The following is a 72,089-nucleotide window of genomic DNA, read 5'->3' on the forward strand; positions in this document are numbered from 1 at the left end:
ACCTTACACATACTTGTAATAATCTTTGTACAATGTATATCTTGCAAAGTATCATTTGAAAACTCATAATTTGCTGCTCTCTATTGTCTTGATAAAATATGTGTGACAACACTGCATGTGAGGTTATAAGATTCTCTGTATAGTGTTATTAACACAGGTTCCAAATGGAGGTTGGCAAACAGGTCAGTCTCAAACAAAAGAATCTGCACTCTGCTTAATTTGCATTTGAGCAGTAAACAGAGTCATCAAGCAGGAGGGAGACAAAGGGAGTTCAGACAGGTAGAAAAACCCACAGAGAATAGCCTTACATAGAGACAGTCTGTCTCCTGAATCTCAGCTAGCGATGTGTTCCAAGAGGGGGGCTGACACTATGAAAAGGAGGAATAAACTTCCCAAGGCACCCCCTCCTTTCTCTCTCTCTCTCTCTCTCTCTCTCTGTGTCCATTTATTCACTGACTGAGAAGGGACAAAGAAAGCAGCCGTTCAGTTTGGCCAGTACGACTGCTGAGAACATGTGGTGAGAAAACATTGCTTTGAATTGAACATAGTTTGTTAAGTTAGGCACCAGTTGTGTTTTATCTTTATTTTCCATGTAGCCATTTCTGACTTTTGTGTCTCGTTACTTGTATGCTCTTAAAATCTCTCTTCGTCGTTAATGAACTTGTTTTATTGTTTTATCTAATCCAGTCTGTTTAAATTGAAGTGTCTGAAAAACTATTTGAAATAATAAACTGGCATATTATCATCTTACAGAAATAACTGACTTACATACTTGTGTTTTCCAGGGGAGGGCCGGGCGGTACAGGACGTACATTTCTGGGAGAAATGCTAAGACTGGAAATGTGCTAGGGTCACCCTGCACAATACCCACGGCTGGGGAGAGCTGGGTGTGGCTGTCTGCCTGCAGCACACACACAGACATACCTGGGAGGGATGTACATGCTGGAGGCTGTTTGGGAGCAGTCCTAGACTGGAAGCTACAGCAGCAAGGCATTGCAAAGAGCACCTCTGGCTGGAAGGGAGGGATGACACAGCTCCTCATTGGTCTAGATTGTATCCTGGGTATGTCACACTCACTCTCTGCCCCTGTGGAGCTGGGACTTGTTTCCCTTCTCCTCCAACAGCTCTCTGCTCAAACTCCCCTGACTCTGGCTCTGTTTGCTGGCTCCTGTGCTGCTCCTGTGACACTCTGGGTGTGGCTACACAGCCTGGGTTCCAGGACTGCAAGAGTGGGAGGAGGTCAAGCTCCGCCCACAACAGCCCAACTCTCCCCTGCCCCCCTTTCTTCCCTTACTCTTCCTTCTGACCAGCCCAAAGTCCTTGGGTGATGAGTCATTTCTGCTTCCCCAACCCGGCCGGTCACCCGCACCCAGGGGAGCCTCTGCTGTAGTTTTGGTAGCTGACAAGTGAGGCCCAGCTGCTGGCATGTGGATCAATACAGAGCAGGCCATGGGTGCTGGCCAATCCTGCCAGGTCACAGCGCGCTCCCTCCCCTAGCCGAGGTGGGCAGGGGGCGGAGAGGAGACAATGGCCCTATGGGCATCGAAATCTGTTGCAGAGGTGGGGATGGGGGGCAGGGTCAAAGTGGCAGAGGAATTAATGCTTAACTATCCCACAGAGAGCACATATGTTTAGTTTGTTAAAACGTGGGTGGCCCCCAGCCCCCTGGCCTCCCCTGATTCTGGAGCTAGTGCTACATAGCAAAGAAAAACTCATGGCTGGCCCATGCCAGCTGACTTGGGCTTGCAGGGTTTGGTCTGCAGGGCTGTTTCATTGCTCTGTTGACTTCTGGGCTTGGGCTGGAGCCCAGACTCTATTACCCTGAGGGGTGGGAAGTCAACACAGCAATGAAACAGCCTGAGCCCCATGTGACGAGTTGGCTGGCTTGGGCCAACTGTGGGTTTTTCTCTGCTGTTTAGTCATATTCTCAGAGTACCTTTCCCAGACTAGAAGCATTCTGTGTAAGCTTGAAAGCTTGTCTCTCTCACCACCAGAAGTTGGTCCAATAACAGATATTACCTCTCCCACCTTGTCTCTCTAATATCCTGGGACCAACACGGCTACAACAGCAGCAAACAACCTTATAGACTAACAGACGTATTGGAGCATGAGCTTTCGTGGGTGCATCCGACGAAGTGGGTATTCATCCACGAAAGCTCATGCTCCAACATGTCTGTTAGTCTATAAGATGCCACAGGACTCTTGCTGCTTTTACAGATCCAGACTAACACGGCTACCCCTCTGATACACAGCTACAACAATACTGCAAATAACATAATCAGTTAGAGCCCAAGACACAGCATTCCAGCTGTCTAAGGGCTCGAGCATTGCAAGGAGCTGAGTTCCCTTGGCTCCCACTGAAGTCTCTGCAAACAGAGGTGCTGAATGTCTCAGAGGCTTTGATCCCACTGGCAAACCTGTGGTTCTGCACAGTTGCTATTGCTGCTTTTCTTAAGGCTTTGCCATGGTGTGCTGCACGTGGCACTTCGGAGTGATTTCATTTAGGAAGTAGAACTGCTGAGAAGTCTTTTTTCCCTTTATGTGCTAGTGCTGCAGCTGCATCCGATTTTGCTTGTGATTAGATCCGATTCTGGCCTTTTTATAGCATCCAAATGAAGATGTTTAGCTTTTGTTCTCTAAATGTGTCATAATAACGGGAGGGATTTCATTTGTCATTCTGTCCATTTGTGCAAATTACAAATGCACCATGTAATGCCGCTGCAGGGTGATACGTGCATGCTTGTTCCTCTTGAGATTCTGAGCTGTCTTCTGTAACCAAGTAACTTAAAAGGACAATATCAGCCATAGGCGCTGACTTCCTGATTTCCTGGGGGTGCTCAACCCCTGCTCTGTCCCACTCCACCTTCTCCAAGGTCTCATCCCTACCCCACCTGTTCCCACCCCCCGTTCCGCCCCCTCTCCGCCTCTTCCCACCCCGTTCTGCCCCCTCCCCTGAGGAAGCTCTATAGACGACTGGTTTGTCCCCATACTGGGTGAGGGGGCACAATCTAAAGGGGAGGTCACGTGTCCTCCCTGGCCAACTCCACCCCTGTGCCCTGCCGGGGCCACCATGCTCTCACCGCCCCACGTTACCTGCTGGGGAGATGCTCTGTCCTCCCACTCCGCCTGTCCCCCGGCACATTCCGCTGCTCTCCCTGGCAGGAAGGAGCCGCTTCTCATGCCAGCCCCTTCTGGTCACTGCTCTGCAGCCTGGCAGCTGGGGAGTGTGGCTGAGCGAGCCAGAAATGGGTCAAGGGAGAGGGCTTTGGCTCGCTCATCCCTGGTCTCTAGCACCTGAGCCCAGGCAGGGAGCAGAAGCTGCCTCCCCAGCCAGGCTCTACCAGGCAGCTGCCAGTCCGCCCCTTCCACTCTTGGCCCCTCCGCCCCTTCCACTCCCCAGTATCTAGGGAAGGCCCCGGAGATGTCACCCAGCCCCACTCAGCCCCTCTTCTTCCTTCCCCGACTCCTCCCCCCTCCCCTCAACACCTCCTGCATGCTGCTGAACAGCTGATCAAGGCGGGTGAGAGGCATTGGGAGGAGGGGGAGAAGTGTAGAGCTGAAGAATGAAATTGTTTCTTTTCTTTAATTACTATTATTATTAAGACTTTATTAATATGACTTTATTTTGTATCAAATGAACAAACAGAACTTCACTGTTTTAACATTGTAACTCCTGTTTACCATTTGCCTCCCAACACTGTAAATTGTTCATTACACTTGTTTTGATAAGACTCCGTATTGTAACAAACTCCATTTTGAAATGCTCACTCCATTTTGCAAAACCCTGCTGTCACCTTATTAACTTATTTAGATGTGTGAATGAGGGATGCATGGATAACGGAATCAACCTCCAGCCTCAGCCTCTTCTGATTAAGTGAAGTGCAAACACCACTGGCTGAAGATGCAGATAACAGCCCTGACAAAGTAAGAAGAGTCCACCCCAAAGGAAAAGAACAAAGGTGCAATTGAAACAAGACCAAAATCAGGTCCCAGGCTGAAAGTCACATCTGCAGTTGACAAGTGATCAGCCACACAGTACCCAGGGGCAACGTGACACAGCAAGACCCAGACACTTGTTCAAACTAAAGCCTACAAAAAGGATGGATGAGATAGAAGACTTTGGGTAACGTTCTGCTGCCAACATCAAAGGGTATCAGTGCGTGCCCGACAGAGACCCTGCTCTTCCTCGTGCCTGGCTTTCCTGGCCAGTTAGCTGCCACGAGCTGTGAACTCACGCTGCGAAATCAAGCTACGTTCAGGACTGGCAACTATACAGCAGCTGCAGAACATTTGACTGTGCAGCCCGTGGGCAAGCGGCGGGGTGGGGCTGCTGGGTTCGCTCCCTGCCTGGGGGGTTGGGGGGCCTGCCTCACAGCCCTGTGCGCGCGCACCGCACTCCAACCGCCCTAACGGCCAGAACCGCACATGACTCTGTCTCCCGCTCCCCCTGCTCGGGGTACAGCAGCGTCACTTCTGGGGCCTGCTGAGGTGGAAGCGCTGGGCACGAGGCAGAGCCGATAAGTGCCAAGCAAGGGGCGGGGCACCTGGCCTGGGCTCATGTCACAGAGTGTGGGGGAGTCCGGCCCTGCACCCCTCTTCCTGGGACTCACAGTGACTCTCAGCCAGCCAGTAAAACAGAAGGTTTATTGGACAACAGGAATGCAGGTTACAGCAGAGCTTGGAGGCACAACCAGGACCCTTCAATCCAGTCCTTCTGGGGGTTCAGGGTGGTTGGATCCCAGCTTGGGATTCCCTGAATTCCCCCACCCAGCCCCAAACAAAACTGACCAAACTCTCCCTAGCAGGCTCTCGCCCTGGGCCAAGGTGTTTTCTCCCCCCTCCCGCCCAGCCTGGCTCAGGTTACAGGCCCAGGCCCAGGTCCTGTCCCTCACCTAAAGTCACCCCCCGCTCTCTCATCCCCCACACCAACATTTCCTACTCCATCACAGCTTGAGCCTCAGCTCGGGGGGGGGGGGTACTGGGCTGAGACACCTCCTAAGCCCTCTCTTTGGTTGGGGGTGGGGCGGCTACTGCGCTGGTTGGTCCCAGGGTGGCCTCCTTAGTGATCGTGGGGCGGGGGGGTGTTGAACTGTCTGTGGGCAGCCAGGAAATCCCTAGGGGAGATGTGTGTGTATGTGTCTTGCACCTGCCCTGCCCTGCCTACTGCCCCCTTCCCTGGTCCAGGGACCTTCTCCCTCCCCGGCCCCATCACACTGCCCCCCCTTTCCTCCCCGGGCTCCCTGCGGCCCCTGCGTTTGTGTGTTGGACAGTCAAATCCAATCCCTTCACACTGCCCCCCTTTCCCCTCCCCTTAGGTCATAGCCCCAGAAAATCCCTTCAAACTGTCCCTTTCTCCTCTCCCCTTATTTCGTGGGGGGATGACGAGCCGAGCGGGCAGTGGCAGTGAGGCTTTATACTTGGCGGGAGTGGTTGTTTCCGCAGGGCTGGGCGGCGCTGGGAGGGGTGCTGGGGGGAGGTGTTTCTCGGGGCTGGGTAGTGCTGGGGGTGTGTGTTTTGGCGGGGCTGGGGTGTTTCGGCCCTCAGCTATTTTCTGTGGAGTAATATGGCCCTTGCCGCTTTACAAGGTGTGCAGGCTTGTATTAGATATTAGCTATTGGTTATAAATCAAATTGTGTTATCATAATAAACATGGCATATTGCCTTGTCCCCTGAAAAGATCCTGTGTGGTTTTACCTGCAGAACAGGAGCTGATCAGCACGGCCTGCCGCTGACGGGAGGTGCTGAGGGGAGAGAGAGGAACTGTCTGCCAGTGGGTGCTACACATCCAGCCCTGGAGCACCCATGGAGTTGGCACCTATGATAGCAGCCTTAAAATGCTGGTCCCTTATTCTACTCTTATTCACACTGGTGTAGATCAGAAGTATGCCAGTGCACCTGGCACAAGAGAACAGAATCAGGCCCATAATGTATTAACTTTTAACAGAGGTTTGTAGTGTAACATATGTCAACACTTTGAAATGTATTTTTTCAAACATTTTTCTTTCTACAGGTTGGAAACATTCCCCCCTCATCCCCAAATTACTCTAATAAACATCACCCTCCAGGGCTGTTGAACTGGACAGACCTTGATTGAAGAGCAGTCACCTGGAACTTCCTAGGTCTCTCGTGACATGCATAGGCGGCAGGTTATATATATTTGGGGTGCCCGAGCACCAGGAATATTCAGGGCTGGGGGCCTTGCTCCAGCAATATTTGGAGCTGGGTCTCTCCCCCGGCCCTGCCTGGATCGGGCCCCGGCCACGGCGGGTCTCCCCCCCGCGCTGCCGCGTCTCTGCCTGGAGCGGGTCCCGGCCTCCGCCTGCCGCCCCTCCCCCTGCGTGTCCAACCGCCGCGTCCCTGCCTGCTCCTGCTGCCAGAGTGGAAAGGCTCCCGGCAGAACTGCTGTCTGCTGCCCCTGGCTCCTAGTGCCTGCCATCTGCTAATGGCAGGGCAGGCTGCCCTTACCCTACCCTTCCGCCCTAGCCCTGAGCCCTTCCAACGCTCCAAACCCTTCATCCCCAGCCACAGCCCTCATCCCTCCGCACCCTGATCCTCTGCCCCAGCCCTGAGCCCCCCTGCAGCATGAACCCCTCATCCTCAGCCCCAACCCTTATCCCTCCGCACTCTGATCCTCTGCCCCAGCCCTGAGCCCCTCCCCTGCAGCATGAACCCCTCATCCTCAGCCATAGCCCTCACCCCTGCACACTAATCCTCTGCCCCAGCCCTGAGCCCCCCTCCCCGCAGCATGAACCCCGCATCCTCAGCCCCAACCCTCATTCCCCTGCACCCTGATCCTCTGCCCCAGCTCTGAGCCCCCCTCCGCAGCATGAACCCCTCATCCTCAGCCCCACAGCCCTCACCCCAGAGCCCAACGCTCTTCCCTAGCCCTGAGCCCCCCTCATCATGAAACCCTCATCCTCAGCCCCACAACCTTCACCCCTGCACTCCCTCCTATCCCCAAACTCCCTCCCAGAGCGTGCACCACCTCCCCCTTCCTACACCCCCACCCCCAGCCCAGAGCCTGCACCCAAACTCCGTCCCAAAGCCTGCACCCCTCACACCCTCCTGCACACCCACCCCCTGCCCCAGCCCGGAGCCTGCACCCATCACCCAAACTCCATCCCAAAGCCTACACCCCTCCTGCACCCTGATCCCCAGCCCAGGACCTGCACCCTAGACCTCCCAGAAAGCCCGCCCAGAGCCTTAGGTAAGTGGGGGCGGAGTTGGGGGGAGGGTTCTGGGCACCACCAAAATTTCTACAAACTTGCCACCCATGGTGACATGATTACATGGTAACTTGAATGTTTGATTTCAAATGAAAATTCCTGTGAGCTGACCTTTTAGGTGTTATATTTCCATTAATGAAACATGCTAATCCCCTTGTAGCTCTGAGAATGTTAAAGTTGCTAATAGGGCAAGCCTTTCATGCTAGCAATAGTCATGTCATCTCACGAGCAGCACACAGGTGTTAGCTGATCTTGGAATGGGTTCATGTGTCACTTTTGTCCTGTAGAAGCCAAGGTGCCTGAAACAAAATAATCCAGGGGCACACCCACATTTTGTGCAGCTGGAAAATTGTAACTGAGGCCCTGAGATAAGCAAGGTTTGGGTATCCCTGTAGTTAGTCTGACCTCACCCCTTGTTACTGTTGGACACATCTACACTGCAATTAAACACCATGGCTGGCCTGTGCCAGCTGACTCGGGCTCACAGGGCTCGGGCTAAGGGGCTGTTTAATTGTGGTGTGGACGTTTGGGCTGGGGCTGCAGCCTGAGTTCTAGGACCCTCCCTCCTTGCAGGGTCCCCGAGCCTGAATGTCGACACCGCAGTTAAACAGCTCCTTAGCTCAAGCCAGCTGACAAAGGCCAACTGTGGGTGTGTATTGCATTCTAGACCTCTCCATAATGTCCTAACAATATAGCAAAACAATTGTTTCTACCTCACATACTATAGTGATGTTCTAAAACTAAATTTCTCAAGCTTTTTGTATCTGGGACACAAAAAAGCACCTGCATTTTTTTTCTGCTAGCTGACAATTCCACGTTGTGTTTGTCTTCTTTGTTAAGTAGTGTTACAGCTGTTAGTGCAATGGGGCCCTGAACCTCAACCAGAGTCTCTTGGAACTACAACAGTATAAATAATAGTGTGTCTAAGTCTATCTATCAGTCCTGAAACAAAACCAAAGCCCCTTCATCTAAAAATATCAGTTCAAATGTCTAATTAATAATGACATACGATTCCATTATTTACAAACCCAAACATTTACCAGCAAGGCAATGAATAGCTAAGAACATCATAATTCTTACACCACAAAATAACAAGCAAATGTGTTATTCTTCTAAAGAATAAAGAAGTATATACTTTATCACAGCCACCTTAGTGCTGACCCTTGGGTTGCTGGGTTTTAAGCATATTATTTTTTCATGTTCAGTTCAAGGGATAAGGTTAAGTGAGAATTATATCAGTTATTGGGACACAGCCTGGCCTCCATGCAGGCTGCTTTGTCATGTTCTAGTGACACAGAGCAGCCTCAAACCTACTGTAACAGAGCAGCTGGGGAATCTATGTTTCATGTCATGATGAAAAATGTTTGACAACTACAATGTGTTTATTATGTGAGCAGTCTAAGACTGACGATGCCCTGAACTATTAATTTCTTTGCTTTTAAGTACTTAGATTCTGCATATGATGTGTTAAATAATTATACTATTGTCACAGAGCAACCCTAATGGAATTTTGAAACAAGGATTATTGCTTGTGAATCTTCAAAGGTTTGCTTGTTTTTAAACATCGGTTTTAAATAAATCTGAGGACCATGACTAGATTATTACATTAAAGCAGTGAGTGGCACTAACCAAGCAATTCATTTCTCAGTACACTCCTGACAAGATGCACACTGGCAGTTTGTAATGTTAGTCAGACATGCACAACCCAGCCCAGCCAGCCTTCCATTTCACACTTAGCAATAAGCACGAACGGAGTCAGACCCGAGGCTAGAGCCAGGTTTTCTAAACTCCAGCATGTCGCTGCTTGTGCAGGGTTCTGTAACCCAGATACTGTACGTGGTGCAGGCCTGAGCGACAGAGGAGAGTGGTAACAGGGTCATTCCGAAAGAGAAGCTGAGGAGAAAGCCAAGTGAACTCAGTAGAATAGAATCTGTGAGTCAGCCACAGCTTTCCAAACCCAATGGTGCAGTGGATGTGTCCAAGGAGTTTCCTAATTCATTTCACCCTTGGGAATCCATTCACAACCACAACCTGGAATCAGAGTCATAACAACATCAGCTCCCTGTGCCCTCCAAAGGAGCTGTGAGAACCAGCAGCCCGTAGGCACTTGAACTATTGAGATTAAACTGATCTCTGATGCAAAAGCCGAACCTGTTCCAATCATCTGGCCTGGGTGGTAGTGACGAGAATGCAGAGTCATAGTGGCTGTTATTCCCAGGAGCACTCTTCCCACTGCCCCAGTTAAGCAGATGGTTCATTAGATTGGGTAGCTATGGCTTCCCTTCCTCCAACAGCACCTAAACTAATGTAACATATAATTGGAAGAGACAGGCAGGCACCTGTGTGATGAATGCTGCAACCACCATGAAAACCTTTCAAGTAAACATTGGCTTTTTCTTCACAGCCCATAAGAGTAAGAGCTATGACACTGTGCCTCATGTTTAACTGAGGCTAGTGCCTTTCGTCTGGTAGCAGAGTGATCATTTAAATGCTGGGGCATCCTATAGATTCCAAGGCCAGAAGGGACCATTGTGATCATCTAGTCTGGTGTCCTGTATCACTTCCCTGAATTAATTCCTCTTTGAACGAGAGTGTATCTGTTAGAAGAACACCCAGGAATGGAGACTCCATCAGAGTAATTGGGCCAATGGCTAATTGCCCTAGTATCAAAAATTTGTGCCTTATTTCCAGTCTGCACTTGTCTAGCTTCAGCTGCTAGCTATTGGGCCTTTCTGTACCTTTCTCTGCTAGAGTAAAGAGACCTCTGTTATAATAACTTTGTTCCCCATTTAGGAACTTATAAACGGTGATCAAGTCACCCCTTAACCTTCTCTTTGTTAAGCCAAACAAACTGACCTCCCTGAGTCTATCACTGCAAGGCAGGTTTTCCAATCCTTTAATCATTCTCACGGCTCTTCACTGAATCCTCTCCAATTTATCAAAAGCCTTGAACTGTGGGCATCAGAATCGGACACAATATTCCAGCCACAGTCACACCAGCATCAAATACAAAGATAAAATAACCTCTCAATTTCAGGGCATTTGGACAGTTCTAACATCAGTAACAAATGGGGCAAGGGGTTAGATTCATTTTTATTTTCAATGGGTCCTATGCTCAAGTGGTGTAAATTGCTATCTCTCCATTGAAGTTCACTGTCTTACAATTCACACCGGCTGAGCATCTGTCCCAGAGTGTTTCTAGCAATTCTTCTGTGTCTGGAATTGTTGCAGAGATAATATAACCTCTCTACTCCTGTTAGATATTCCCGTTTATACATCTAAAGATCACATATAGCCCTGTTGGCCTGTGCAGGGCCGGTTTTATGACCCACAGGGCCCAATTGGAATACTCGGCAGTGGTCCGGGGCTTCGGCGGCACATTGGTGGTGGGGGGTCTGCTCCGGGTCTTCTGCGGCACCAAAGGACCCCCCGCTGCTGAAATGCCACTGAAGACACCCGGAGCAGACCCCCCCACTTCGCTGAAATGCCGCCGGACCCCCCACCGCCAAAATGCCACCGAAGACCCTTGGAGCAGGGCCCCCTTAGGCGCTGGCGTGTGGCCTTCTTCAGCACAGGGCCTGATTCCGGGGAATCGGAAGAATCAGCATAAAGCTGGCCCTGGGCCTATGTCACACTGAGAACTTGTGTTTAGCTGATTATTTACCATGAGTCTGAGTCCCTGTTTCCCTGGATAGAGTCCCCTATCCTGCAATCATGGCCTGCGTTCTTTGTTCCCAGCTATAGACATTTACATTTAGTTGTATTAAAGCACATATTGGTTGCTTGCACTCAATTTATCAGATGATCCAGATCACTCTGTATCAGTGACCTGTCCTCTTCATTATTTACGACTCCACCGGTCTTTGTGTCATCTGCCAGCTTTATCAATGATGATTTTATATTATCTTCCACGTCATTGATTAAAATGTTAAATAGAGCAGGGCTAAGAATCGCTCCCCGCTGGAGTCTACTAGAAATGCACCTGCTCGACAATGATTCTCCATTCATAATTACATTATGAGACTTATCAATTAGCCAGTTTTTAGTCCACAACATTTGCCTGTTAATTTTGTATTGTTCTATTTTTTAAATCTAAATGCCATGTAGTACCAAGTAAAATTCCTTAGAGAAGCCTAAGTATATTCCATCAAACTGTTACTTTTTATCAGCCAAACTTGAAAACTCATCAAAAAAAATATCAGCTTATTTTGACAGGATCTCTTTTTGCTAAGGTACCTAACATCATAGTATCTAAAAGCTGCTATCTCAGGTGCTGTCCTGAGAGATAGCAGCATTAAAATGTGGTTGGTAAACCCCGAATTGCTGTGAATGCCTCTTTTTGTGCTTTCCCCTTGGTGTCCCCTTGTCTGACCATTCCTAAAGGCTGGTGATTAATAGACCAAGCCAAAGTGCACAAGTCAGTCAGCAGCAAATGTCAGATTGAATAGAAGGCATAAATGTCTCCTTTTAAATGCAGTCCATGTATAATCAATACCCTCTTATTATTCCCCAATGCTCATGATTTGTCTCCACAAGGACTTTTGATTGGGAAGCCTGGAATTATTGCGAGAACATAAACAACAAGCTTGAGACAATTGATTTGAACACAGCAAGTCAAAGACAAGGGTGATACTGAACAAACTAGACCATATCAGAACAGAGACCCTCCCACAGAATGGAAATTCTGAGATTTGACTAGCTCTAGCGAGGTCCCAAGACACTGGCTCGGGAAAATAGCTGCTGGTGTCATGCAGTCATCAGCAGCTGAATGCCAAGAGCAATGTAGCACAGAATCATAGAGGCAAGAGGTGGCAAAGGCCTTTCTGTTTCCTCTCATCCATCTCTTTGCCAGTGCAGGGTTGTTCCCTACAGACGTCTCTGTAATGCTTTGTCCAATCTAATTTTAAATCTCAAAGGCAATGATGTTTCTCACAAACCCTAATACATCTCGGTTTAGGTAACTACTGTTGTGAACACCCTGGAGCAGAACTGCAGGTAGCAGAGGAGGGAAAGCCTAGGAGAAAAGCTAGCCACCATATTTCATGGCAAACCATGGAGTGGACTTAAAGGAAGTGGTGGAACTGCACAAATGTATTCTGTTGCTGACTCTGCATGTTACAGAAGTATTCTGCATGGTACAGTAGTATTGGGCTACTTTTGCACTGATTGAGTCACCACCGGAACAGATTGACCACGAGAAGAAGTATGCCTGGGGTCTTCAGTGGCAGGGGGCCCCTGCTGCCAAATTGCCACCGAAGATCCAGCACTTTGGCGGCGGGTCCCAGGGCAGAAGGACCCCCCGCCACGGAGTCTTCGGGGCACTTCAGTGGTAGGTCCTGGAGCAGAAGGAGCCCCCGTCGCCGAATTGCTGCTGAAGACCAGGAGTGGAGGAAGCTCCAGGGGCCCAGGCCCCACGAGAGCGTTCCAGGGCCCCCAGAGCGAGTTAAAGACTCTGCTCCAGGGGCCCCAAAAAGCTCTCGTGGGGGCCCCTGCGGAGCCCGGTGCCTGGGGCTGTCATAAACAGATAGCTAAGGGTTAATGTTCTTTTACCTGTAAAGGGGTAACACCAGTAACCTGAAACACCTGACCAGAGGACCAATCAGAAAACAAGACTTTTTCAAATCTGGGTGGAGGGAAGTTTTGGGTGTGAGTTCTTTGTTCTTTGTCTTGTGTCTGACCCTCTCGGCTCTAAGAGTGATTTTTCTGTCTCTTGCCTTTCTAATCTTCTGTTTTCAAGTTGTAAGTACAAAGATAGTTAGACAATATGTTTATATTGGCTTTTTTTGAATTTACATGTGTGTAGTTGCTGGAGTGTTTTGAATTGTATTCTTTTTGAATAAGGCTGTTTATTCACTTTTTTCTCTTACGCAATTGACCCTGTATTTGTCACCTTAATACAGAGAGACCATTTTTATGTCCTTTTCTTTCTTTTTATAAAGCTTTCTTTTTAAGACCTGTTGGAGTTTTTCTTTAGTGGGGACTCCAGGGAATTGAGTCTGCAGCTCACCAGGGAATTGGTGGGAGGAAAAAGTCAGGGGGAAAATCTCTTTGTGTTAGATTTACTAAGCCTGACTTTGCATACCCTCTGGGGGAGGGGAGAAGTACTTGTGTTTCCAGGACTGGAAACAGGGAGGGTGGAGTCCCTCTGTTTAGATGCACGGAGCTTGCTTCTGTATATCTCTCCAGGAACTCAGGGAGGGAACACCCAGAGGGGGGAAAGGAAATGGTTTATTCCCCTTTGTTGTGAGACTCAAGGAATCTGAGTCTGGGGGTCCCCCAGGGAAGGTTTTGGGGAGACCACAGTGCACCAGGCACTGTATAGATTCCTGGCTGGTGGCAGCTTTACCAGGTCCAAGCTGGTAACTAAGCTTGGAGGTTTTCATGCTAACACCCATATTTTGGACGCTAAGGTCCAGATCTGGGAAAAATGTTATGACAGGGGCAAATTGCCCCACTTGCGCCTCCCTCTGGGCAGCGCTGCCTGGCCTGCTGTGGAAAGAACCAGCACCAGATTACTTCCAGCATTCACGGAGCAGCTGAACACAGTGCACTATTGTTCTGGGGCTCATTGAACAAGCATTGAGTGGTGGGATCGCATCTTTATGCAGGTCTGGGAATATGAGCAGTGGCTGCAGATCTTTAAGATGCCAAAAGCCCCCTTCCTGGAACTGTGTGTGGAGCTCGCCCCAGCGCTGCATCACAAGGACATCAAAATGAAAGCGTTCAGAGTGGTAGCTGTGTTAGTCTGTATCAGCAAAAAGAATGAGCAAAAAGGGGCCACAAGTACTCCTCGTTCGTTTTTTCAAAATGAGAGCTGCTCCCTTGGTCAGGGGGATGCAGATCTATGGGTATGGCTGGATGCTGTGAAGCTGGCCCGCCAGAAGGCAGAGGCACACTCCCGGGAGATGGACCAAGGCTGGGAAGCATCAGAGAGGGGCAGCCCTAGAGGAGTAGCTCTGGGGAGCCCAGGTCAAGAGTCTCTCCTACCCCCAGGTAGGGTGACCAGATGTCCTGATTTTATAGGGACAGTCCCGATATGGGGTCTTTTTCTTATATAGGCTCCTATTACCCCCCCCCATCCCAATTTTTCACACTTGCTGCCTGGTCACCCTACCCCTAGGGGTGGGGATTTTGGGGGGGGGGTTGTAGCGGGGTGATCACCCGCTCTGGCCCTGAAGGGGTTAAAACAGCTCTGGGAAAGGGCTGCCCCAGGGAGCCAGAAGATGAGGCTGATTGGAGAAGAAGCCACAGCTGGCCTATAAAAGGGCTGTTGGGCCAGAAGCTCAGGGAGTCTCTCTCTCGCTGGGCTGCCTGGGAGCTGAACAGGGTATCTGAGGCTGAGCAGGGCTGGGGAAGGGCAAAGTAGTGGGGGAGCTCCAGCCTGGCAACTCCCCAGGCTGCAGGGCTTGCTAAAGGCCGGGAAGGTACTGAAGTTGCAGAGGTGCAGCCCAGGGTAAGCAAAGGCAGCAGGTCCAAACCCTCCTTGCCAGTGATGAGTGGTACAGACTGCAGTCTGCCCCAGCGAACAGGGGGCTAGATGATGACTGGCAGTAGCCACTGAGGTAAGGTGGGGATAGAGGGTTGGAGGTTCCCCGGGGAGGGGAGACCCGGAGACTGCAGGGGTACTGCCGAGGGAAGAACCCTGAGGTAAGGGGCACCAGGGTCTGGGAGGGACATGAAGGCCAGCGGCAAGTGGAACATTGGCCAGCAGAGGGTGCTCCGGAGCTGGAGAGCTAATTCCCAAGACATCCAACAGGAGGCGCCGTGCCGGTGAGTCATCACTTTGCTAGAGTTGCGAATCATTTTCAGTTTGGGAAGTCCAGCGTTGAGGCTGCATTAATGCAGTGTGCAGGGCCCTTAATTGCATCCTGCTATGAAGGATCATCAGTTTTGCCAATGTGTGTTAAATAGTGGATGGCTTTGCAGAAATGGGATTCCCTAACTGCGATGGGGCAATAGATGGCACGCATATTCTAATTTTGGCCCCGGACCATCTTGTGATGAAATGCATCAATACAAAGGGATACTTCTCTATGGTATTGCAAGTGCTTGTGAATCACCGGAGACATTTCACTGACATCGAAGCAGGGTGGTCCAGGAAGGTGCATTATGCACTCACCTTCAGGAAAACTGGCCTATACAAAAAGCTCCAAGCAGGGACTCTCTTTCCAGATGAGAAGATTCCAATGGAGGATATTGAAATGCCCAAAGTCATCCTGGGATACCCAGCATACCCCTTACTTCCATGCTCATGAAGCCTTGCACAGGAAACCTGGACAGTAACAAGGAGTGCTTCAACAATAGGCTGAGCAGAAGCAGAATGACCACAGAATGTGCCTTTGGCAGATTAAAAACACGGGGCGCTGTCTTTATGTCAGGTCAGATCTAAATGAGGAAAATATTTCCATGGTCATAGCAGCCAGCTGTGCACTCCATAATATTTGTGAGGCTAAGAGTGAAAAGTTTTCCCCTGGGTGGAGCGCAGAAGCAGATCGCCTGGGGACTGATTTTGAGCAGCCAGTTACCAGGGCTATTAGAGGGGCACAATGGGGGGGCTAGGGTAATCAGGGAGGCTTTGAGACGACATTTTGACAATAAGCACCAGTAATACATCTTTTTATATGGCACTCCGCCATGCTTTGTTAACTTGCCACCTTGCATGACAATTTTGATGATTCCTGACCATGATTTGTTGTCAACAAATGATGAAATTACCACTGTGTATTAATTCCAGCAGCAACCACCGAGTTTTGGAGACAGATAAAGATTGGTTATCTTTCACAGAGTTTGTTTTTATTAAATATCAATTAACAACACACACAAAAGTCTTGGTGGGAAGGGAAATAACAATGAAGCCCAGTGTAGGCTCCCATAGCTGTGTGTAAGTCCAGCTATCATTCTGGAAGCTGTCTGAAGAGGTGGAGTGAAAGGGGTATCAAGACGGGCAGGGCAGTTGCAAGGAATGTGTGGGAGGAGTTCGAGGAGAGCATGGAAAGCAGTTCTGTATTGGCTTGTGGGGGGAGGGACGAGTGCATGCATGTATTCTACCTGCAGCGTGATTAGGGGTTTCAACCTCTGTTTGCTCCTCCATCATTTTTATCATCGACTCCTGGCCCATTACAATTCGCTCATGGCTCTCCTTTCTGTCTTGCCAGTCTATTTTAAATTTTTCCTTTAAATCTCTCTCCACTCCCTGCGTTCTTGTTTACCAACCTCTGAGCATCTCTCTGAACATTTCTTCTTGCCTCTCCTTGGTCACTTCCTTATCTGGCAGAGGCGCTCTGCCAGTGTGTAGGGGGTTCCCCACAAGACCAGCTCTTCAGAAGCACAAGAAACAATAAACAGAAGCATGATTGTTAGTTTGTGCACAGCATCGAATCATTATAGTAAAATACACTCTCTTTAAATATAAATCAATTTCTCACTGTTCCTTGGCAAGCACACAGGTCGGCGACCACTGTAAACATGGTGAGTTCAGCCTGGTGATGGTGTGCGCTCAAGATGAGGCACACGGTTTAGGGTTTTTTAAGGGAATCACTGGAGGCAACTAGAGACAACATTGTAAATTCTGACACCATTTTCCACAGGCAGGGGATCACTAAAACTGATATCTCACTCCTGAGTGTAAGCAAGGATGCAGGGGTGCATCTCCTGTATGTGTGCAGCTTCAGGCCCGAACCCTATGCTGTTTGCCTGTGTGTCACTTTGGTCCCTGCCCAGGTGACTGCTGATTGGCTTGGGAAAGTTTCCTACAATGGGGGAAGGAACAAAGCAGCTCTGCCAAGGAACCTTCAGCAGAGGATTGGCAAGTACTTCCACGAAAGTTTCCTAGGAGAGGATTCCTGGGAAATCTCGGTGTGCGTTAACACACTGTTCCACTGCACTGCTTAGTGAAACACACTCAAACACAGCAAGTCTTCTACATTTCTATACTTTCACTCACCTCTAGAATATACAAAGCAAAGACAGCTGGACCTCAGCATCCACTCAAAGAGATCACTTACTAGAGATCTCTTCTCCTGCATCATGCACATCAGAGACAGACTGCTGGGACTGGCTAGATCCCTCCGGAGTGGAAAAGAGGTCCTGAGTCACTGCACAACCCTGCCGTGTGCTCTACGTTGTCCTCCAACATGACCTCCTCATCCATGACTTTGTCCTCAGAGTTGAGTCCACTGTCTGCTGCCTCCAGTCTTACTGAAGTATCCACAGAGCAATGGTTTGACTCCCTTGCCTTCTAGTATGCCTGCCACAGCTCCTTTATCTTCGCACAGCGCTAAGGTGTGTCCTGTTCAGAGCCCTTCTCCAACATGCCATGAGAAATCTGATCATAGGTATTGAAGTTCCTACGGCTGGAGTGGAGGTGGGATTGCACAGCCTCCCCTCCCCACAGACCCAGCAGATCCAACAGCTCAAGTGTGGCACCACCATGGTCAGCTGGGAAGATGCGATGTGAACTCTCCATGCTGAGCAAACAGGAAGTGGAATTTCAAAAATTTCCAGGCCTTTAAAGTGGTTGGGGTGGATGCCTGTGTACCTGGGGGCAGGGCAGCAGTGTTTGAACTGCTGACCAGAGTGGTCAGGATGGGCATTGAGGGATATCTCCTGGAGGCCATTTACAGCAATAAAATTAAGCATGGTGTCTACATTGACACTTTGCTGCTAAAACTTTGTGGCAAAAAGTCTGTCTCTCGTTGAGGTGGTTTTATTTTGTCACCAAAAGTGGCATTCCAGTATGCAGTACACATCTACTGTTTTGCTGCCAAGAGCTGCATTTTGATGACAAAACTTGGTAGTTTAGACAAGGCTTCAGAAGACCCAGATGTTGAAACACATTAGATTCAAGTTAAGTTAATTCCAGGCTGCATTACTGTCCTCCTGCTTCTCTGCATTACATGAGATCATGCAAGCTAAGCAGCTTTGGGCCTGGTCAATACTACAGCTCCAAGGAAATTCCAGGGTGCTGCATGGAATGGTGCTGGGGTGCTGTTCCTCTTGCACCATCACAGCCAGGGCCGGTGCAACCATTTAGGCGACCGAGGCAGTCGCCCAGGGCGCTAGGATTTGGGGGGCACCATTTTTTTGGCAGCGACTGGGGAGGCTGGATCTTCAGCCGCCCCGGTCACCACCGGCACTTAGGCAGAGGGAGCTGGGGCAGAGCCGCCTGCAGCAAGTAAGGGGGAGGAGGGGCGGCACGCAGGGGAACTCCCCACCCCAGTTCACCCCTGCCCCGCCTTGTCCCCAAGCACGCTGTGGCTGCTTCACTTTTCCCGCCTCCCAGGCTTGCGGGGGTCAATCTACTTAGGCGCCGCAAGCCTGGGAGGTGGGAGAAGTGAAGCAGCCACAGCGTGCTTGGGGTGCTTGTGCATGGAGCAGGGGTGAGCTGGGCGGGGCAGTGAGAAGCTGCCGCAAGGGGGCGCCTCAGGGCGGAGGGGGGGAGCTACCACGGGGGGGGGTACCTCAGGGCAGGAGGGGAGCTGCCGAGGGGGTGGGAGGAGCCTCAGAGCGGGGCCGCGGGGGGGGGGGGGAAGGGCACAAGGTGGAAGTTTCGCCTAGGGCGTGAAACATCCTTGCACCGGCCCTGATCACAGCATGCAGAGCATTTTCCAGACGTGCTATGAGGCTGAGCTTTTAAATACTATTTTCATTCAAGATCCCATGGCATTTTATTTTTGTTAAACATATGGGATGCTAATACTAGTGTCTTGGCAAAATTCCAACAATTGACTGCATAAAACCATTGAGGTTTCAGCTGGATGAGGTTTTATTTTCTTTCCTATTGTTGTATGCTGTGTCTGTGTGTAAACAGCTGCCGTATTCTGCTCCATCAGTGGCTGCATTTAGATGGTGACTGAAGTTATTCCTACATATCCTGATATTGGGTCACTATAAGACCCAGATTCAATACAGCACTTAAGCGAAGGTCTAACTTTGTGCACATGGTGAATTCTATTGACTTTGGTTTCTAAACTGGGATTTAAATCCAAAGAAATTCCACTGGACTCAGTGACATCAGAATCTGGCCCATAGTTTGCAAAGCACTGTGGGATCCTAGGTGCTGTAGAAATGGAAGGTTCTTTTATTAGTCTCTAGCTGTCGCTTTACCACTGCAGCTGCTTCTGCTGTGCTCATTCCAGACACTGGCATGATATGAATTCTCTGCCTATTGAGGATGGTTTAATTTCAGTTGTCAAGGACAATGCATTAAAAGACTGCAACAAAGACTGAAATTAACATTTGTAAAGGAAAAAAGGGACAAAAGAAATGGTTGTGAGACTTGTGACAAGGAAGAAAGTGAAATGAAAACTAAATCATCCTCAGCATTATCGGGCTGCACTAGGGGAAGGATGCTGGCTGTCACCCTATTCAGGAGAGGAGGAATCGGCACACTGGCCTGTCACCTGTGATCTGCCCTAGATGGGAAGACCGAAGCGGTATGTAACATTATACTGAAAATGAGGTACAGCTGAGAATTGAAATTGAAGGTTGCATAGAGCCTTCTTCCATCATCATGACATGGATGAGGGAGAGGTGTCTGCTGATGGAGCTGACTCAGGTGGTGCCTAGTCCTCTGGTCTCTGACTTTGTAAACCCAGGGTCAATCCATGTGGACACTCAGGCACGGGCTTAGAAACACTGAGCCTGCAGACTTGAGACTCTGGGCTTACCCTGCAGTGTAGACAGACCAGTAGTTCCTAGTGTGCACGCTCCAATGAGTGGGACGTTGTGGTGAGATATGGATGTGTTCTCACTGGAGGATGGGGTGAAATGGGCTGATCTGCTCTTTGACACAGCATTTATGTGCCACAGAGGTATGTGCTTTAGAAATACCTGAGAGAGACATGCTTATGCTTTCTTCCACACCTTTAATGACTCTCTGCTGCCAGCAATCTCATAGAGGGTGCAGCATGGAGAATCCCAGCAGAAGTACAGGAACAAAGACAAGGTGTTTTTAGAAGTGACGCGCTTCCTAAGCAAGGCGAGCCAGACCATCACCAGAAGGAGAAGATTCAGTAGGAGGAGTGGAGGTAGGAGGAACCTGGCCTCCCTTCTGGACCTGAAACAAAGACAGAGACTTACAGTGGAAGGTGATGGGAACTACATTCAGGAGTTTGTTGTTCTGCCTAGATCTGTCTCTCTCCTGTGCTCTCTATGAGTAAACTGTGTGTGTGTGTGTTTAAAAAATTCCTTTGTGAGGTCTATGTGCTGAGCTTTAGCTATCAAGTGGTCCCTGAAAGTTAAAATGTAAGCAATTAGGGAGGTGTGAGAGGTTCTGTACTGGCCTTGCACCCTAGGCCAGTGGGCCTGCAGGGTCCCACCTCTCAAGGAGGGAGCCAGATAGGGAATCTTTCTCCAGGAATGTACCCTAGAGGCCAGAGGTAGAGACAGTAACCAGACTATGTCCAGACCCAGCTGGCTTGAAAAGCATGTGAGATCCAAAGGTTGGGTTCAGTACAGCAGACTGGAAACTATCCACTTGGAGGACTCAGCCAGGGCTGTAGCTGTGCCCTCCTTCATTACAGAATCATAGAATATCAGGGTTGGAAGAGACCTCAGGAGGTCATGTAGACCAACCTCCTGCTCAAAGCAAGGCTGGCTGGAAAAATTTCCTTGAAATATTTTTTCACAAGTGTTTGGTAATTTGTCAAAGTCCAAATGTTCCACCAAGATGATTCAGTTTCAATGAAGTTCCTCCGGAATTCTGCTTGGTTTCCTGTCAGCTCACCTGCAGGCTCCTCAGCAGCCTGTCTAGTGGGCTGCCCTGAGGTCAGGGCTCCATTTACGTTCATGGAAAATTTCAAAATTTATGGGATTTTGTTCCAAAGTGGAATGAAAACAAAACCCTTCCCTGCCCAGATGTAATTATCTCCAAGTATCACTCTCTTTGGTTGGTGTTGCTTGGGGAGCCATAAGTGACTGTTGCTCTTTCCAAGGAGGCCAGCTACTAACGAGCTTCCTTGGATCAGGGGGGAGATAGCTCAGTGGTTTGAGCATTGGCCTGCTAAACCCAGGATTGGGAGTTCAATCTCTGAGGGGGCCATTTGGGGATTGGTTCCCCTTTGAGCAGGAGGTTGGACTAGATGAAATCCCTTCCAACCCTAAGATTCTATGATCAAGATGGAACAATCCAAGCAGAGACCTGCCCTTTCCATGGGTGAAACACTGAAATGCAATGGGCGCAGGCTGCAGTGGAGAACCCTGAATCGCACGTGGCACTTTAACTTTCTTCATCTATGGGTCTTCCATGGTTTCTCAGTAATTCCATACCTGGGGAGGAAGATGAAAGTGTCTCTGAGGACACCTGCCCCAGAGCTAATGGAAGTTTGGCAGGTGTGGAGCTCACTTCATGGCTGCAAATTCAATATAAACTTTGGGAGATGTCAAGAAAAGTCTCTGGTGCATCAAAATGAAATCGTTCTTAAAAACACAACTACCACTTATGACCAAAATGGCAATCTCCCAGCTAGCCAGTGTGCAGGATACCAGCAGGAACAGCTTAATCAAAGGACAACCTGGGAGCATCCTTTGCATAGCTGAGAATCAGCTTTGCCCAGAGAGTCAGGGAGTCGTTTGTTTACAAGTAATGAATCATGAAGCAGCAGGACTCTAGCTAGCCAAGGAAAACTGGGAGCTCTGCAGTTAACAGTGGATGTGCTTAGGTGAATAACAATTGAGCCTAACAACAATACAATACAATACAATACAAAGCAGTTGGAGCCAGAAGTGTTGTACGACTAATTTTTATAAACCACAATTTTTCCAAACGACATTTAGTCCGAGGCCACGTTTTTTAACTTTCAATTCTAGAGGAAAAGGCAACAAACTCCATTTAACACACAATTAACATGCCAAACACCGGCAGTGTGTAACTAGTGCTAAGCTCATGACTAACGCAAAGCAGCAAAAGGCAGGAATTTCCTCTCATGAATGGATCTGTTCTCATCTCACCCCTTGGGCCGAGGATGCAGCACATGCTGCATGTGGCTATTGGGCTGAGCGATGACATCTGTTTTCCCCTTGGAATTACACTAGAGATGAAATCTCCAAAAGTGCCAAAGAGATTTAGGGAACTAAGGGATACTGGAAAATACTGGTTTCAATTCAAAAAGTGTCTGTCCTCAACCCCCCAGTTCTCCCGCTGTCCATCCCCAGCCCTCAGCTCTGTGCTGCTCCTTGCTCTTGCATGCAGGACTAAGACTGGAAGAATAAAGTGCAGAGAAATGTTGTCTCACAGCACTGAAGAAAGTGGCTAAAATTGCACCCCAACGTCCAGCCAAATCTGGCTTGGGACAAAAACCTTTTAGGAAAAAAATAAGAAGACATATTGCAGAACTTGAGTCAAGTTAGACAAAAAGGCCTGAACAAAATAAACTCACCTGAGCAGCATAAACTCATCTGAGCAGTATAAACCCATCTGAAACTTAGTTAAACACACCGGGCGCTAGCAAACAACATACGTTTTGCTACATCTACATGTAAATGTCCACATCTAGGAACAAAGAATGTTGGCTACACTTACAGGATGGGGGAACTGTATCCTGGGAAACAGGGACTTGGAAAAGGAGTTGGGGATTGTGGTGGATAATCAGCTGCACATGAGCTTCCATTTTGATGCTATGGCCAAAAGGACTAATGCAATCCTAGGATGCATAAACATGGGAATCCTGAGTGGAAATTGAGAGGTTGCTTTACCTCTGTAGGTGGCACCAGTGTGACCACTGCTGGAACACTGTGTCCAGTTCTGGTGCTCTCAATTCAAGAAGGATGTTGATAAATTGGAGAGGGGTCAAAGAGCCACAAGGATGATTAAAGGATTAGAAACCATGCCTTATAGGCTACGTCTACACTAGCACTTTTGTGGGTATAACTTATGTTGCTCAGGGGTGTGAAAAAGCCCACTCCCTGAGTGACATAAGTTACACCAACAGAAGTGCTGGTGTGGACAGTCTATGCCAGTGGGAGATGCTCTCATGCCAACATAGCTACTGCCGCTCGTTGGTGGTGGTTTAATTATGTCAGTGGGAGAGCCCTCCCTGCTGGCATAAAGCAGTTACATGGGAGATCTTACAGTGATGCAGCTGCCTTGGTACAGGTGTGCTGCTGTAAGGTCTGTAGTGTAGACAAGGTCATAGAGACGGACTGAAGGAACTCAGTTTATTTAGCTTAACAAACAGAAGGTTAAGGGGTGGCTTGATTACAGTCTATAGGTACTGACATGGGAACAAATATTTAACAATGGGCTCTTCAGTCTAGCAGAGAGGGGTACAGCATGATCCAGTGGCTTGAAGATGAATTTAGACAAATTCAAACTGGAAATAAGATTAAAATTTTTAAGTGAGAGTAATTAACCATTGGAACGATTTCCTTAGGGTTGCGATGGATTCGCCATCGCTAACCATTTTAAAATCAAGATGGGCTGTTTGTCTGATAGGCCTGCTCTAGGCATTACATTGGGGAAGTCCCTTCTCCTCTTAGAATCTATGAACCTATGAATGCAGGGTCCATTTGTCTCCAGGGCCCTTTCCCATTGGTTTATGTACAGTGAAGTGGAGCATTCTAAACCCCAAATTTGCATGCCCCCTAATGACAAGCATCTGAAAACCTCATTCCTTTCATCTGTGAATGTAAAATAGAAAAGCCTGGAGCTGAAATGGGAAAGGGAAAAAAATCGTTCTCCTCTAACCCAGGAGGGGCCACACAGCTGTGGGGCGGGCATTCCTGTTTGCATTGTTAAGTGGCCTTTTACCTTCACCAGCAGTATTTGCAGGGTGCATCTGTTTACATGACAAAATCCTGCATTTGCATGTTCAGCCTGTGTGGCTCTGAACACAATGCCTCCCTGCATAAATAATTTTCTTCTGAGCACACAGTCAGATGCACCAGGAATGTTGCTGGTGCACGTACGAAAGTCAGTTGAAAATTTAGCCATATGCAACTTTTATAATAAGCCAAACTAGTAATTTAAGCAAATGGAGCAGGAGTCTTTCTTAGACATCCAGAGCGATTTCTGTGCAGGTGGCCTTGTTTGTCATGAGCTGAATGCAAAAGAAACACACTGAATTCTATGTGTGATCACACCATGTTCAGCTGCACTTTTGCCCGTTAGTTGAGCTTAACAGAGCCATGGCTGCTAAACTAGTGCCAATCCTGGAAGTAGAGGCAGAGGTCATGGTGGGTGAAGTCTTTGTTCCCCATTGTTTCCAATTGTTTCAAATGTGGTATTTGCAGGAGAGAGAAGATACCATTTGATGCCTGGCATAGGAAAGATCCCCAAACCGTTGCTCATTCTTTCTAATTTGGCTTTATTTCAGCTCCTTCGGAGCTGCCTTCTTTACATCCTCTCACTGGTCGCTCATGCCCGCGTGTTGAGCAGAAAGAAGGACACTAAGAACCATTAGACACGGTGGCTGATACAAAGCTAACCTGAGTGATTTGTCCAAAGGGAAAGTTAAACTTTGCCAGTAAGGGGGGCTGTTCATTGTGCCCCCCAGCAGGGCAGTAATGCCCCGGGGAAGGCGGGGAAAGCTGAGCAGAGTGTGCGATGCAGGGGCCAGAGCAGTTTTGGGGCTGCAAGTGGGGACTTTCCCCTTAGGGGATAAGCTGCTGGGTAGTCAGCGAAGCAAAGGTGATTCAGGACAGATCACGGTTGGGCAGAGCCCTGTGCAGAGGGGAGAGCGCTGCCCAGGGCAGGGAAGGACCCAACCAGGGGAGCAGTGGTTAAGATGGCATCAGGCTCCACTATCCATCCAAAACCTTACAAGCAGGAAAAACACAAGTTCCTTGTCACCTTCGCATTCCTGACAATTCTGCCAGTAATGCTCTTCCACTGGAGGCTACCTTGAGTGATAAATACTCCTCTTCACTTAGCGCGCACTAGAAGGCAGACCCTTATCAGCAGCCTGAGCAACTTTCTGGCCGAGTAACTCCCTACACATATAGGATGTGCGGCGGTCAGTTGTACCCATCTGTGCTGCAGGCACATCTGAGGTTCAACATGAGCCAGAGAACCTGATGCTTATGTTGTGTCAGTCCCCGGAAGGGCGTGAGAGGCAGCGAGGTGCCTCAGGAAGGTGTTTGTCTCTAAATCATTGTATTCAGGTTTCAAAGATACTCAGGGAAGTACAGCAAGAGCCACTCACCATAGTGATGGCATAACCTGGCAGCTAGAGGGACCCTCCATGAAGGAACCTGCCTCATAGCTCACTTCCTGACCTACTCTGCAGCCTCCGCACGCTCCTGGAAAGTGGATACAGCCAGGGTAGCTGCAGCAGCAGGGTGCATGCCCACAGTCTGCCTGCTCTGCTCCCTGTTCCCTGCTAGTGGGAAGCATTTCTCTCCCTTTGAACTCCCCAGAGTGTGACAGCAGATACTTGAGAGCCAGAGTGACAAATGGCTGAACCGTGAAACATGCGGGTTCGGTGCATAGCAACATACTTTACAGAGTGGAATGGGGTTTAAGTTCACGCGTGTGAAATAAACAATTTTTAAAACACTGAAAAATAAAGGGTATGATCTGCAGCCATAGCATCCTCCAGCTGGGTCCCGGGCATGTTACACCAGCTGCAGGTGCAATCACACGTGGCTAGTCAGGGCAGCCACAAGAGAAGGACTTGACTTTGTTTTCCCCTGTACATCAGATCAGGACTCCTTGGCTCTGGAAGAAGGTGCTGCTCAGTGGTTGAGATGGGATCACCAAAGCATCATCAAAATAAAGGCAGCATGAATGAGTGGATAATATTGTATCTCCCATGTTAGGGTCTGGGGTTCTGGGTTTGCAGTGGCCCTGTGTAATTACTCTGGTACCATATCTATACAATGGCATGAGTCATGACCAGTCACAACTGCCTGACTGCGAGGGCTGACTTGTGCAGCCTTGGTCAGTAATAAGGGCGGGAAAGTGCATGTGTGATGGCTGACACCCTGGTGACTGACTTGTGGATCACCAGAACTAGCAGCATGAGCTGCTACAGCTGGTCTAAAGAACCAAGGCTCGCTGGCCGGGCTGTAATAGCCTCATATGAATCAGGCACAGAGAGGGACCTGTACCACACGAACCAGTGGATTACAGGCAGCAGAGGAGAGATTGGAGCTCCTAGATGGCAGTATGGGGCAGCTCTTCTTGCCCCCCATGCCCTCAATGACAGTAGGAGGTTACGTTATGTTGTTACTACAACATACGGCAGAGTGGGCTTGGCCTGGTTCCATTCAGTTATGAAGAAATAGGGACAGATGATGAGACAAACAAACCCCGCCCACATACCTGTATTTAGTATTGTGCTAATCAGCACGCCAGGAGCAGCATGAGACGCCAAGCCCAGAGTGTGGGAGATTTCTTGCAAAAGGGTCTGAGACAGTCCAGTGACAAATTCCAGGAAGGGCTGATTTTGGAACTCTTGTTAGTCTCTCTCTCTGGCAAACAACCCCGGACAATTCAAATCATACGTTTGCTGCCTATGTTTCCACAGGTCTGACATTTTTACAACATAAAATTGAAATTGAAACCTCTGCCCCAGCCTTAGCTGCAGTGTCACTCTGAGCTGCAGCAGCACACTGTGCTGTTAAGCTTCCCAAACAAATATGGCTGGGTCTGGCGCTTCATCCCAGCCCTCCACGCTGCTCTGAAGGCTGCACTCACCCACAGAAGTAATGCTCGAATATGCACCAGTTGAACTCGTTGGAAGAAATGCCCACTGAGCTCTATGGGAGTCGGTAGGGATCCAAACTATCCACAGACAAACCATCATGAATAACTAGCTAATGACAATGGACTTTCCACATGTGCTGACTTGTAACGTTCCAAGGTGATTTCACTCTACGTACAGGGCAGTAAAAACTCATCTTTGACCTAGAGAAAGACTAAGAAATAGACCAAAGTCGAACTTTCAAACACGGGTTAATTTTTGATAAATCAGAACTCAGAAATGGTTGGCTGAATTTTCTTCAAGCTTTGCAGAAACTTTCCCCTTTAGCATCAAACTAAATCTGGCCCTTTTCAGGCCACACATATTTGTTAAGCCAAAATCATGGAGTGGCTAAAATATAAGTTTAGAAAAGAAAGTGTTACGATCTTAACTCTGGTGACACTAATGACTCTTCAGGCTATAACTGCAATGCATCTCATGGAGACAAGACTATTCACCTCCAGAAACTAACATGGCGAGAATGGCATGGTACTTGCTGCCATGATAAAGGGGAATTTTGTGCCCCTTCTTTGTGGAGTCTTGTATAAATCATTATTTTTATGAGGTGCTTTATGTTGACAATGTGCTGAATATTAGAAACAAACTACAGGTGTCCTGAAGACTATACAGCCAAAACTAGTTCTTTATTCTTAACCCTTTTCTCCACCCCAGTTTGGAAAATGACCCTTTCTTATTCAGCAGACCTGCTTCCTGTGTCACACCGCCTCAGCCCAGGGAGGACAGCAAATTGTGCTTCCTGTGAGCCCTGCAGAGACACAAAGGTTGAGAAAGCAACAAAGAGTCCTGTGGCACCTTATAGACTAACAGACGTATTAGAGCATGAGCTTTTGTGGGTGAATACCCACTTCGTCAGAAGCATGTGGTGGAAATTTCCAGAGGCAGGTATAAATATGCAGGCAAGAATCAGTCTAGAGATAACGAGGTTAGTTCAGTCAGGGAGGATGAGGCCTTCTTCTAGCAGTTGAGGTGGAAAAGCTGCATCTGAAACTGGCACAAGGTAGAGATGGCAGAGATGATGTTGCATTACTGAATCACCTATCACCCCCCTTCTCCAGTGCGAGACAGTGGTGACACCTGGACACTGATCCACCCCCAAACAGTGTGTACTCCTAACATGGACAGATCTTACTCTCCTGGGACAGGTATGTGAGAGGGCAGTCTTGTCCTCTTAATACTTTGGTAGCATTTGTACAGCTTGTCATGCCAATACAGTCTCTGAACTGAGCTGCAATGAATGAGCTGTGAGCATAATCGCCTTTTGACTTCTAAAACGAGCACCTTTGGGCTGGAAGAGTCACTGGGAGATGATAAATGTGGATCCCTAGGACGTCTTCTGTGCAGACTGGCTCTGACTGCACGTTGCAGACCTGACAGCGTTAAAGGAATTAGCCTCTTGCAGAAGTAGACCTCCATGAGCCTCAAAATGTTAGATGTAACAGATTGCCCTGATAAAGGAAGAGACAAGGAACAGACAACTCTAACGTAGCATTTGAAATAGTGGAGCCTTTGAAATGCTGCCACAAGAATAGATGCGACACAGGAATAGTGTTCTGGTGCCAGAAGGTGACCCACTTAACAGGCTTCCGTGGTCACTGAAGGCTAGAACTGGAATGGGGGAAATGACTACAATCAATTCGCTTTGGTGAGGACCTGGTACAGACAGCCCAGTGTCTGACTAGTCTGTACTGGTGTCTCATTTCTTTCGCATTCCTTTTTCCCACAATATTTGGGGCCATGCTATACTTTCCCTGGAGAACACGGCCTTTTACAGCTTTGTAGGATGGATTGAATGGAGCGGTCTCTTTGTCCTACACGTAACTTAATTCTCTCTGGCACAGACCACTTGGGGGACTGTCATAAACAGATAGTTAAGGGTTAATGTCTCTTTTACCTGTAAAGGGTTACAAGCAGGGAACCTGGACCACCTGACCAGAGGACCAATCAGGAGACAAGATACTTTCAAATCTCGGTGGAGGGAAGTCTTTGTTTGTGTGTTTTCTTTGTCTGTTGTTCTCTCTGGGTTCTGAGAGTAACCAGACGTACCTACAGGCTCTCTAATTTTCTATTCAAATAGTAAGTAACAGTAGAAGGTGGGTTAGTCTTTTTGATTGTTTTCTTTATTTGCAAATGTGTATTTTGCTGGAATGATTTTAATGTGTTTTTGTGCTGGGGGGAAGGCTCCTCTCTAGTGTCTATGAGCTGAAAGACCCTGTAACATTTACCATCTAAATTACAGAGACAACTTTTACTTTTTTTCTTTCTTTTATTAAAAGTTTTTCTTTTTAAGTCCTGATTGATTTTTTCCCTTTGTTGAGGCTCAAGGGAATTGAGTCTGTACTCACCAGGGAATTGGTGGGAGACAGGGAGAGAGAAGGGAGGGGGAAGGTGGAATCCCTCTGTTTTAGATTCACAGAGCTTGAATCTATATAACCGCTCAGGGAGGGGGAAAGAGGAGGGGGAAAGGTGCACTCCTCTCTGTTTTAAGATTCAAGGAGTTTGAATCACAGTGATCTTCCAGGGTAACCCAGGGAGGGAAAGCTTGGGAGAGGCAACGGTGGGGGGAAAGAGTTTACTTTCCTTGTGTAAGATCCAGGGTGTCTGGGTCTTGGGGTCCTCTGAGAAGGTTTTGGGGGGACCAGAGTATACCAGGCACTGCAAGTCCTGGTTGGTGGCAGCACTACAAGATCTAAGCTGGTAATTAAGCTTAGGGGGATTCATGCTGGTACCCCATCTTTTGGACGCTAAGGTTCAGAGTGGGGATTTATGCCATGACAGGGACCCTTAGCAGATTTCACTGGCATATTAGAAAAATAGGACTCGCAGACTGGATCAAAGTCGAGTTCCATCTAGTTCATAATTGGGGCTTTGAGGGTAGCCAGTAGCAGCTGCTTCAGAGTGAGGTACAAGAGACTCCATAGTGGACAATTGTGGAATAACCTGTGCACGAGGGTATTTTCTTCCTACCCCCATTAGTTAGAGGTTAGTTTATACACTCAGCAGAAGAGTTTATGTCCCTTATACATTTTTATTCTATCACGGATAACTGTCGATGTTCTCTGTGACACTGTACCCCATATTCATCCTAGTGATATTATTATGATATGATTAGGGCATAAATGTGATGTATTTTGTATGAGATGGATCATGTGAGGTGTCATTGGATAAGTTATGACTTGCCTAATATGATTATCCTATTTGTATGAATGTATCATTTTAGTATCTGAAGTTATGAATATGACTATGTATCTGTATTTTACATGTTAGTCACACCTGGGTGACACGCACTAGGCAAGATGCGTCCAGTCTAAATACCTGGTTATGAAGGGACCATTCAGGGTAATGGGCCATGAGGGAAAACAATAGGCCCCAGGAGAAGTTTATCTCCCCACGGTGAGCTTTCCTGTGAACGTTTCGGCCTGTAAGTAATGGCTGCTATAACGCGACAAGGGCATGTGACCAGCCCGCATGACCCTGGACTCCATTTGCAGGCCTGTATTTTTCCACAAACTGGGCTGGACATTGTTTTTGAAACAAAAGGCTCCTGCCATATGCTAAAGCTATATATGGCCGGGAGTGACTTCATCTGTTCTTCTTCACTCCCCAAAAATCAGCACCCAAGAGAAGCTCTGAAAGAAAAAGATTTGGAATGGGAGAGGGGATCCCAAGCTGCAAAGCAAATGCAACTTGTCCCTTAAGAATCTGCAAGCCTGCTTGTAACATCAGCCAGGATGAGAAATTGCTAATTTATTTCCTATCTTTCTAGTAACTTAGGCTTAGTTTGCGGTTTTGTTTATTTACTAGGTAATCTGCTGTGATCTGTTTGCTATCACTTAAAATCTAACTTTTTGTAGTTAGTAAACTTGTTTTATATTTTAACCTAAATCAGTGTGCCTTTAAGTGAAGTGTCTGGGGGAAAAGCTCAGCTTGGCTACCACAAGCATGCATATTCCTCTCCACATTGAGGGAGGGATGGACATATTAATGAGCTTACACTATACAGATCACTGTGCAATGCAAGACAATATAATTTTAGATTTATACTCCAGAGAAGGGGTGCATGCCTGGGGAGCTGAGAAACTGCCTGGGGTCTGCTGTTTGCACTCAGGTAGCCCAGTTTGGATGTGGCATCACCTGTTCTCATGCTGGTTGATAACAGGGCCTGGGTGAGGCTGGCTGTGTCGCCAACCCAGTTGTGTCTTAGAGAGGTGCAGCAGTTCTCACAGCTCCCAGACTGCACCCCAGGGGTGACAACCCGTCACATTCGCATGTTTGGTATAAATGTCCAGTCATTTTTTCTAATCCTGCTAAACTCTGGACCTCTAGAATATCTCATGGCAGTGAGTTCCACAGGCTAATTGCGCATTGTGAAAAAATGTTCTTTTAAATGGTTTTTAATTTGCTGCCTTTCATTTAATTGAGTGTCACCTTGTTCTTGTATTATGAGAAAGTATGAACAGAGCATATGGCTGATCCTCCCCCACTGTTTGGCCATGCTTGCAGTGCCATACAGTCCATGTGATATCGTCTGTCTGTCTGTCTGTAATGCAGTAACTTTTGAACGCTGCATCTGATCAACTCAAAGATTTAAGGGAACGTTCTAGGCATCAGTCGGCAGAACGCTATTGACTGGGAGGAAAATCAGAACTCTGACATGGTGCCTGCTGGAGAGAAGCTGAGCCTGTGGCGTGGGAGGAGAGGGGAAGGGGGGGCACACACAACCCCTAGCATGAGGAGAGGAGTAGAAGGAGTCCTTGAAATAGAGTGAGGTGGGAAGATGGCCCACAGGGAGCTTGTGGGGAATGAAGAAAAGCAAGGAGCCCCTGGTGTGTGCAATGAGCTCAAATGACACAAAGTGTGTGACCCCCCCCCCCGGCTTATATACTCCGAGTGTCTACCTTCTGATTGGTCTCCTCTCTGAACTATTTAGTCCTAGCCTTTCTAACCTCTCCCCATGGGGATGGCTTTCCCACCTCTACTAATTACGGGTGCTCTTCTCTGCAGCCCACCTTTTATTTTCTTATTTCTCTTTTGAAAGAAAATGGCCAGAACTGAACTCAGGTTTCAGTCCGAGGGAGGAAGTAAATACCCTACATGATGATCATTCACGTGCAGTTCAGAGGGAATTACTGGAGGACTTTTTTCATGAAGCTTCAGACTAGTCAGAGTTACTCTTTTCAAACCCCCTCCCGTATTCGCTTTGTGGGATAATACTTAATACTGCTTGTGCAGTAACTGGGTATTAGCAGATGATTTGCTGATAGCTTCAACTCAGCTAATGGTGATTTTACTCTGTGCTTATTATAGCATGAGTTGAAGTCATGCAAATCATATAGTTCTAATGAATTACAAATACGCATCATTTCATTGGAGTAATTGAATCAGGGGATTTCCTTGGCAGTAACACGAGGAACCCATCCTATACACATCTGCAGGTATGGCATCCTGACAGGGCTTCTGTTTGCAGCACTGGGTGACACAGCAAAGATGAGATGCCTGGGAAGCTTATAGATTCTATCACAGGGGCAGCCTGTTCATGAAACCCTGTAGTGCAAACTAGGGTTGCCAACGTTGTAAACCCTGAAAACTGAACACCCCTGCCCTGCCTCTTCCTCCAAGGCCCCACCTCCTGCTCCACATGTCCTCCCCTTCCTCCCTCGCTCCCCACCCCCGCCCTCATCGCTTGCTCCCCCATCCCCCGGAACTTACCTGCCGTCTGCAGAACTGGGCTGGCAGGAGCTGATGCGGAGCCTGCCCAGTTGAGGCACAGCGAGGCACACCAGGGTCAGTCCCCAAGGGGCTGGGCTGGGGAAATCAGGCCAGAGTGGGGCAGGGATCAGTCTCTGGAACAAGGGGCTGAGGAGGGGTGTGACGGCGCTGCCCATGAGAGCCAGCTGAGGTCACTCAATCAGGGTGAACTGCAAACAAAACGGGGCAGACAAACCCCAAACGCTGGTGGTTATTCCAATACTTAGATTTACCAAGCCAGCACAAAATAGCTTCTATAGTACCTTACTGGTCACTTAGAAGTCCAAACAACGCAGCTCCCTCAAAGTGCCCAGCCTCAGGCCTCCATCCAGACACACCTGTCAGATATGATGATGATTCCTGAAAATCTTACTTCATCATATAAAAGAAAAGGTTCTTCCAACCCCAAAGGATCAGCCACATACCCAGGTCCAATTGTAACTTAGATCTTACCCAAAATACACGCTATAGCCTATTCTTATTGATTAAGCTAAAATGTATTAGAAAAGAAAAGAGAGAGAGTGTTGGTTAAAAGATTAATACACATATAGACTTGAATTCAATTCTTGAGGTTCAGATACATAGCAGAGGTGAGCTGGTAGTTGCCAAAAGTCCTCTGAGAAATAGTCAATAGGTTATAGTCCAATGTCCATATTCAGGGTGGCTCCAGTCAATGACTGGGGATCTCAATCCTTGTGGCTTAAGGTTTCCCCCCCTTGAAACCCAAAGCAGATCTGAGATGAAGAAGGATCGTGTCCCAGGCTTCTTATACATTTCCAGCAGCCTTTTGGCCTGAGAAAACAATAGGCTTAACTTCTTCTCCCAAACATCCTGGCAATTAGCAAAGAGTAATTTATCCATTAAACAGTTCAGATACAGGTTACCACAACCTTCAAAGAGACACATAGACAATAATACTATTTCACTCAAGTATCATCTTAAATGCTAATATTCCTTTTTTGATCTTTGAATTAAAACTATAGCAATAGACAAGACTTGTTTGCTGGCATCCCAAGACCTGAGCAAACATCTACCCTTCTACCTCTAACAATGCAGACTTGCATTTCAAAGCTCTATTCATTTACATATCTTGCTAACCAGTCCTTAAGGTTCACCCATGGGTCAGGTCAGTCGGTGAGGTGAGTTAATTAATTCTTTCTGGCCCTGTCATCTTTCAACGAGATATTATATTATACTCATAACGTCACAAGGGGAAATTGGGGCACTGCAGGGGGAGGGCAGACAGGTAACCCCCTGCTGGACATACTTTGTAGCCAGGTCCAGGAGCCAGCCACTTCTCTCCGTCAGGCTCGGGGGTGGGAAGAGCAGCCCCTGCTAAGCAGAGCCAATCCTCCAGGCTCCAGCAGCCCTTGCTCTTCCCAGCCCCTGATGGCGGAGGCTGGTTACTTCAGGTAACTGGACTTTAAGCATTGGCACCGCCAGTTTCCCGTTTCAACTGGATGTTCTGGTTGAAAACAGGACACTCGGCAACCCTAGTTCCAACAGAGGGCTCAGACTGCCTTCCTTGCTCACACAAACCTCACTGACCTCGAGGGGAGCTCGAGGAGTCCAGCTGAGTTGTCCCCGTGGCACCATGTAAAGCAGGCCCCGAGCAGCTCAGAGTCTGGGTTTGGCCAACAGAACCCTCACTGGTTTGGTGGCTTCTCTGAACTGTCCCCTTATCTCCTGAATCAACAGTCTGAGACTGGATGCTGTGAGGACAGGTGGCCTGGACAGATTTCCCACACAGGTGTACTCAGTCCTGGCTGGAAAGTGGAAGTAAAAAACTCTTCTCCAGACATTTCAGAACTTCAGAAAAGGTTCAGCTGAAGCTCTCATCCAGCCCATTGAAGTCAATGGAGTCTTTCCTACTGGGCCTGCATGGACAAAGGTTTAGGGAATTGGTCAGCCACCCCTATTCTAAGCACTGGATAGGAAATATAAGCGGTATCACAGACCCAGGTCATTGCCCTACCTGGCAAATGGAAGTGAGAGGCACATAGCTATGTAAAAGGTGTGCATGGGAATCGCCCACTGTTTGAATGAAGAGTCATTTCCTATTGCTCCTCTCTCTCTGTATGAACCCCCATTATTACTTATAGCCAGGGATCCTTATTTTCCATGATAGAAAAACCCCAAATTCTCTGATTAACCCCTTCCCGCCCCAGAAATCCGTGGTTTTCCATGATTAAAATTAAATGCTGAACTTTAGCTTCCCGAGCCATGGTCTACATTGTTAGCTGATCTAATTGGGATCGGGGTCAGGTCGACTAAGCAAGATGCAGATAATCTGGAAAATGAATGTAGAGCTTCAGCCCTGGGTGGTGGCCAGGGCCGGCTCTAGGCACCAGCGCTCCAAGCATGTGCTTGGAGCTGCACTTTCCAAGGGGCGGCACTCTGGCCTCCTTTTTTTTTTTGTTTTTTGCTTGGGGCAAGAAAAAGCCGGAGCCGGCCCTGAGCAGAGGTGAGCTGCAGTGGTGAGAGGCGCCGGGCAGGCCACTGGAAGTAACCCTGGGTGAGGCGCAGAGGAACCACTTCCCCCCCAGCTCACCGCCACCTCCTCCCCGAGCGCGTCACCGCTTGCCTGGGAAGGAGGGAAAATGTGGTACTCCTGGGGGAGGAGGCAGGACCAGGCATACGGGGAAGGGGCTGCAATGGGGCGGAGAAGGGGCAGGGCCAGGGGCCATGGGAAAATTTTTTTGCTTGGGGGACAAAAAACTTGGAGCCGGCCCTGGTGCGAAGCTTCCGGCTGGAGCTGACAGCGGGAGCCCCACCACCAGGGCTGAAGCTCTGTGCCCATTCTCCGGATTATCCAAATTGTTGCTTATCCAATTTGGCCCCAATCCCAATTAGATCAGATAAAAGGGATTCCACTGTCGTTAATAAATGTTTTCATTTTTTCACAGAATGTAAAATCTAAAGATTCTCTATAAAAACCCAAATTCCACATTTTTCCACTGCAAACATATTTCTAGGATCCCTGCTTATAACACATTTTAAACGGAAGCCCCCCAATGAAGTAAAACACAAAACTATTCTCTGTTTTATTAAAAGCTTTTCCTCCTGCCTTCAAAGGAGCCAGCCCAGATGTTACAATGGGACGTGTTTGTCAAGAACAGGGATGGAGAGAGCCCAGCAGTCAGGCTGAATGTAGGGGATACCAGAGCCCAGGGCCGGATCTAGGTTTTTTGCTGCTCCAAGCAAAAAAATGTTTGGCTGCCCCCAACCCCAGCCCTGGGCTATCACTGCCCCGCCCCCCCTGCAGCCCCAGCCTTGGGTTCTCTCTTCCCCCCCTCTGCACCCCTTGCCACCCCAGCCCTGGGCTCTCCCCCCACACCAGTGCCCTCCCTGACCCGTACCCCCTGCTGCCTCAGCCCTTGGCTCTCTCTTCCCCCCCTTCTCGCACTCCCTGCCACCCCAGCCCTGGGTTTTACCTCCCCACCAGTGCTCTGCCCCCTGCATCCCCTGCTGCACCAGCCATGGGCTCTCCCCACCACATCGGCACGCCCAGCTGCCCCAGCCCTGGGCTCTGCCCCCCAAAATGACCTCCTCGTTCACCACAGCAATCCCCATTTACACTTGCAGTGGGGAACAAACTGTTTCTCCTATATTTATTTCACTTTTGTATAAATCTGGCCCCCCGCCCGTCCCCTGCAACCCCATCTTTAGTGCTCCAAATGCACATGGAAGGCATAGGGACTAACCCTCAAACCTTGAAAGGGATGGGGATCTAGTAAAGAGGGTTCGGGCAGAGGAGCGGGTGTGGGGTGCTCGGGGGCTCTACACTGGCAGAGGAGCGGGGTGTGATGTGCTCACGGAGGAGGGGGAGGAGGAGAGGGGTTCTCAGGAGGGTTGCAGGAGAAGAGGTGCAGGGGAAGGGGGATGTGCAGGAGGAGAGGGCTGGAGGAGGGTACAAGGGAAGAGGTGCGGGTCTGCGGTGCTTGGGGCTCTACACTGGCAGAGGAGCGGGGTGTGATGTGCTCGCTGAGGAGGGGAGGGTTGCAGGAGAAGAGATGCAGGGGAAGGGGGAGGTGCAGGAGGAGAGGCTGGAGGAGGGTACAAGGGGAGAGGAGCAGGTGTGGGGTGCTTGGGGGCTCTACACTGGCAGAGAAGTGGGGTGTGATGTGCTCACGGAGGAGGGGGAGGAGGAGAGGGGTTCTCAGGAGAGTTGCAGGAGAAGAGGTGCAGGGGAAGGGGGAAGTGTGGGAGGAGAGGCTGGAGGAGGGTACAAGGGGAGAGGTGGCAGGTGTGGGGTGCTCGGGGGCTCTACACTGGCAGAGAAGCGGGGTGTGATGTGCTCGCGGAGGAGGGTGGGGGAGGAGATGTGCAGGGGAAGGGGGAGGTGCAGGAGGAGAGGCTGGAGGAGGGTACAAGGGGAGAGGTGCGGGTGAAGTGGGAGGCGTGGGAGAAGCAGGGTGTGATGTGCTCATGGAGGAGGGGGAGGAGGAGAGGGGTTCTCAGGAGGGTTGCAGGAGAAGAGGTACAGGGGAAGGGGGAGGTGCAGGAGGAGAGGCTGGAGGAGGGTACAAGGGGAGAGGAGCGGGTGTGGGGTGCTTGGGGGCTCTACACTGGCAGAGAAGTGGGGTGTGATGTGCTCACGGAGGAGGGGGAGGAGGAGAGGGGGTATCAGGAGGGTTGCAGGAGAAGAGGTGCAGGGGAAGGGGGAAGTGTGGGAGGAGAGGGCTGGAGGAGGGTACAAGGGGAGAGGTGCGGGTGAAGTGGGAGGCGTGGGAGAAGCAGGGTGTGATGTGCTCATGGAGGAGGGGGAGGAGGAGAGGGGTTCTCAGGAGGGTTGCAGGAGAAGAGGTACAGGGGAAGGGGGAGGTGCAGGAGGAGAGGCTGGAGGAGGGTACAAGGGGAGAGGAGCGGGTGTGGGGTGCTTGGGGGCTCTACACTGGCAGAGAAGTGGGGTGTGATGTGCTCACGGAGGAGGGGGAGGAGGAGAGGGGGTATCAGGAGGGTTGCAGGAGAAGAGGTACAGGGGAAGGGGGAGGTGCAGGAGGAGAGGGCTGGAGGAGGGTACAAGGGGAGAGGTGCAGGTGAAGGGAGAGTACAAGTGGAAGGGGTTCGGGGAAGGAGCAATGGGGGGAGGTAAAAGTGGAGGGGCTGTGAGCGGGATGGGGGGGTGCAAGGGCTGAGAGGGGCAGGCACTGACAGCTGCTTCCCCAGCCCCGTGCAGGCAGAGCCGAGAGGACAGACACTGACCCCCCAGGTACCCGAGCTGCGGGGGTTCCCCGGCATGACAGTATCCCCAGCTGCCCTGCTCAGAGCCGGGCTCTGCCTCTCCCCGCGCCTTGCTCTGTGGGGGCCTGGGGCAAGCAGCGTGGGGTTGAGGTGGGGAAGGTGCGCAGCAGGCTGGGTCTGGGGGCAGGAGGGAGCAGCTCCCTGGCAGCTCGGGCTGCCCAGCCACTAGCGCTGTTAACGTGCGAGCTGGGATCCGTGCCCCCTGCCCAGCCCGGCACCGCCCTGCACAGCCCACTCTGGTGGGGAAACGCTGCTCCACCCTGGGGAAACAGCAGTGATGGCAGCAGGACCCCTCCTCCGTCCCTGCATCCCGGGTCCCGCCTCCCTCCCTCCCCAGCTCCTAACACACTCTGGGAGCCCCTCTCGTCGCCGCAGCCCGGGCTTGGCTCCAGAGGATGATGCTCTGGCTCTCCAGTGGCAGGGCTCTGGCCAGGGCCAGTTCCCAGCTTTTTCTCACCCCAAGCAAAAAAATAAAAATAAAAAGGAGGCCAGAGTGGTGCCCCTTGGAAAGTGTCGTCCCAAGCACATGCTTGGAGCACTGGTGCCTAGAGCCGGCCCTGCTGAGCCCATTAGGATGAGATGATGCATTCTGCCAGGACTTCTAACCGCCCCCCGGCTCCATCCTAGGCAAAGAGCCTAGCTGCCAGGTAGATACAGACAGGACAGAAGAAAGGCTGTAGGTAGGGTCACAGAAGGAAAGGGCACTAACTTAGGCTATTTAGGGCTAACTGCTGGAGTCAATGGATACTGACCCATACCCTGTGACAGGGCTACTGACTTCCGTCACCCTGACCCAGGTCATGTGACCAAGGCCAAATCTAGAGGTCAGCTTTTGGCTGGCATTTCTGCGTTCCCCTCACTTATTACAGTCACCCGCACAACGAATTCCCTGCATTCACAATCAAGCTTTAATTGTCCTTGTTTTGTGGACTCAGTACCACACAAATGTTCATAGGAAATGGCAATTAATGATATAAGTATTGCTGCCAAAGGGATGGCTATACAACAGAATTTGGCCCTATTCAACAGCCCTGAATATTTCAGAATATTTAGGTACTTCTGTGCAAATACAGTTTCCCAGAACTCTCCCAACACTGCTGCCAATTCTGAATCCTTCTGTATGTCCCTGATCCATTATCTGAAGCCCAAGAACCGTACCCAGTGGATCATTGAAAGGATGCGGTGGAAAAATCCATATGCTAGGTGACTCCTCTGAGCAGATGATAAATGAAAGCAAGTGCAGGAGGAATATGTATAAGGCTTTGAGATACTGAGGGTTAAAGAACTGACTTGTTCTGATGCTACGTTGATAAATCATAGATAAAAGCATCTTCTGGTGCAGAAAGCTGGGTTCAGGGGCTGATCTGTAGGCAACAACTTTGAAGGTTTTAAAACTGACCAAAATAATTCCCCTTTTTATACAACAGATAATTATTCTGTGGAACTCATTGCTACTAGATCTCACTGAAACCAAGAAGACAATAGCATTCAAACAGGAGTGGAGACTGATGTGAGTAATGGGAATGTGCTCAGTTACACCAGATAGAGCAGACAGGTGTAGAAGGGATATAAACACCCCTGTTGAAGACAAGACAAACACTAATTGATGGTGCTTAGAAAGGATGAGGACAGGGATGGGCAAGGGCTGGCTATTCCACAGCTGCTCACCCTGGGTATCTTGGACCTTCCTTTGAAGCAGCTGGTGCTGGTCACTGTCAGGGTTGTGATCCGGGACGAGATAGACTACTAGTCTCATCCAGTCTGGCCAAGGGTGGATTGTCCACTGGACCCACGGGGCCCATGTCCAGGGACTGCCAGTGGAAATCTGCTATGGGTTGGCAGGGGAAGCTCCAGCAGCTGCCCCGCCCTGGCCCTGGTGCCCAGAGTGCCAGGCAGGCAGGGGAGCCCCCTGTGCTCCCCTGACCCCATCCCCAGCACAGGGAGGCAGGGGAAGCCCTAGCAGCAGACTTGCCCTGGCCCTGGTCCCACCCTTCTCTCACAGACTGTCTCTAGCTCACACTTTTACACTCATGTATATTCACTCACACAGATAGGTCATAGTCACGCCTACCCAGCCCCACATATCCTTTCACACCCATACATGCCAAGCCGAAAAAATAACTTAAACTTCAATCACCATGCCCCTGGACTCTGTATGTTTAAAATCCCAAACTCTGCCCCTTTCTCCCATCCTCCCACCCACCAAACAAATACAAAAACTCTGGAAGGCAACAGTACAAGGTGCGTTGTTCCCTTGTCCAGCCTCTCCTGGAGCAGTTGAGGAGCCTGGAGACCTAAATGCCTGTCTCCCCCTCTAACTTCTCTCATGCTCCAGCCTCTGAGCCATATCATCTTGCTGAAGGCCTGAACCCAACCAGCCTGCTTTTGCAACAGCTCCTCAACAAGCCCAGATGAGTGCATGGTGACACCCAGCCGGCTGGCTATGAACAGGCTTGGATTGCATCTATTTTACTGATGTGGCTGAGCTACATAAAAAGGGAGACTGTCTCCAAAAGGGCCCTGTTACCTGATCCCCACATTCAGGTCCTCGACAATCAGCCCCAGTGGAAGGTGGGAAAGCAATGACCTCTCAGAATCTTGGCCACTGGAATCTTCCTGGGTCCCTAGAGACACCTTTAGTTGTATTAACATGTGACTGGAGTCCCAGGGGAGCCAGCTGAGGTCATTCAATTAGGGTGAACGGCAAAGAATGGAGCAGGCAATACCCAAAACTGGTGGATATTCCAATACTTAGATTTACCAAAACAGCACAAAGCAGCTTCTATAATACCTCACTGATTACTCAGAAGTCAACAACACAGTTCCCTTAAAGTAACCAAGCCTCAGGTCTGCATCTAGACAACCAAGTCAAGTATGATGAGGATTTCTGAAAATCTTATTCATCATATAAAAAAAGGTTCTACCGATCTCAAAGGATCGGACACTTTACCTCCCAGGTTAATTAATATTCCAGATCTTACCCAGATACACGGTTATATTCTTATTAACTAAACTAAAATTTATTAAAAAGAAAAGAGAGTATAGATTAAAATGTCAGTATACACAAAACATAAGTACAATCTTGAGCTTCAGATTCATAGCAGAGATGGTGAGCTTTGTAGTTACAAAGAGTTCTTTTAGAATTTAATCCATAAATTATAGTCCAATGTCCAAATATCATATTCAGCGTGTCCCAGTTTAGGAGAGGGATCTTAATCTTATGACTCAAACTTTCCCTGATGAAGCTTAAGCAGATCTGAGATAAAACAGATTCGGATCCCTGGGGCTTTTATATAGTTTTCTAGCTTCTATTTGAGCAGGGTTTCTCAAACAGGGGTCGCTGCTTGTGTAGGGAAAGTCCCTGGTGGGCCAGACCGGTGTCTTTACCTGCCCCATCCACAGCTCTGGCTGACAGCAGCCCCCACTGGCTAGTCCAGTCCAATGGGAGTTGCTGGAAGCAGCAACCAGTAAGTTCCTCAGCCTGCGCGGCTTCCAGCAGCTCGCACTGGCCAGGAGCAGCGAACGAGGCCAGTGGGAACAGCAATCGGCCGGACCTGCGGACAGGGCAGCTAAACGCACCGGCCTGGCCCACCAGGGGCTCTCCCTACGCAAGCAGCGACTCCACTTTGAGAAACTCTGCACATGAGCATACAGTCCTGGGTAAACAATAGGCTTTTGATGTAACCTTCTGTTTCCTAAAACTCATCGGTAATTAACTACATGGATTAACATAAGATAATTCATCCATTAAGCAGTTTATCACAAACTTTAAAGAGACATATAGACAATGACATTATTGCATCCAAGATTCATCTAAATGTTAATATTCCCTTTTGATCTCTGACTCCATAGCTATAGTGACAGACAGGAACTGTCTGTTTACATGGCTAGCGTCTCTGATACACACAATTAGTATCATCTCTAATTCTCTAACAATACAGGTTTGCACTTCAAAGTTCTAGCCCTATTTACCAAGGAATGGCCCTAATTACTATTTTCATATTTTCCTAACATGACTTTAAAGGTTGGCTTTGGGTCATTCGGCCTGCAAAGTGCTTCACCCTTTCTGGCCATGAGTTATATTTTGTATAAGATTTTTTGCAATTATATAAAAGTGGTAGCAATAATGATTTGCATGATTATATTTTAATTAGACAATGTCACATAACACAAATAAGAAATGACCAAATATCCGTCATGCATTACAGTCAGAGTGATTGCTGGGGCAAAAGGCGGCCGAGTGTCTCATCTCTGTGTGCTGAGAGTTTGTGGTGAGATCAACTAGTCCTGTGATGTTAGCATCACCTTCAACTCCTGCCCTCCCTAGCAAAATCAGAAGCATTTTTCCTTGTGGTTACACCTACACCTAGCTCTCTCCCTGCTGATGGGAGATTGACCCAGGCCCTGGCAATGTCATCAGCCAGATTCTGCTCTCATTTACACTGATATCACAGAATCATAGAATATCAGGGTTGGAAGGGACCTCAGGAGGTCAGCTAGTCCAACGCTCTGCTCAAAGCAGGACCAGCACCAACTAAATCTGTAGTGGCTCCCACATTGGCATTACCCCAAACAGACCAGTGGTGGATTAGCCACTGGGCCAACAGGGCAGAGGCGGCTGAGGAAGCCTCAGCGCCCAGACCCTGGGTGGCCCCGGGATTAGAGGAGTCCTAGCCACATGCTGCGGCCTTCGGGCTGGAGGAGCTCTCATCATGGCAGGGGTGGAGGGACAGAGCTTCTCTGGTCTTGCGGCTGCAGTAGAGGGGACAGATAGGAGAAAATGGGTTGTGGTATGCAGTGGGCGGTGGAATGGATGGGAATGTGGGTGGAATGGGGGAGGGCCATGGGGGGAAGAGGCAGAACAAAGTGGGACCACGGGTGGGGCCACAGGTAGAAGGGGCAGAATGGGGGTGGGGCCACAGGCAGAAGAGATGGAGAGGGACTGCCCATTTGCTCCGGCCCAGGGCCCCACAAAACCTTAATCTACCTCTGAGTCTGGTACTTCCTACATTCCTATCACCTGGCTGTCCTGGGGCATATCTGGTAGGACTGGTTGGAACATTTTAATCAAAACCAATTTGATGGAAATTTGGATTTTTGACTGAACAAATGTTTTTGCATAAAATGTCTGCTTTCTGCAGGAGATTTAGAGTTTGAATCAAATATTTTCATCCAAACCCTGAAAAGTGTTGGCTGAAAATTCAGTTTTTGATCTTTGGATAGGGGTTGAGCGGGACGGGACTCATTTTCACAGATATTGTCCCTGGATTGGGAAACCCCATTTTACAACCAGTTGTGGTATCAGACTATTCACATCTGATGGTCAGTGGAAAGACTCACATTAACTCCAATGGGCCTCTTGTCCCCACAAGCGCATATTGCTAGAGAGGGTCCCAAGCAGGGCTGGCTCCAGGCATCAGCCCAGCAAGCAGGTGCTTGGGGCGGCCAACGGTGAAGGGTGGCACATCCGGTCTTCATCGGCAATTCATCGGCAGGTCCCTCACTCCCTCTTGGAGCAAAAGACCAGCCACCGAATTGCCGCTGAAGACTGAACCAGCGGCGGTAGAGCTGCAGATCGCAATCGTGGCTTTTTTTTTTTTTTGTAGCTGCTTGGGAGGGCAAAAACCCTGAAGCCAGCCCTGGTCCCAGGGAGTTTTCCCAGGACATTTTGACCCTAGGAAATTAAAGAACCACATTTTGAGCGAGAAATGTATTTCAGGGATGGCTTAGTGAAAACACTTCGGTACTAAGCAAACTTCCAAATCCCAGAATAGGAACTGACAGGTGATTTTATGCTAAATCTCATGCAAAAAAAACTGTTCTCATTTGCCCAGCTGTAGCTAATGCTGTTTGTGAACAGCTGGAGTCTTTCTCCTAAAATGCCTCTCTTATGCCTGGCTGTTAATTTGACAGTGCTGAGTAAATGTAGTTAATGATGAGACGGCATCATCCTGCCATCAGGTTGTGGCTGCAAAGTCATTAAATCACATGAATGGGGGAGGAGCAGAAAGAGCTGGGAGCCGCGTTCAAAGGCTGCGAACCAGCCGTGTGAATCTTCCTGTGGCGCAAACATTCCTTCCCTCCCTGCCATCTGCCAAGATCCAATAAATAGAGCACAGGCACTATCATGTTTCAAGGCTTCATCTACAAGGTTTACATTGACCTAATTAGTCTCTCAGACAAATAGGGGGTGGAAAGAACCTAAAGTCTTCTGCTTCTGCACTGAATTCTCTCCACCGCCCTTTGCTCTGTTGGTCCCAGGGACACATTCCATGCAGGTGAGTCTGATTGCAGCAATATTTGAATTCTCATTCAGATACTCTCCTGATACTCTCATTCCAGGGATGCCACATGCTGTCTTGTGATCTCATTAGCTTTCCCTCCTGTTTCTCTTTCCTGCTTCACACTCTTTAGCCCCATTGATGTGCTAATTACTCTACAAAGTTATCTGCAGGAATTTGCTCTGCTCTGCTGAGCTGGGGGTGAGGGGAACTGGGGACCTGGAGTCGAGGGGTGGCTGGGGTTTCCTCAGAGAGATGCATGCTGGAAGTTGTTGTCATAGTATAATTCCCAATTCTGAACCTTAGTGTCCAAAATATGGGTACTAGCATGAATTCCCCTAAGCTTAATTACCAGTTTAGATCCTGTAGTGCTGCCACCAATCAGGACTTAGAGTAGAGTGCCTGATAAACTCTGGTCTCCCCCAAAACCTTCCCTGGGGACCCCCAAGACCCAAATTCCTTGAGTCTCACAACAAAAGGGAATAAACCATTTCCTTTCCCCCTCCTCCCCTCCAGGTGTTCCCGCCCTGGGCTCCTGGAGAGATATACAGATTCAAGCTCCGTGAATCTAAACAAAGGGATTCCCCCTTCTCCTTTCTTCTTCCCAGATCTTTCCCGCCCTGGGTACACTAGGAGATCACTGTGATTCAAACTCCTTGAATCACAACACAGAGAAATCAGGTGGGTTCCTCCCCTTTCTCTCCCCCTCTCTTCTCCTTCCCTGTTAAGTACAGTCTCAATTCCCTTGAACCTCTACAAGGGGAAATATCAGACAGGTCTTAAAAGCAAAACTTTTAATAAAAGAAAAAAGAATAAAGAAAATCACTGTAAATTCAAGATGGAATATTACAGGGTCTGTCAGCTTATAGAAACTGGAGAAAAAAGCCTCCTCCAGCAGAAATACAATTTAAAATACTTCCAGCCAAATACACATTTGCAAATAAAGAAAAACAAATAAAAAGACTATACTGCCTTTCTACCTTTGTACTTACAAAATTGGAATAGAAGATTAGAGAGCCTGTAGGTACGTGTGGTCACTCTCCGAGCCCAGAGAGAACAAAGCCAAACCCAAAAAACACAAACAAAGGCTTCCCTCCACCGAGATTTGAAAGTATCTTGTCTCCTGATTGGTCCCTGGTCAGGTGTTTGGTTCCCTGTTTGTTAACCCTTTACAGGTAAAAGAGACATTAACCCTTAACTATCTGTTTATGACAGTTGTCAAAATACCATCACAGAATCAGGGGTGGGGAGAGACCTTTGTCTACAAACAGTTGCTGTCTGAGCCCACATGCTGGGTACTTGCCACCCACTCTCACCCTGGGGCTTGGCAGCAGGTCAGTATGCTGGTGCACAGTGGGGATTGGAAACAACTTTCTTTGGCTCTCGCTCCTGGGACAGTGAAGGGCAGCTGTATTATGAGGCTCTTGGCCTCCAAGTAGAGAGGTTAATTAATTAATTAGTTTAATAGAATCATGGAAGATTAAGGTTGGAAGAGACCTCAGGAGGTCATCTACTCCAACCCCCTGCTCAAAGCGGGACCAATCCCCAACTAAATCATCCCAGCCAGGGCTTTGTCAAGCTGGGTCTTAAAAACCTCTAAGGATGGAGATTCCACCATCTCCCTAGGTAACCCATTCCAGTGCTTCATCACCTTCCTAGTGAAATAATGTTTCCTAATATCTAACCTAGACCTCCCGCACTGCAACTTGAGACCATTACTGCTAGTTCTGTCATCTGCCACCACTGAGAACAGTTGAGTGCCATTGTCTTTGGAACCCCCTTTCAGGTAGTTGAAGGCTGCTATCAAATCCCCCCTCACTCTTCTCTTCTGCAGACTAAATAAGCCCAGTTCCCTCAGCCTCTCCTCATAAGTCATGTACCTCAGGCCCCTAATCATTTTCAGTGCTCTCTGCTGGACTCTCTCCAATTTTTCCACATCCCTCCAGTAGTGGGGAGACCAAAACTGGACACAATACTTCAGGTGTGGCCTCACAGCTGTGGAATAGAGGGAAATAATCACTTCCCTCGATCTGCTGGCAATGCTCCTACTAATAAAGCCCAATATGCCGTTAGTCTTCTTGGCAACAAGGCCACACTGCTGACTCACATCCAGCTACTTGTTCACTGTAATCCCCAGGTCCTTTTCTGCAGAACTGCTGCTTAACCTTCAGTCCCCAGCCTGTAGCAGTGCATGGGATTCTTCTGTCCTAAGTTCAGGACTCTGCACTTGTCCTTGTTGAACCTCATCAGCTTTCTTTTGGCTCAGTCCTCCCATTGCTTTGTGCAGGGCAGAGCTTTCTACACCATCCAGCACTTTTCTGGCATTGAGCAAAATCAAGGAGGCCAGATGATCTGAAGATTGAATTCGTTTGCTCCCAGGTGGAATCTGCAGGGTTTCCCTCTGGCTCTCTAGTCCCCTACGCAAACCTGACTCTGTCTCCATCAGCCTGGGGAAATCTTTGCCCAGACTTTGTGCTGAGCAGTTTGGGAGATTTTTCTGGGTTGAACCCAGAGGGGAAAGATTGGGTCACCCTGACTGCAGTATTGCACTGAGCTGGACACACCTCAACGTCAGGAGGATATTGAAAAATCGGAGGGAGTTCTGATAAGGGCAATAAAAATGAGCATCTTTGTCTGGGGTGGCAGGATGAGGACAGGGCAGGCAAGAAGGAAGGATTGATCTTTAAGAAAAAACTAACAGGAAAGACCCATATCCTGCTGTTCTTTACTTTGTTGTGAAGCTGGAGTAACTTCCTTAAAGCTAGTGGAGTTAGAATGGTGTAGAACTGATGTGACTGAGATTAGGGTTAAGTACAATCAATATCACTTGGCGAGAGGTGAGAGGAGAACTAAGCTCCATAACCAGGGAGAACGGGGTGGAATTAAAAACAGGAACAATCAGGGTGACTCTCAGGGGAAATGTCCTGTCTGTGTTTTTATAAACTCAAGAAACATTGTGGCCAGAAAGGAGCATCATGATCATCCAGTCTGACTTTCTGCACCTCAGAGGCCACAGAACCTGTGCACTGAGGGGGTCCAGAGCTTCTTGGGGGGGGATCGGTGAGTTGCCTGAGACAGTTAAACTAGACTGGACGAAGTGCTGGGCAGTTTCCTGTAGGGGAAAGTCCTGTGAGGATGCTGGGATAGACAAATCACTAAATAGGCCTGCCTCGTGACCATGTGATTTCAGAGTTGTTGATAGAGGATCCTTTCCCCCTTCTGTCAGCCACTGGCTCCGTTCAGTGATTTTTGCAAGCAAGACTTCTATTTCAGCTTTCCTCAGAGCTCTAGTTCAGAGAGGGGCATAATGTATTTGTTAAACAGCCTGACAGACTCAGTAGGGGACCCGCCCACCATCTTCTCTGGATGCTTTTCTTGAATATAATATTTGTGTTGTGTTTTACACTTCCACTGCGTAATCAATGCTGCCAATTTCTCTGCAGTTTTTTCCCTTACTTTTATTTCTATGGTGTGTTGTGCTGTGTAGTCTCATTTCAGGGGGCCTTTGTCTGCCTTTCAGAAGTGGATCAGCTTTTAAGGTATTTGAAGAAACGTCCTTTCCCATGCTGTTCTCCAGTAAGGATTCCTCATGTGTTTAAACTCCACGCAGTTACCTTTTTGTGCATTCCCTCTAGCTTAATTCCTGGGCTAATAGGCGTCCTATAGCTTTCGCTTCTTGAGAGAATATTTTTTCTTTTTTACTATGACTCGCGAAAAAGCGAAAAGCAAATGTTACTCTTCTGGCTGCACCTTCTTCCATTCATGTCTCACCTCTCGTCTTTTGTGCCCTCCTTTTTGTTTATATTCTCTTCTGGGACAAAAACTGGTCCAGTCCCTCAGCTGGCATAAGCTAATGGTGCTTCACTGGTTTACCCTGGCAGAGGAACTGGCTGTGTGAGTTAGTTCTGGGCCTTTCCTTTTCTTGCATCATTTGTATTCTGCAGAATTTTCTGTCCCTTCCTGTCCTGTCCCTTCCTGTTTCTGTTGTTGCTTTCAGTGCATGCCATAGTGCATCCCCTGTCTGAAATGATCCCATTGGCACGGACACTGCACTATGCATCAATTATATCATCTCTTTGTTGTTTACTGACAGGGATGCAAGCAAGGGCAAAATCCAACCAGGGAGGAGACACAGACAATGTGACCTATGCGTCCAATCAGAACCAACTGGACTGTGAATTTCAGATATCCAGTGCTTGCACCAAACTGCTTACATGCGACCTACATACTAATATCACTGGCGGCAATTCATGGCAAATGGCTTAGAGCTGTGGTTCCCAAACTCGTTCCACTGCTTGTGCAGGGAAAGCCCCTGGCGTGCTGGGCTGGTTTGTTTACCTACCACATCTGCAGGTTTGGATGATCATGACTCCCAGTATGCCCGCGCCACTTCCAGAAACTCCCATTGGCCTGGAGCAGTGAACCGCCGCCACTGGGAGCCGTGATCAGCCAAACCTGTGGACATGGCAAGTAAACAAACCAGCCCGGCCCGTCAGGGGCTTTCCCTGCACAAGTGATGGAACAAGTTTGGGAACCACTGGCTTAGAGTGAACAATGCCTGTACCAAGTGTTCTGTCCTTCTGGAACCTCGGCTCCTTCTTCCATCTCCCCACATCTTATTCTCATCTTCTCTCACCAGATCCTCACATAGGCTTCCCTGCCACTTGGTCTCCTTCTCCCCTGAACACTTTGCCCAGTCTTCTGGCTCTTCTCTCCCCGTGTATCCCACACATGCAGATCACCTGCCTTGTGCAATTCCCCACTTCCCTGGCAGGTCTGATCCCATTGATGGTTTCTGGTCCTCCCTGTCTGACAGCTTTGATCTCCTCTGCCTCTCCTCCTGCATAGCCATAGTCATTCAGGGAGGCACACAGATGTGCTCTGTGACCTACCAGCTCTCTGCTCATCTGCAACTGCTCCAGCTTGGTAGCATCTCCACTACGTATTAAGAAATGAATTCTGAGTGAGCAACGAGAGTTAGACTGAAGGCCAGGAAGAGCTTTCTCGCTGAAATAGCTCCTGGCACATGGAATAGGTGTCAAAGCAAAGAGCTGAACCTAAGAGCATCACAGTATTCAAGCCTGTGTAACCATTCTGCCAGTCCCAGCTGGCAGCAACAAGGGGCCAGGTTCAATATCCAGGGGTTCCTTTTCAACAATACAGCGCAGAATCAGCTAGATTCACCATCCAGCAACCTGGGACAATTACACACCACCCCCTGGGAGTCTCTCTGACGAATACTTGCGAGAGAGCAAACAGAGTCTGTGTAGCAAAGAAACTTTTAATAAAAGGCGGGAAGTAACCCAGCATTAATTTGGGAAAGTGCTGCAAGCAGGATTCATAAACATAGGATCATAGAAGATTAGGGTTGGAAGAGAGGTCATCTAGTCCAACTCCCTGCTTAAACCATGACCAACCCCAACTAAATCACCCCAGCCAAGGCTTTGTCAAGCTGGGCCTTAAAAGCCTCTAAGGATGGAGATTCCACCACCGCTCTAGGGAACCCATTCCAGTGCTTCACCACCTGCCTAGTGAAATAGTGTTTCCTAATATCCAACCTAAACCTCCCCCACTGCAACTTGAGACCATTACTGCTAGTTCTGTCATCTGCCACCACTGAGAACAGCCGAGCTCCATCCTCTTTGGAACCCCACTTCCAGTAGTTGAAGGCTGCTATCAAATCCCCCCTCACTCTTCTCTTCTGTAGACTAAATAAGTCCAGTTCCCTCAGCCTCTCCTTGTAAGTCATGTGCCCCAGCCCCCTAATCATTTTTGTTGCACTCCACTGGACTCTCTCCAATTTGTCCACATCCCTCCTGTAGTGGGGGGACCAAAATTGGACACAGTACTCCAGGTGTGGCCTCACCATTGTGGAACAGAGGCGACTAATCACTTCCCTCTATCTGCTGGCAATGCTCCTACTAATACAGCCCAGTATGCCTTTGGCCTTCTTGGCAATATGGGGACACTGCTGACTCATATCCAGTTTCTCGTCCACTGTAATCCCCAGGTCCTTTTCTGCAGAATTGCTGCTTAGCCAGCTGGTCCTCAGCCTGTAGTTGTGCATGAGATTCCTAAGTGCAGGACTCTGCACTTGTCCTTGTTGAATCTCATCAGATTTCTTTTGGCCCAATCCTCCAATTCGTCTAGATCACTCTGGACCCTATCCCTACCCTCTGGCATATCTACCTCTCCGCTTAACGTAGTTTCATCTGTGAATTTTCTGAGGGTATCAGAGGGGCAGCCGTGTTAGTCTGGATATGTAAAGGCATCTGACGAAGTGGGTATTCACCCACGAAAGCTCATGCTCCAGTACTTCTGTTAGTCTATAAGGTGCCACGGGACTCTTTGTTGCTTTCTGAGGGTGCAATTCATCCCATCATCCAGATCATTAATAGAGATGTTGAAGAAAACCGGCCCCAGGACTGACCCCTTGGGTACTCTGCTCGATACTGGCTGCCAACTAGACATGGAGCCGTTGATCGCTACCCATTGAGCTCAACAATCTAGCCAGATTTCTATCCACCTTATAGTCCATTCATCCAATCCATACTTTTTTAACTTGCTAGCAAGAATACTGTGGGAGACTGTATCGAAAGCTTTGCTAAAGTCAGGATATATCACATCCACCATGAGTAAAAGACTGACCCCAGAGTAAGTTGGGCAGTAGCCTTTTGCCTCAGCTTCTTAAGTCTGAGAATTAAAAGTTCCTTTAAAGTGCCCCTCTCTGCTCCCTCTGCACACCCCACTCACAGTGATTGTCCTTGGTAAGTGAGGACCCAGGGTTCAGAGGTGCATCTGTGTGAATTCACCTCCCACTTGAGGGTGGGGGGAGAGAAAGAAAGGACCTTGCTCATTCTGCCATCAAGTACATGCTCTGGCTGGCTGCCCTGCCTGTTGCCGCTCCGTGGGCCACCCTGCCAGCCACTGTGCTGCATGCAGTCACCTTCTGCTGCCACCTGCTTCTCTACTGTGACCCCCAGGTCTCAGTGATTGTCAGTGGGGAAACTTCATTGCTGAAACAGGCTGGGCAGAAACGCTGTCCCACAAGGAGTGATTTCCGCTCTAGTGAGCACTTAAAACAAAAGACTCCTAATGAAGCCATACTTAGCTCTATCTTTGACCAGTGGGAAAGTGCAGATTTAAACTGTGCCTGAGGCTCTGAGATAGCACCCACACCTCCTGGCAGGGACACCTAGCCCCACCCTCTCTTACTTTCACAGTGGTCTGCATCCAAGCCCATGGCTTAGTGAATTCATTTCAGTTGAGGGTGACCTCCTCGATCAGGACAGGTTAAGCACAGTTCTGCTCCCCTTTATCCATCCAAAAAATGTTAACACTGATAACATTTCACTACCTCTGCATTCAGTACTAAAGTGATTTGTAACCCACCAGCCAAAGTCGATCGCTTTGAGCAATACCACCCTTTCTGCTGGATACCTAGAGAGAGTGTTCATGTAACTACAATCTGCTCCTGAAGTCTTTCCCCCTCCCTAGCTAGCTGTCAGTGGAGAGCTCATTCAGACCCCGCTTACACCTAGAATGGCGGAGTCTGTGAGGATTTCTGTCTGTTCCCACTAGAAGGCAAGTTCGTGCTGCTGGAAAAGCAAGATATGACTTAAATGTATGAATGGTTCTATCCATCTGGTGCCTCTACTGAGGAGCCAAGGAAAAGTGTTACACCTGTTGAAGTGCAAATGTTCTAACCATGTTTCTTCCAAAGTGACACTGTTTGTTCTGAATCCTTTCCAGTTTCATGATAAAATGGTGGTATCTCTGGAGTTCATGAGGGCAGCTGAGAGCAGAATGTGCCTCCATGTGAAGCAGGGGTCCACACTCAGCACGTCCTGCTGAGTGTCCAAAGGACACCTTGCCTTGCTAACAGGCTCTGAAATGGACCCCAGCTTTTAACACTTCTTTCTAAATAGTAGACGACATCACTGGCTGGATTTATTGTGATGATGGTTTGTGCAGCTCTAGTAACTCAAAGCAGCTATAAACTTGGCTTAAACAGCCAGTCAAGACAAATTTATAGCTACTTCGCATCATCAATACAGGCCGTGCCTACTCATGAATCTGGTCTCAATAGCAGGGGATCCCAGTGATAGCAGGGGCCATTTTCAGCTACTCTCACTGCATCTGGATTGATAACATTGCATTGCCCAGACATTCATCAGAACACAGGAATTGTCACTCCAGAGCACAGCAGGAGTTCATCTAGCCCAGGACCCTGGCTCTGAGGATGGACAGCTCCTGCAGCTCCAGAGCACAGAGAAGAAAATCCTTAACGCATAGTAAGCTGTTCATAGGAGAAGACTTCATTAGTTAGTTGTTGGCTTATGCCTTAATGCATGGGGATTCCTGCTCCACAGGTAGGTGTTTTATCCCATCAAAAGTAAAGCTTTCAGTCTTCCGCACTGGAACATCCCCATCGAATGATGCTAAAGAAATGGCAGTGACATGAGACTGCACTCAGCATTTCAGTGTTTTTCAGAGCTTAGTGAGTGTGCACAAAACATGATCAGGTCACAGAGGCATGATCTGTATTAGCACCAGGTTGGAAATGCAGGCTTGTCAAGGTGCTTCACACAGAGGAAATATCAAACCTCCAGCATAACATAGTCTCAGTCCCGACCAAAGAGGCTGTAAATTACAGATCTTCTGTTTATTAAAATGCTGCCAGGACCCAGCCATCACTCAAAAATAATGTAGAGAGAAGCTCTGTAACACACGCCCAGAATGCATAGCTCTTCTCCTGCAGACATTTATCAGCCCCGCTGCGTGAATGCAATGGGCAGAACAGCTGACAAGACATATATCATGGAATATTTGGGTCTCTTCCTCACTGTGCTGGGTGTCCCTGTCTAGAGGAATGCAAGAAAACAACCAAGAAAGTACTCAGAAAAAGGGAAAAACTGAGAGGATTTTCTTCCAGTAAATGCGTCATGGTCTGCAAGCTCCAGATGCCCAGTCAAATGGAAATAAGTTCACTAAGAACCTGATCCACCGCCCATTGCAAAGACGCCCCTTTTCTCCAATGGGCTTTGCCTGTGCATTGCCTAGCTGACCTGTCTAGTCATGTTTTAGCACAAGAACAAGTCTCTTCCAAGTGGGAATATGCCCTTGTGCCTCACAAAGAAAGAGGTTGAGGAGCTGCTTCCAGGAGGTAGGTGATTGCAGCAGCAGCAGAGATCTTTGAGGGGCTTCTGTGTCACATTCGCTCAGACTGGAGATGCTGCCTCCTCTCGTCCTCTCAATATTCTCTTCAGTCCGTAGTGCTCAGCGCTTGAGTCCAAAGCACCTACTTATCTGCTGCTCTTATCTCTGCCCCTCTCTCTCCCAGGGTTGCTGGGATGTTCCTGACTCAGGACATAGGCACTGGTGGGAGTGGTGGGGAGGGTTGGTTGCTAGCTCCCAGTACCAAAAGGAAGTGGGAGGGTCGATGAGCAGTCAGGACCCTGAGACTGACAGTCCCTAGGAACAATGGTGAGAGGCCAATGCTCCAGGTTAGCCTGATTGACGGGGCGGGCAGGCCAATGAGGGAGTCAGGAGGCTGGGGTGGAGGGCGTCCTCTGTGTGAGCTGAAGCTAGGGTGACCAGACAGGCAGTGTGAAAAATTGGGATGGGGGTGGGGGGTAATAGAAGCCTATATAAGAAAAAGACCCCAAAATTGGGACTGTCCCTATAAAATCGGGACATCTGGTCAGCCTAGGTGGAGCTGCCTGGGCCAGAACAGGGCTGAGTTAAGGAGAGAGCAGGGGCCCGAGCTGAGCCGGGGAGCAGAGCTGTGCCAGAGGGGCCAGAGAAGCAGCCTGGGGGCTGGAGGCGGAGCAGCAGCAGCGGCGCTGAGGCAGGGTCAGGGTGGAGCTGGGGCTGGAGCTGTCCATTGCCGGGTGCGGTGAGCAGCTGAGGAGAGCGACGAGGGGGACCCTGGGCAGAGGGCCCAGTGCAGGGAGACGTCTCAGCCAAGAGGCCCCACAGGCCGGACCTGGGGGGAATCGTAACCCCGAGGGGTCAGGGAGGGAGTGGCACTGGGAAGAAGGGTCCTGCCGCCTAGAGGCTGAGGGCGTGTGGCCACTGCCAGGCAAGTGTCCGACCCGCAGAGTCCCTGCACCACAGCCCTGACCTGATGTTCCAGAGACGCTGGTTGTGATGTCCCCAAGGCACAGAGCAGGATGACGGGTTTTCCTTTCACCTTTCCCATTTTTCTTTATTTTTTAAATTGATTGCTGTGAAATAAATTGTATTTGCTTTGAACTGTATGTAATGATCAGTGGGTCAGGAGAGCATGAGCAGGGAGCAGTGCAGAGAGCATCCCGGAGGGGGGACACTCTAGCCCCTGTCCTGAGTGACCACAACAAGGTTGGGGGGTTGAGCCCTCTAGGACTCCTGGGCCCAGCCTTGTTGGGGTTATGAGGACTCTGCCACACAGGAGATTGGAAAGGGAGCCCTCGAGGTCAGGCAGCCTCTGGGTAAAGGAGCTGTGAGCGTGGACTCAGATCCTTTCACTAGCCCATTTCACTGGGGTAGTGTATAAGCCCAGAAAGTTCCCCACAATAGTGGGACCATTCCCCGGCTTACACTTAGAAGATTGGTTACCAACTAGCTGAGAAGGGAAAGGTAATGCCACAGCTACTGCAGACTTGCAGATGTACCCAGAGGGAATTTGGGAGCAGCTACAACCTCCCATTTCCATGCAGAGCTGGAGCTCAGCACATGCTAAGGAAGCCAGATAAGAATATCTGCTACATGACTGAACTGGTGGCCTAGGTGTTTCTGAGCCTGTGCTTCCCCCCCACACTGTTCGTCTGTCTTCTATCTGCTATAGGGGATTGGTTTCTGGATACCAGACTTCACAGTGCTTAATGCTCCTAGACTAGGGTAATGCAGATAATTAGTCATCATCCCAGGATCTGTATTCCAGCACCACATTCCAGAGCAGGATATTCATGTTGAGGTTTTAATATTTTTTAATTTTGAGTATTCAGCATTCATGTTCATTGGGCATCATTTTTTTTCCCTTGACCAGCCCTTTTCCACCACTGGAATCCCTGGTAGCTGTGTAGCCCAGCCCCATCTTCTTGCTGTGAGAAAGGCAGGCCCACTATAGCCAATGCACCCTGCCTTGGTATGGAAAGGCAAAAGTTTTTCTCTCCATATCTCTTTCGGTGGCCATCTGTGAATGTGCTGTTTATGACATGCAGATATTTTTGGCCTGGGCTATCACATCTCATCCTCTAACCTCCAGGCATGACTAGATTATGATTTTTGTTTTTTAATTTAAGGAAGGCAAGAAAATTGTCCTTTTAATTTTTTCTTTCATTCCATGTAAACCACAATAAGTTCAAAGAGGTTAATGCCAAACTAAGTGAAGCATCATGAGTTACAGCCGTCAATCTCCTCAGCTATATAGAGAATATAGACACAGCTTCTGAGGGATCTTGATGGCTTCTCAGAAGCAGGAGAAAAGTGCCCTTGCTGCACGATAGGGGCCAGATGGCAGCTAATGCTAGGGACAGACACTGTGCTTGGAAAAGCTCAGGAATTGCTTCTTCCTACCATGCTTAGGTATTGAAGACACGCCACGCTCCTTCCAGCAGATGGTCCTTCAGTCTATCAGCTGATGCACACATAGGGGTACACTGCCATTAGGCTAAAGCCCCATCCCCTACTTTGCAGCCACAGTCTGTGTCTTCTGCAGGCACAAATGTAAGCTAGCTGCACCCTAGGCCTCCCACACCCTTCAGCCCCTGGATTTGTGGTCTGCAGTTTGAGGTGCAGCAACTCATGTTTTCAACTACAGTTGAACAGAAGCTGCAAAAGCGAAGGTGCACATTTTGCTGATGCATGCTGCACCTAGAAGAAGGAGGCCACCAGAGGAAATGGGAGGCCAGGCAATAGGTTTTCAGTAGACCAAAATGCCTGGCTAGGGGAGAGTTGTGGCACAGACTCATCACCTCTCTCCAGGAAAGTCCTAGTGGGACATATACGTGTCCAGTCAATTATATTGTCCTACCCTGTATGAAGTGTTGTGCCTTAGGCCCTGCCCTTAGCTCTTCAGGAAAGATCCCCTTCCTGAGACTGAACAGATTAAGGGGATTAGAGCTGGGTTTGAGAAAGTATTGGGCTTGAGGATGCACAGTGGCTCCTGGCTAGGCTTTTCTTGGTATGCGTAATACTCCCCCTTTTGAGACAATGCATCAACCTTACCATATTTGGCCCCAAGGTGGTAAGGTGATGGTAAAGTCAAAGCAGGAGAAAAACACAGACCACCAGAGTTGCCTCTGGTTCAGTGCTTTGGCCTTGCATAGATGTTCAAGGTTTTTGTGGTCATGTAGACCTCTACTGGATGATGAGCTACTTCAAGGTAGTGACATCACTTTTCAAAAGTGGCTTTGATTGCCAGGAGTTCCTTATCCAAGACCTCATAATTTTGTCCATGGCAAAGAGCTTTCTGGAGTAGTACATGCATAGGTGTACTGACTGTTGGGGGCTGTCCCTCTGAGAAAGGCCTGTCCTGATTGACACACTGGGCATATTAGCTTCCACAATAAAGGCAGGTGTGGGGTCTGGGTGTACCAGGATGGGAGCAGTGATGAAAGTGATTTTGAGTCATTTGACAACATGTTGGATTTGGGGGGCCATATAACCTGGCATTTTAAGAGGGAGGGCAGTCAAGGGCGTTATTTGCCCTGAAAAGTCTGTGATATAACACTGATAGAAATTGGCAAGTCCTATGAAGCATTGCAGGGCTTGGGTGCAACAAGGTAATGTCCAATTTTAAATGACCTCCACCTTTTTCTGATACATCCTGATACATACTGGGGACAGGATAAGCCCTAGGAATGCTGTGGTGCATTGGTCAAAAATGCACTTCTCCAAATTTGCACATAGGCCATGCAGTTGCAGTTTCAGGATGGTTCTAACGTGGTGAGTGTGCCGCTTGAGATTTTCTGAGATGAGTACATCATCGAGATAGATGTCTATGTATTGATCCACGATTCCCAGAGCACATTGTTAATAAAATGCTGGAAGATTGCAAGAGTGTTTGTCAGTCTAAATGGCATCACTAAATACTCACAGTGAGTGTAGTGGTCCAGAAGGCAGTCTTCCATTCACCCCCACCCCACACCATACAAGGTTGATGGTCCAGTTTCATAAATAGGTGAGCAGATCTTATGTGGTCCAGCAGTTCAGAGATTAGAGCTAAGGGATGTCAGTTCCTGGATGTTACTTGGTTCCATGCCTGAGAGGCCACACAAAGGCCTAGGATTCTGCCCTCTTTGACAAAAAGGGCTCAAGCTTGGCAGAGTAGGTAGAGTGGCAAATAAACCCTTTCCTTGAAGGACAGATGCCAGACTTGCCTGGGCTCAGGGGTCTGGCCTGACAAGGATGGGGGAAGCAGTGATTTCCCTACACCCCCCCAGTTTTGTGAGCTAGTTACATACCAATTCAGTGACTGGAAATCTGAATTTAAACTGAAACATTAATACACACTTTAAAAGCTTATACAGTGTATGATAAAATGTGTATATCTGAAAAAGTATAATAGATTTGAAAAGTATGAACATAGACTAGCTTCCTTATACAGCTGTTTTAATGACAATGTCAGTGCATTCATTTCGGTGATGTTGGCCAACCTAATAATTTCAAATGATGATTTGTAAGCAAAGTCTAAATGAGCTCTCCCTGACAGCTAGTGATGAGCTGGGGCTGCGGGGAAAGGATTCAGGGCCAGGTTATATTTACATTCACACCTAATCTACCTAGGTATCCAGCAAACAGAGCTGTGTTATCCAAGGGATAGATTTTGGCTGAGGTTGGGTTACAAACCACTTGAATGTTGGGGGCTGGGGAATGACATGTTGTTCTTATTGTATGAGTAAAGGGCAGTAGAACTGTAGCCTGTGATGATTTGAAGACATCAAGAGAGAGGGTGGGGACCTGTCCCTCTCCACTGTTTAAAGACAGAGCTGATTAGGCTCCATAGAGAGTCTTTTGTTCTGTTGAGTGACCACTGCCGCTGAAATCACTGATAATCAGGTCTAAATGCTTAGTCCTGCAGTGGGGACAGTGTTCCTGTGGGTACAGTGTTTTTGTGTAAGAGACGGCCCAGACTGCACTAGCAGTGAGCGAGGTTCCCGCACTGAGAGCTCAGCTGAAATCACTGAGAGCTGCTGGAACCTCAAGAGGCCAACCCGCAGAGCTCACAGTGGCAGGTGGCAGCCGAAGGTGACTGTGCAGGGCCATTGGCAACAGAGTGGTGGAGTGAATGGTGGCACAACGAACAGACCTGGCCAGAGTGAACAGTGAGCAGCTGGAGGAACAAGCAAAGTGCCTTCTTGTCTCCCACCTGCAAGGTGTACTCATGTGAAAGCACCTCTGAACTCTGAGTCTCCACTGACCAAGGACAGCACCGGTGAGTGGAGTGCGGTGGAGGGAAAAGATCTCCAAGATCTCTTTCATGAGTGTTAACAGCTAATTCAGATGCCATCATTTTGTATGTATAGTTGAGATTGCTTTCCCATGTGCATTACTTTGCATTTATCAACATTGAATTTCATCTGCCATTTTGTTGCCAAGTCACGCAGTTTTGTGAGATCCCTTTGTAACTCTTATCAGTCTGCCTGGGACTTAACTATCTTGAATAATTTTGTATCATTTGCATATTTTGCCACCTCACTGTTTACCCATTTTTCCAGATGAATATGTTGAACAGTAATGGTACCAGTTCCGACCCCTCAAGGGTACCACTATTTATCTCTCTCCATTCTGAAAACTGATAATTTGTTCCTACCCTTTGTTTCCCATCTTTTAACCAGTTACTTATCCATGAGAGGACTTCCCTCTTATCCCATGATGGCTTATTTTTCAAAAGTTAATTTCAATTAAATACATTTTTAATGTATTTAATTTAGATCTGTTATCTATTTTGGTATAACTTGCTTTTTCCTCATGTTAAATTTGCATAATCCTAACAAAACAATTACTTTATTTATATATCTTTTATATATCTCATTGGACCTGACACGTAAAGTCGAACACTCTACCTAATTTCAATTCCTGGGGAAACCACTGGGGGGAGGGATGTCGTGAGTAGGGTAACTGCAACATCCCCTTTTTCTCCTCTCCTCACTTGCATAGCCAGTAATCAGTACAAATAGCTAAGCTGATGAAAGTGTTTAATATTGCCAGTTTCTACATGAGCTACCTTGTCCTAGACCTCTTCCTGGAGCCCCCATTGAAACTGATAAAGCTGAGTTGGCTCATTCTGTGTCAGTGATAAGCCATTGAAAACACATAGCAGTAAGATAGCTGGGCCCTGTTCCTGTCCAAGCATCCACAGGGCAGTTTCAGCCAACTGGGCGCAGACCAGGGCGGGTCATCAAAGATCTTCAAGAAAGCTTGGAGGAAAGTGTTCCAGTCTGACAGCACCAGACTGATTTGATCTAACAAGGGGGATGCCCAGTTGAACAAGTCTCCAGACAAGACACTGATTACCAGACCCACCTTGGCTAGGTCCATGGAATGGATCCAGGGGCAGAGCAAAAAGAGAAGTTGGTACTTACTAAGGAAGCTTCTGAATTTTTGTTGGCTTCCATCAAAGCCCTCAGTCAGGATACTATGGGTCCTGTTTCGGAGGTGGGGCCACAATATGCACCAGGAGTACAATCTTTTATTCACATGAGCAGCCCAAGTGTTCCCAAAGGACATGATTATTAGCCAGCCTGAGACACATGAGCCTGCAGCATGTGGTTTTCAGCCGGAAGATGGGCATCCCACTCCTGCAGTTTTGGTGTCCCTTGTAATGCACTGGGTAGTGGTAAGCCTTCCACTTCCATTTCCACCCCCTCCCCGCCCCCCGGGCTGTTTCCACAGTGATGTTAGGTGTGTGGTCTGTGAAAACAGTCACAAACGGGGCTTGGGCAGTCAGGCCTCATAGTCAGAGCAGTGATGGTCAGAGGCCAGGAACAGCACCAAAGAGCAGAACCAGAGTCAGGAGCTAAGGGTCAGAGCTGGATTCAGGAACCTGGAGTCAAAGCCGGGATCAGGAGTCCATCCACAAGCCAAGAGGTGTAGCACTAAAATGGGAGGGGAGTCCGCCTTGTTGCATGAACACTTCCTGCTGGACTTAAATAAGGTACCTGAGCCAATTGGGGCTATGAGGGGAGCTGTCAGTCTGCACTTTTGAGGTGGCACTTCCCATGGTATTTATCTTCACAGGGCCTACGCAGTAATGCATGCAGCCCTGCCATGGCTGCACAGAGGCCTCAGCCATCTTCAGACATGGGGTCCAGTCCTGTCTCCTCAGAAGCTCCCATTGGGTCTCTGTGTCTCAACTTTAGCGTATGCAGTACTTCCTCATGTGCTAGGTGCGGGAAGGTCCCAGAGTGCAGCTCAAAGCAGCAGACTGCTAGCATCACTAGTGCTAACAAAGAGCCAGTGCTCTGTCTTGGGAGGGGAACAGAGATTTGTGGTTATGTCATAGCCTCACTTCTTGTGTCTACCTGCTAAAAGTGATGTATATTATGTGCCCCCCAATAGGACCTGATCCAAAGGCCATTGAACTCAGTGGAAAGATACTCATTGACTTTAATGGGGTTTGGCTCACACTCATGTTGTCAGTGCTCTCTATAGCCATCACCTGGCGTGAGCCGTATTTGAGTAGCTGACTGCCAGACCTGGGATATGATATTGCAGCCACACAGCATGCTTGCTAGCAGCACACTGGGTACTTTATCATTTGCCTGGCCTTTATTAAATATGCAGAATTTAAGTACACTCAGCTAGACCAAGTTTATTGTTCTTGATTCCATATGGACAGAAAACATTAATCCCATAATATGATTGCATGTGCTCTTCTTTAAGACCTTAGACTGTATCTGCTGACTTGCCCCATGGTGATTATCGAGTGGTGACAGGCACTCTGTACAGTTTTATGTGCTAGTGCATTTATTTGTTTAGTTTGCTGACTGCAAAACATTGCAATTTAGTGACTGGGAAAGTCACAGACAGCGTATGCTCTTGTACAGCACAGTGGGTTTTTAATGACTTTTTCTTTTTGTTTTGCTCATTTACCTTCTAACAAGTTTTTCTTCTTTTTTTAAACTTCCATTTACTCTTTCTTTCCCCTCCAGCTGCTGATGCGCTAGTCCAGGGCATGAGCAGTGCTCTACGGATAGGTGCTTGTTTCTTCTCATGATCTCAGCCCTGGGATCCAAAGCTCCTGTGCTAGTGGCAGTGACTATTATTTATTAGAGATCCAGCTAAAATAAATAGCTAGTGCAGATTTCCCAGGGACATCAAGATGCTTCCCGATAAAAGGTACCCAAGCCTACCCTGCCGCTGATCACTGCTTAGGAAATTCATTGAATGAGAAGCTCAGCTAAAGAATCCTTTTGTAATGGGTGATCGGTTGCCATTGAAATCAGTGTTGAGAACAGTGGAGGCAGAGCGAGATAGACACTGGCAATGGAAGAGCCCATGAACATTTGAATGTTAGGAGCTGGAGTCTAGGTCTCATTGAAAGCCACTGAGGCTAAACAACTAAGTCACTGAGGCACTTTTGACAGCTTTACCCTATATTTCCAGGTCCTGCCAAAGTCAATAGTGATTCCTGAAGAACTCTCAAAATTCTACTCAACAGGGAAAATAATATTCTCAGAAATCTGTCTAGGTTCTGCTACTACCCCATTACCATTGTATCTGAGAGATCCTTAGTAAAAGATGATATCTCCCAGAATCTGTCTGCCTACATCATATTTTTAGAACACCTATCACCATAATATTTAAGAATAATCTAAACTCAGATCACTGTGTCTCCTGGGTAGACACATGGTTTATAAACTGAGACCCACATATGGGGTCTAGCCATCTCGATCCCTGCCACCTGTGATGACTGGTGGATACGCACAAATTTACTGAGGGATGAATGGGTTAGTCTTGATTGGACCTTGGAAGGAATCTTCCAAACTTCAACTAAATACCCTGCCAGCTGGTATCCAATGCCCTCTGGGTTCCCCAGGTGAATGTTGGGGCTGAGCGGGAGAGGATTGCTCTGTATCTGTTATAGAGCTTCTCCTTCACCGCCATGCAAACTGCCTGGCTGAGATAGCCCGTTTAGAGCAATGATAGATCCCTGATTTATGGCAACAGCAAGCACTGGACCTAGGCACTGAACACCTAACTAAAAACTACACTAGCAATACTTAGGCTGGGTTCTTGCAAAACTGGTGCATTCATGGTAGCTATGGGCAGGCCATGGGGAGAAGTTGACAGCGGGCAATTCATTAACTGCAAATCTCTTGCCACTCTTCTGTTTTGTATTTAATCTCAGCTTGTAGCTTTGCCAGATGGTAGAATTAAATATTTGGTCTCCCCTCAGACTCTCTTCATTGCTGTTTGGATCCCAGACAAATGAAACTGCTCCCTATTTTGAGACACATTAGGTTTTTCAAGATTACAAACTTTAACAACTTCCAATTCATGAGTATTGATGTAGAAGCCAATTCAGCTAACAACTTTGGAGAATCTGCGAGTCTCTGTAACTTGTCCAAGTTAATTACCGAGAATGCTACACTACTCACAACAGAGCTGCACACTCCTGCACCACTGCAAAGCTATAAAAGGATGGACTAGAGTCCTTTTGGTTGTGTATGCATGTTCTCAGGCAGCCCTTTAATGGCTGGGCCCAGTGAAAGACCAGGAGCACCAAACACAGCTTTTGAAGCAGCTGAAGAGGCCATTGCAAAGGGATGTGTTTAGAGAACAATCCGTGGCCATGTGATCGGCAAGCCATTGAGATTGAGAAATAGTGGCTATTGACAGCTGTCCGATAAGAAACAGAACAACCCTTTTATCTGTGACGAGGGGTTTATGGCACCTCTCCTAACCTCCACCCTACACATCTCCAGTTCTGCCTTTTACACACTGGTGGCATGTCATTGTCACTGCTGGTTCAATGTATTTAAAAGTCATTGATTTATGGTAGCCTATGGCCCCTTTCAGGGGCCAAGGACCATCAAAAGAAACAATCTCTTTGGACAGGGACCTTCTTTTTGTCCTGGTTTGCACAGAACCTGGAACCTGGGGCTCTTGATCACAGGACTGGGACTCCTAGTTGCGATTATAACAGAGGTAACAAATAATAATAATGAATCAAAGTCTCTTAGCAGTGCACTAACATGGCAGCACATCATTGCCACTCTCCTGTGTGGGTGTTCCCCAAATGAAGAACTTTTCCTTTCCGTGTTAACTCTCTCCTTTCCGTGTTAATTGCCTTCCAGTCTCTGGCCAGCTGCCTTGCTTCCTTCCCTTGACCCATGGCATGAAGGGCTTTCACTTGAAGGATTGAACTCCCTGTACATTTCAGTACCGGCACTGATGTTTGGAAATCAAGAGCAGGTGTCTTCATGATGACAGGTGAGTCATTTGGAAGCTGGGGAGAGCTATTCAGGGTCCTTTATTCAGAAAGGTTCTGGAGGCTGCCAGGAAAATGATCAAGGAGATAGCAGTTCATTGGCTTAGCCAGAGGCCACAGCATCATGGCATAGATGCTGTAGCAAAGAGGAACTCACCCTTCACGCTCCATGAAATCCAATAAATACTGGCCACAATTCCAATAACTCTCCTCAAAAATAGGACAAACTTCCTATCCTTAGGCCATAGCTTATTGGCTTAGTGCATTGCTGTGCTTGTCTTCGATGGCCTGTGACATAAGGATGAAACTGCTCAGGCATTTGGAGCCCTTTGGAATGTCAGGGGTTCTGGGAGACAGATGCTTGCAGAGCTCTTTGACGTGGCTCACAGAGCAATGGGGAGGAAGCAGGGAAGGTGAGAAAGCCAGGTGACTGAAAGGTGGGTGCAGATGGGCAAGGGACATGGATGAGAAGGAGAGCTGAGTACTGGGATGGACGAGGGGCTCTTTCCTGGATGTGGATCAGATTCCGATGATTTCAGAAGACTCCAGGAATAGTCAGAAAAGCTCAGTGGCAGCAATAGAGGCAAGGGGTTGTCAGGGCCAGACCATGGGCAGACAAGTGGGGTATAAATGTCAGGCTGTATTTATTAGAGTTGGATTAGACAGATATGTCAGCAACATGGGGAAAGAGCCAGGTTAGTGCGGGACTGCGTGTGCGAAGGCCTCCCATCTGGGGTCAGTTAGCTAATGCCTCCTCTTGAAATGACACCGGTGCAACCACTCCTGGAATACTGAACTATATTCCTGGGTTCGTTTACCAGGCAGATACTGACAAACTGGAGGTAGTTCAGAGAGGAGGCGAGAATCGGCGGGATTGATTTATGAAGATAAATTATGTCCAGCCACTGGCCTTGTGCATCAGGCTGTGCAGACAGTGTGTGGAAGGACCTTTCAGCTACTGGTCTCCCACAGAATTGCCCAGCATCGTTGCAGCCATTGCATCCTAAGGGGCATAGGAACTACTTTGTCCTATATCAGAGGGGTAGCCTTGTTAGTCTGGATCTGTAAAAGCAGCAAAGAATCCTGTGGCACCTTATAGACTAACAGATGTTTTGGAGCATGAGCTTTCGTGGATATTCACGAAATTCATTCGTCAGATGCAACCACAAAAGCTCATGATCCAATACGTCTGTTAGTCTGTAGGGTGCCACAGGACTCTTTGCTGCTTTTATTGGTAAGAGAGAGAGAGAGAGAGAGAGAGACTCCTTCCTTCAAGCCTACTCGGAGCTCTACCCCAGGGCTGTGTAAGTTCAAAAGCTTATTGCACTGATATCCTGGGCCCAAGGTATGAGGTTGTGTTGTTTGTGCCCTGTTTTCAGGATGATGGCATTGATTCCATAGTCATTCTACCACTGAGTTCCCTCGTTTATGCTTTTGAGACCATATACTTAACGCTGGGTATATTCTGCTGTGTTGATTCTACTCTGCTTAAGTCCCAGGAGCTCCAATACGTCTGTTAGTCTAGAGTCCAGAGCTCCGCTTCTGGTATGCATTTTTCCTTATCAGACAGAAAGAGAAAGAACGAGAGACTTTTGTTTAAACAGGAGAATCAGGACATCTGGGCTCTAATTCTATGTTCACACCAGCCTGTTCTTAGGCTGGTATTTTCAAAGCAAAGTAAGGAATGGAGGTGTCCAAATCCCACTGAATTTCAATCAGGTGCTTCATTTCCTTAGGCGTCATTGAAATCTCAGCATAAAGTCAGGATTTTCTTATGTAGGTGTATTAAGTTTGGTACCTAAATTCCTAGTTGCACAGCAGAGGCCACAATTTCCAGTGCTCACCACCCAGCAGCTGCCCCGAGAACAAGTGAGCATCTGTGTCACTAGTCTCTGTTTTTATTTCTTGTCTGTGCACTAACTGCTGAGAGTAAATCACCTAATACGCTTCCCTCTCATTAACTCCTCCTCACAGGTAATATCAGCCCATTATCCTCACAGCCTGAGTTATCCTTCCCCCAGGTACAGTCCCAGGCATATTTCTGAGCCCCTTTCTGCTTCAGACCCTCTCTGTTCATCTGGCATTCCATTGCCGCTCCTGGGGGAAACGCTTTTTGAATTAGTTCAGCTCTTGTGCAGAGGCAGAGAACAGCGCATCTCCCTTTAGCATCTATCTAGGGCAGGGCAAGAGTCCCTGAGAGGTGTGTTGAGAGCACTTAGTATTTCAATTAAAGCTACTGAATTTCAGTCTAGCAACAGGGGATTACTCCACTTACCAGGTATTAAGTGCTATTAATGGCTGGTGCTAGGACAGGGTTTTTGAGCTGATGTTGTGCATAGAAATAGAGTTTAGCATTCAAGCAAATGAAATGAGATGTGGCAGGGCCAGTGGCAGGGAAGACTTGGAAGCAAATTTGTATTAATGTGATTTTACTCATAGACTCCCAGTAAGCATGTCTTGCATCGAGGGGAATGGGGTGGCAGTTGGCTACAATGACGTTTGGAAGGCAGGCAGTTTGAGCAGGGGTATTTGTCATTAAATGGAGTTCTGGCAGCTGTGGGGCAGGTGGTGGGTATGGGAGGGAGCTGCCAGTTTAAAAAAAAAAATCTCCTGCTGGCCTACTTGTGCATGAGATGATGACATTGCTTGAGACCTGGTACATTTAATGCCTTGTGCCAAGCAGCCTGAGTTGGGGGTCTGTAATGGGGCTCCACTTACCACGCTGATGCCTCCTGCTGGGAGTCTGGGGATTAGCTCCGCAGGTCAGTACACCCTCTCTCACTGTCTCGTCTGCTCTCTGACCTGCATCACGCCAGGGATTAGAGTGACCAGACAGCAAGGGTGGAAAATCGGGACAGGGTGGGAGGTAATAGGTGCCTATATAAGACATAACCCCAAATATGGTGACCCTACCAGGGACAGAGAAGTCATTTTCATGACCCGGCCCTTTGGCTGTGCCTGCTCTCTTTGGTCCCCCTTCTGGGGTTTCGTATGGCCATCCAACTGTCCAGCCACTTCCCTAGTGGTGATCGGGGAGAACCCAGGCCCATCTATTATTCCAGGTCCCAACCTAGGGACCCTCTCCACCGCAGTCACTTACTGCGTTTCTTTACTTTTACTATTGCTGCATTTCCCGGGGTCACTTCCTCATGGTCACTGTACCTTACTCAGTCCCAGCAGCCCGTTAAATAAAGTGTTATTTACTCCTTTTCATAACACAAGAACTAGGTGTCACCAAGTGAAATTAATAGACAGCAGGTTTAAAACAAACAAAAGGAAATAAGGTCCTGGAGGATAGGTCCAGCAATGGCTATTAGCCAGGATGGGCAAGAATGGTGTTCCTAGCCACTGTTTACCAGAAGCTGGGAATGGGCAACAGTCAGGTGATGGATCACTTGTGATTACCTGTTCTTTTCATTCCCTCTGGGGCATCTGGCATTGTTCACTATCAGAAGACGGGACACTGAGCTAGATGGACCTTTGGTCTGATCCAGTATGGTCGTTCTTCTGTTCTTATGTCCCAGCTTCTGGTAGTGAATATCTACTTAAGATCAACCTGAAGTTACAGGATTGTTTCAGGAATTACTGGGTGAAATTCTCTGCCCTGTGTTATGCAAGAGATCAGAATCTAGATTATCATAATGGTCCCTTCTGGCTTTACAATCTAGAAATCTATGAATCTAGAAATCCCGCTTCTCAGTGTCACAAAAATTCAACTCAACAATTCTAGACACAAAAGACTTGCTAGAAATACTCTGGGATTCTCCATCACCGGCAATTTTTAAATGAAGATGGGATGTTTTTCTAACAGATCTGCTCTAGGGATGATTTGAGGGAACTTCTATACACAGTGTGTGTTATACAGGAGGCCAGACCAGATGATCACAGTGGTTCCTTCTGGCCTGGGAATCTGTGACTCTGTGAAACATCCTGCACAGTAGAACGAGGTGCACGGCCACCCACTGCTGGCTGTTCCATCCCCCTCTGCCCAGCTTTACTAGTCTCCTTTAACGGGCAAAAGACTTGCTCCGCTCTGCAGCCAGAGGTCACTGGCTGACTCGAGTCATTTCGGAGGCGCTAACTCCCTTGAATTGTTACCACTCACGAAAAATAAACCTCATTTGCACAATAGGAAATTGTAGCTTTTGGCCTGCGATTGTTTTTAGGAATTGAAAATATTCTCTGCTGATGCTATTAGCAACATACAGCTCATCCTAAAGTGGTTCAGGGAAAATGATTTTAGCTCAATCAGGGTGAACTGAAGCCCTGTGCCCTGCTTAGCTGGTGTGCATATTCTTGTCAATAAGGGGACACTCAATAACCTGCAATCTGACAGCCTTCAGATCCTGTATGGAGAGACATCAATCATCTCTGCTAACATTAAACATTTTCCTGAGCATCTGGGCCATATTACAATATGCTGGCAGCACCAAGTTATAGCGAAGGCCACACGCGCTAATCCCCTGATCTTGTCTCGTTCTCCTTGGAATGGTCCCTGAAGAAAAAGAATCTCTTCTTTGAGCATAAGAAAAATGCAAGCTGAGGAGAGGGGCGAATGGCAGAGTCTCTTCCTGCTGCATTTCGAACACGTTGTGGATTTTTGCAGTTGATTGGAGTGTATGTTGTATAGCAATATTAACTGTGAAATATGATAATATGACAATATACTTATTAGCTATTAAACATAACTAGAGCTGTGTGGAATTTTTTCTGATGAGACTTTTCACAAAAAAAATGCAGATTTGGGTAAAAATTTTTTGTTAATTCATGTCAATTGCTCCCAATTGTTTAGACTGAAACAAACAAACAAGATTTCGATTTTTCCATGCAAAAGTGATTTTTCACTTTGACTTTCACCTCCATTTTGTTTTTTTAAAAGGTTTAAAAAAGTTGAAAACAAAGAGAAACTTTTTTTATTTTTTCAATTTGTTTCAGTTTGCTAATTTTTTTTTAACAAATTCATTTCAGGCTCTCCTAAAATGTTTGGGTTTCTCCCCAGTTTTTTGGTTTGGGCACCAGACAGAAAATCAGTTATTTGCACAGCTTTAACTATAACCATCAGTCTCCACTGAAGTTTTGCTTATTGATTCCTTTTATTTCCATATTCTCCCTTACCAGAGGCAAATTAAGATTTATTGGGGCTCTGAGCACAAAGACTGTTTGGGCCGCACTCACAGTGGGGTTCCGCCCCCTGCTCCTGTCCTCGCCACACCTCGCCCCCTGGCCAAGCCAGAAGCTAGAGCCAGGCAGTAGTAAGAACATACCATGGAGCCCCGGCTGCTGTCGGGTGCCCCAGACACTCCTCCTGTCCTGGGCAGCGTGCATCAGGGAGCAGAGACATGGGGCAGTGGCTGCTGTCAGGCACCCCAGCTCCCTACCCACAGCTCCTCCCTGCATGGTATTCTAAGCTGAATATTCTAGTTGTCTTTTCTTTCCTCTTTCTGTGGAGATGGGCCTGCCAAGTCCGGTTCCTGGGCTGAGGTATGGTTCTCATGTCGGTTATACTTCTCTTTGGATTGAGCATAAAAAGTCAATCTCAGTCCTGTTAAAAGCAATGGCAGCACCTCTGTTAAGTTCAGAGGGAGCAGGATAGGCCATTTCTTTTGTGCCTTTGTTCAGACCTGACCGCTGTGACAAAACCCACCAGCAGAGGCTTGGGCGATCCCTCCTCCTATGCATCTTGACATCGTCTGGCCAGTACTGGCCTCTGCTTGATTGCGGGGTTATACTCCTCTCAATTACAATCTCCACAGCCTGTCTTGGAATGAACAAAGGGGTTTGCTCTGGGCCACGGGTCGCATTGCTTTAGAGCTAGTCACAAATAGTTCATCAAAACTTTTTTTAGATAAAAAAATGGCCATTTTAATGTTCTGTTTTTAAAATAACAGAATTTTTTTTTAAAACCTGAAACTGGAAAATGTTCTGTTTTGGGTAATTTTTTTCATTTTTTAAAAAATCAAAAAATGTTTCTGTAAATCAAAATGTTTTCACTTTTTCAATCAAAACCTGGAAAGTTTTTTAAATTTTTTTTTGATTTTTTTTCATTTCATTTTCCTGGAAAATATTTACCATTTTCTGACCAGCTCTGTACTCCATGCTCTTGTGTCTGCCCAGCTAGTGGGGTAGACAAAATAATTCAGGTTATGTCTTCATTGCAAAAAGATGTGTTTTACATCGCGATTGCTAAACTTGACATAGCGCTCTTGGTATAAAACCCTAAAGGAGACAAAGAAGTGTAGCTTTTACTTCCAGAGACCTATAGTGGGTTGAGGTCAGCCCCGTGGGTGTGGGACATTTTGTTGACTTTGACTAGCTACATCAAGGTAAAAACTAGCTGTGCCTTGTCTCCACTAGGATTTCCCATCAAGATAGTGATCTCAATATATTTATTATTTATTGTTTATATTTTTATAGCAGCCAGGAGCCCTAGTCATGGTTTAAGATGCCACTGTGCTAGGCACTGTACAAGTGGAACAAAAAAATAGTTCCTGCCGCCACGAGCTCATAGCATAAGTATAAGACAAGACACAACAGACAAATACAGACTGAGAGTGGAGCGCAAAAGCAGTAAAAACAACTGTTTTGGCATTGCAGACATAGCCTGTGGCAGGGACTCCCTTTGGGTGCTGTATCTCTGGGAGACACTCCTACTTTCTGTGTACAGGGGAAAGTTGTTAAACCACTTTAGTTAAACTGGTGCAAAACCCTCTCTGTGGTCAGTCTGATTAAGTTTGAGCAGCCTACTTTGATTTAATTTCAACTTGTGCCCAGGCAACATAAACATGCCAGCAGCTGTGCTCTCTCTATGCCTGAGTCTCCCTCAGAAGTGAGATGTCATCTAAAATCGCCACGGCCTGTAGAAAACGGTGGCAGGATTCAATGCCATTGGCGTATACTCATGTGAGCTCTTGCCCCCTTGTTTCCCCAGCCTGTGCTGTACCAGGCCCATGGAGAAGTGAGAATGTGGTACTTTGCTTTCAACTTTTGTGGCTCAAGGGTAGTGAGTTCAGTAGCCTGCATTTTGATTTCCTTCATGAATGCACTGACAATGGTATCTCTGTGTGTTGTATCTGCAGTTGCTGCCATTGTGGCCTTCAGGGTCTCCCCTTTGTCAGCTACAGAACACCTGAGCCTGATAAGGAGGAGAAAGAAAAGTACTCGGGACGACACATTCCAGGAGATCCAGCAAGCCAGTGCTGCAGCAGAATGAGTCTGTGGCCTGGAGGATCACCTTTGCAGACAGAGTAGAGAAGTAAAGAGTGGAGAGGAGAAAAGCACAGAAGGGCAGAGACATGTAGCCGGAGGGGCTTGCACTTCTCAGACAGTAAACTGAGATGCAGCAGACTGGTAGAGCTGCAGGTTCAACAATCCCATGCTTGCTTCCTTGTGCAGCCCATAGAGAACTCAATATTGGGACTTCCCTAACTCTCTCTCAACATCCCATGTGGCATCGAGGTCACTGCACTACCCCACTACTGCACCAAGCGGGACATTAAAGACAATCGCAGCTTTACATACACTGATCTATGAAAGTCATGGCTGGTGTTTGTGTACCTGGAATGGAATGACTGTTCTTTCCTCTCCATAAATTCTGTTCCCTTAATTTATAAAGTTCAAATGATTTTTTAAATTGACTGGTTCTTGTTACTTAATAAAATTACATTTTTTGGAATAAAATTCATCTTTATTAAGTCACAACATATAATGTCTAGTGCGGAGCAGGTCTGATACCCACAAATTTCCAGTTTTTCCACTGCGTCACAAAACACATAACATCATTCATCAACAATATTAATAAGTGTCTTGCCAATATGATATTCCTACATACACAGCAGTCACTACAAGATTCATAGAGGGCTGCAAAAGAGCAAGGCCAGATAGAGCACATTCTGACTCCGTAGTCATATGTTCTTTCAAAGCCTCTCTGAGATGTATAGCTCTGTATTGAGTTCTGCTAACAGCTCTGGTAACTGGCTGTTCAAATTCAGCAGACTGCTGCTCCACCTCCGGTCTTTGCCCCAGCATAAAATTTCCCCCCTTTGCTTAATATTATAAATGTATTTTTCTTCAACACCCTGAATTTTTGTTCCCTATTATAGTAAGACTTTGGCTTGAGACTAGAAAACTACTCTTATCTTGTGAAACAAACACGACACAGACTGCAGAGATTCCAAGCAATTCATTCCAGCCATAGTCTTGATGGATACACAAGTTCCCAGTTGTATGAGCGTACTGTTACATCTCACCAGCATTTGTCTGACGTCTAAGACGAAGTCCCTCTGATTCTCCCTAGCTGCGATAATATGTGCAGGTATAAGTTATAGCAGCCAAACCAAAAAACACAGCCTGGAGAAAGTGTAGCTAGTTAATTAGGCACCCACAGCTTGTCTTCAGGACAAAATTGGGCCCTTCAAATAAGTGTCCTTTGATTTCTGTAGCCCAGCATAACCTCACAGAGGATGTGATGCAG

The sequence above is a fragment of the Gopherus flavomarginatus genome, chromosome 22 (assembly GCF_025201925.1).
Source record: "Gopherus flavomarginatus isolate rGopFla2 chromosome 22, rGopFla2.mat.asm, whole genome shotgun sequence".
Classification (NCBI taxonomy): Eukaryota; Metazoa; Chordata; order Testudines; family Testudinidae; genus Gopherus; species Gopherus flavomarginatus.